This window comes from Vitis vinifera, chromosome 13 (assembly GCF_030704535.1).
Source record: "Vitis vinifera cultivar Pinot Noir 40024 chromosome 13, ASM3070453v1".
NCBI classification, from domain to species: Eukaryota; Viridiplantae; Streptophyta; class Magnoliopsida; order Vitales; family Vitaceae; genus Vitis; species Vitis vinifera.
In genome coordinates this window covers 22,488,001-22,550,516 of record NC_081817.1, presented here as the reverse complement: position 1 = coordinate 22,550,516, position 62,516 = coordinate 22,488,001, and the positions used below count along the sequence as shown (strand labels likewise).

Below are 62,516 nucleotides of genomic sequence, written 5' to 3'. Positions count from 1 at the left end.
GTATGTTTAGTAAAATAACTTAATGTTATGACTTAAAAGTAAAAAATAAATTTAATTAATAAATAAAAATAATTTACTTATTTTTAAATTTGCATCTTCATTCTACATTTTTTTATTCTCTTTTATCCTAATTATCTTTAAGATTTCATTTACTACTCTACAACCTTTATTATTACTCAACATTCTTTACCCTATTTATAATTAATGAGAATAAAAATATCAATTTAATGATTTAAAATAAATTTTAAGTTAATTTGATCAAACAATCTTAATATCTAGAGTAAGAATTAAATAATAAGTTTAAAGTTATAAGTATAATTTAACTTAAAATTAATTTAAGTTATTAAGTAATAAATATTAAATTTTACCAAATATATGCGTTTGACAGTAATTTTAGAAAAAACTATTAAATTTAAAAAATATTTTTAAAAAAACGTAGATATTTGGTAAAATTTATAAAACACTTTAAAATTTTGAAAAATTAATTATAACTTTTTATATAAAAATATTTGATAAATTATTATTATTTTTTCAAAAATATTTTAAGAGAAAATACTTCCACCGAATACACTTGGAATCATCGAAGCCTTAAATTGAATTTAAGTCCTGAATTTTAATCTCATTTTTTTACACTTTAATTATATTTATTTATATTTTAATCTTATATATTTGTATTTCCGTACAACATCTTACGTAGGCATCCGTCCGACGCCTAGAATTTACCAAATCAAAAATCGGATTGAATACTAGAAATTCCATGAAACTGCATGTAAGGCTATCTCACCAATACAACTTTCGTCTGAGTTTGTTCTAGAAAGTGGAGAAACATTAGACCCACTCTAAATTCACGCGCGTTACCATCACGCCTCAATGGAAACAATAGCTTATAAAGTCAGGCTCGTGGAAAGTCGGTCCTACATTATTAGTCTCCTTACAAGTGGCTCGACCTTCTTAAGCTGATCCATGGGAATCGCCACGTCATACAAAGAGGCGTGATTGTTTCTTGCGGCATTGAAAAAGCGAAAATTAGCCACGTGGCAGAGCACGAGCCGATGGATCGTGATGCGGTGACGAGTGAGATTGCGTCATGCTGACGCTGAAAACGACGTCGTTGTCAAATGGGAAATATAGAGGGTTGGCCTTCCAGAAGCGGGACCTTATTTCATTCATTTCCTTTTTGTTCTAAAAAAATATTTCGAAGTGTTCCAAGAAAATGGCAACGAAAAATTTATACTAAAAAAAACAGCCAACAAAATAGACAAAATAAAAAAAATATTTTAATTATTTTTTCGAAAATCATCAAAAGCTTCTTCTTAATATTTATATCCAAGCACCAATATTATTTTCGTAAAAATATTTTTAACAAAATTATTACATATTAATAATTTTTTTTATATAAAAATCACTTCCTTTAATAACTTAAAATCACTTAATTTCAATATTTAAATCTCTTCTTGTATTTGTCCATGAATCATTATAAATGATTTTTTTATTTTTTATTTAATTTTGTTAGACGTTTAATATTTCTTCAAAGATATTTTTTAAGCCAAAAAATAATTCAAAAAATACTTTGGATTATTTAATTTACATATTAAAAAAACCCAATTAAAATCTAAATTCAACAATTTTATTTATAAATTTTTGGTTTGTCCCTTTCAACTTTTTAGTAAAATAGTCCTTTAAAGATTTACGAGCAACCTGATTTACAATCAATCTATTTAAAACTTATCTGAAAATTTATAAGCAATTTGATTTATTCAAACTGATTAAGATGTGAGGCTCTAATTTAAAAATTAAAGAGTTTTACTCCTTCCAATTTAAGAAATTTGAGGACACAATCGTTTTCTTTTTTTAAATTAGTTTTCACACTATCATTCCAATTAGTACTACTTGAGGCAATAATGAACTCCAGCTTTATTATTATTAAGTCATATAAATAATTTAAAATAAAAACAGAGTCTATCAATCCTTGTCAAATTGGGAATCAATCAAATACCTGCTCAACACCTAACCTTGAAATACAACCATGGCGCAAATTATTGGAAAGAGGCTACTTTGAAAAAAGATATCAAGGTGTAGGACCAACCTTCTTTTGGGTTTTGAAAAAATTAAGATTATCATAAAAGGTGGCATAATTTCAACCTCATGCTGGAGAGTCATCATTACGTCAAGATCATAGAAGCAGATATATCACTTTGCTATATGAGGATGGAAATAAAATATGAGTTGGAGTATGGGGAGAAATAAATAAATAAATAAACCCAAGTGAGATTTGATTTACATGATGTTAATTTTATTATTATTTTAAAAATAATAAAAGTGAAAAATACGATGTCTTTTTCAAATTAGTCCAACAGATACTTAAGATACATCGAATAGGGTTTTAAGTATTACGTTTTGAACGTGAAACTTGAGAGGAAAAATGATAAGGATGAATTAGACGTTTTCTTAAAAAAAATATTGTTAATTAAAAAAATATATAAAAAAAAGAAAAAAGTGGGGAAGAAAATTTTTAAATGAATCACAAGATTCATGATGAGAGAAAAATACAAAATTTCACTTTCCATAACAAAAAAAAAAGAAAAAAAAAACCCAGTAAAGAGATGACATGATCTTGGGCATCAAATTATATTTTAGACTAGTAATTTATTCCTAAGAGTTGTATGACATTAAAACACCTTTATAATAATCTATAGTTTATCATATTAGCATGTAGAGTTAAGGTTTGGATTCTATGGTCCACTTCTATACTTGTGTTAAGTATTAATACTAGAGTTACTCAATGTGATTGTGAAGAGCCATGTTGGACCCAAGTCAACATGCTGAGCCAACCACTTACCTCTGTAGGGACCCCGCCCTCTGAGAACACGTGCCACGCATCTGGCCGAGACACGTGACACGTATCTTACAGTGACACATGGCATGCATTGTCATCTGGGTCACTCTCATCCGGACCTTCTTCTAAAGCACACATGGCGCACCTTGTATATTCGGACTGCCTCAAGGAAGAGCAAACGACGCTTACAAAGCATAGGCATCCGGACGACTTTCATAAATACGTCCGCTTCACAATACATCCGGATAACCAACATGGGCTATCCGGATATGATTGTCCGGATCATTGACTAAAGTAAAGCGAGTCTTACACGCTATCGCAACAAACCAGCCATGGCCCACGTCCCATCACCTGCAAAGTGAAAGGACGAGTTGAGGTGACAACAAGTCACTTCCCACGATCATTATACATGATCACTTCCCACGATCTCTGACAGCAGCATCACCTGCCACGGTTTCTGACAGTCGTCAGTAGGGTGGCGATGACCATGCTGCCTCCGAATGTCATCATGACAAGCATAAAATATCTCCTCGCCATTAATGAGAGGAACAGTACTCCTGGCACTATATATGAACCTTCGCACGAAGAAGAAGGTGATCGACTGATACCTAGTAAAAGGCCAACTGATTTATATCTCCCTCTCTAACCATGACTAACAAAACCATCGGAGGGTGCATCCGGACACCCTGTCCGGATGTCTTTTGCAGGTACAACGACTGAATCAAGAACCTTTGTGGGTTGAGATCGCGTGTCCATCCATTTGGCAACTATGTGGAACACCAGGAGCACGAGGTATCAACAACCTCCATTGCAACTCTCAATGCAAACTCACAAATTTTCAACTTCTTTTTAACTATACTATGTAGGAAGAGTGTAAATATTTTCTATTTTTATTTTTGGAAATTACTTTTAATTTATTTTATTTTATTATATTGATCTTTTATTTTTGGGAAGTGTCCTATTGAGAATTATTTTTTTATTTTTTTATATTTTATTTTATTCTATTATTGTTATATTTTTGGGAAGAGTCCTATTGGGATTGTCCTAATGGAATCTCATTCATTTTATAAGTAGAATCACCTTTCACTTTGTGTCATCTTCTAATTACAAGTAGATTCCCATTGGGATTGTGTTAGTGGCTTATAAAAGTAGGTCACCTCTCTTTATACTTAATATACCAATTTTCCAGGGAATTTTTTAGAGAGTTTTTCAGGGAGTATTTTCATACATCTATTCAGAGGAATTTATTCAAAAACCCGAGTTGTACACATCTTGCTTTCAGAGTGCACCCAAGGCGAGATCTGACTGTTGAATCCTGTCTAGTTCAAGGACAGTACTTGTCATGCCTCAATCGATAATTTTTTCTTCTTATTAATTTTGTTCTTTATTTGTATGTTTTGGGTTAGTCATTTGTTTTCATACCCTTAAAATCCAACATACTCTTACCAATAAACTTGACCATAGCAACTATTTGGTATGGAAATCATAAGTTTTACGTGCTATTCATGGCCATGGCTTGGATGGTTTTATCCTTTGAACAAAACCAAAGCCATCAAAACTCAAAGAAAAGAGTAGTAAGAATCTTGAACATACTTATTGGGAACACCAAAATCAATTACCACTATGGTGGATGCTAAAGATTAGTTGTTCCAATTTTCTTTCAAACGCTAGTTTAGTCTATCTTAAATAAATGTTGCATGTACCTAAAGTAACCAAGAATCCTTTTAATATCACCAAGTTAACAACATATAATAATGTTTATGTTGAGTTTCATCCTACTATTTGCATTGTAAAGGATAAATGTGTTAGCCTAATGTTTGGTTAAATCTAAGTTTGATGATATTGGGAAAATCGCAATACTTGAAGATAGTAGAAGAAATAAAGTAGACAAAAAATTTATATGATTTGACATAATTGCTTTCGTTCATGGGAGAGGGAAATCAGATTCAGTAATAACTTTATAAATACACACTTAAACTCTCTCGACCTGAATCTCAATAAAGCAAATGCCTATCTTTTTTCACTTTCTCGACTGCTCATTTTTTTCACTTTCCTTTTAAAATCTTATGTAAAGTCATGTATTTATAAAGTCCTATAAGTTAAACTTAAATAATAAATTTCCTAATCTTAATCAAACTAAAAAAGGTAATTTAGCCAAATTTAAACTTTATAAATATTAACTTTCCCAGAAACAAAAAAATAATTTGAGGCAAAATTACCTACAAATGATAACAAAACAAAAGATCGTGGTTAACATTTAATTTTAAGTGTGATAAGCAATAAAATTACCTTAGATCAATAAAAAAGAAGCTACACAAGTCAATATTATGAAGTTAAATAGAAAACAAATATATTTTTTTTTTTTGAGATTATATATATGGAAGAGGTTCTCTTGTAAGGCTAGGTCAAAGTACTAATCAATATGGATAAATGTGTCCTATCAATGACCTTTAATATCAAAGCTTTTTTGAATGAAAAACAATCACATAGGAGTAGAGTCACATGGTACTCAGGAGGGGCAAGTGCCCCCCTAAAATAAAAAAAAATAAAAATTGACATGAGGGGATTTTGAACCCCTTAGTTAGGAAATGGAAAAAAAAGCTCATTCATAACCACTACACCACACGGTAAGTTCTTTCATTTATGCCCCCTTTGAAATATGTTCTCATATTTTGCCCCCCTTCCCCCACTCAATTCATTATCTAGCTTCGCCACTAGAATCACATATTTATAAAGGTTTTTAAAAGAACTCATTTATATGTTATTGAAGAGTTTTATGAAAAAATGAGTTTGATTTATTAAAACCCATGCTTAACATTCATTTTCATCATTAGAAAAGCAACTTGAGCTATTGCAATTAGTCCTTATGCATTTTCTAATGTTTCTAACTTGGGTGGTTGACTATGCGATAGATTGACGGGTCTACTGGTTCACCATATGCAATTGACCAAGAAATCAATCAATTCACTTGGGTTGATTACTCATAAAATGTATTTTTAGCAATATCTTGTGGATGACCAATTGATTGAGCAAGTTGCAGATCACATGGTTGATTAGTAGGTTAATCGATTAAGGACTCGATGCAATTAATGTATGATGGCTAGTTGGGTGGTTGACTTGGCAATTAATTGCTACATTAGGAAAATGTTCCTAGTAGCTACATGTTAATAGAGAGTAGCCTTAAGCATGTAGTAATATGTACTAAGATGCATGTCACTCTATAACTAATTGTGACATGATAAAGCTTATATGGAGAATATTAGACACATGATACACAATGATTGGTTTACATGGATTTTACAAAATAGGACATCAATCAAACTTAATCAATTTTTTAAAGATATTTTTGTCATGATTTTTGATCTTCTTAATTATTTTATTTATATTATCCTTTTAAGGAGAGAATAACAATTAAATAAAGAAATAAAATAGCTTATATACCTTTACTTCAAAGTATTTACAAGTATCTTAACTATGTTTGGTTTCAATTCATTGTTGTACATTATCTCTTGAAGTCACATGAACTTCTTAAAGTGCTTGGTACTTAAATTCTTCAAGCACACATTACTTAATACATGGATGAAAATGTCCAGATATATTGAAAAAATATTTTGTATCGATGACCTTCGACACGATACATGCGAGGGAAATATTGGAGCCATGATATTTCCATAAAGTTGGTCATTTTTCGTTGATGTATTGATAATTTTGCGAAATTTAACCGGTGCTACATCATCCCTATTTTTTTTCCCCAAAATTATTTTAAGGGGCCCAACTCATATTTTTGCACCAACCCAATTGTGCGCGCTTGGGAATCTTACAACACTCTAGTGCTTAAATACACATTTTTGGTGTCATCCGGTGTTGATGTGGGATTGTAGGAATTGGATTTGCTCACAACGCCCCACCACCACTAGCTGACCAACCATGCTTCACACACACACACATATATATTATAATTTTTTTAATAAAATTATCAAAATTTTAAAATAAAAAATACTTATACAAATTGACATTACTTCATTCATATCATTAAATAACATTATTGTTAAATATCACAACTTATATTACACACACATATATATATTTCTATTTTGAAACTTTCCACAATATTTCTATGAGTTTTGATCAATTTTTAACTCATCAATATTTTATGTCAAAATATCCACCAATATATCTCTGATATATTCATAAAATCAAAATACTGTTGTATTCGTGATTATCAATATTTTCATCATTGACTTAATTTTTATGCCAATTGGGTCGCTTAATTTTTATTTTCTTATTTAAACCTAATTATTTGCAAAACATATAAATTTTGTGAATTGCTACCATGCTTGCCTACTCTAGCACATACAATTGATACTTATTATTTTCAAATTATGTAACCATGCATTTATTTTTAGAACATATTATGTTGTAACTCAAAGAATATATCAATATATTTTATACACATTCAACAAGTATAGCATACTTCTACTACTTTTGCATATCAAAAAAGTTAATCATATGATTATACAAAAAAGATATTTCATGTTAAGTTGTTAAAACAAGGTTTTTTTTATTTTAATATTTCAATATTTTGATAATAGTATCCATTATTGCACTTCTAAGAGAGTAACATACTAGTCTAACACCATCAAGACTAATTCTAATCCTAACAGATCTTATTATTGCTTGTTGGATCCATTAAATGAAAAACTATGCCAACGACATATTGATAAAAAATCTTAAGTTTTTCAGGTAATATTGGTCAATTTGCACCATCCTAATATATTTGTGGACCCATATTTTTCATATGCATCCCCACTCGACGATGAGACTTTTTTTTTTATTATGAAAAACCAATTTTCAAAAAATTTTAAGTCACCACTTATTTTTCTTTATTTTTAAAGAAAAAACAAAATAAGAAATAAAACCCTAAAGTAACTCATTTTTAGAGGAAAAACAAAGTTTGTAAAAATTGAGTCTGAATTCGGGGGTCAAGTTATTTATTGGGAAGGTATCATAGGGTAGTACCCTATTAAGTCTTAAAAAGGTCTCTATTAAGCAAATGGAGGGAACTAAGGCAATTAAATAATATATCATAGATACCAAGAGACAATGGTTGAAATAAAATAAGGCATCATGATGAAGACAAAAGCATAACATATAATAACAAATAAATCAAAGAAATTAAGAGAAGAAGATAACGTACCTAAAAAATGCCTAACAAAGGTGACACACTTACATAACAAAGAATGGGTTTTTGCACAAGTATAAAAAGTGATTTAATAATGCCTAACAAAGGCGACACACTTACATAACAAAGAATGGGTTTTTGCACCAGTATAAAAAGTGATTTAACACCAAAACAAACATCAATCAACATGTACAAGATATATACAACTCAAGTCATAGGTCAAAGATAGCTAAACTAATCATCAAAAGGGACTAAATTACACATATGCAAAAAGGGGCAAAAAAAGGGCAACAACATGCAACTATAAAATAAATCTAAATAAAAAAGTTAAAGGAGAGCTAAGCTAAAGAGAAGGGTTTATATGTCATACACAGGATGTCTAGGTTACAAACCAAGAGCCAAAGAAGGCTAAAAACATATCAAACAAGGCTAATTCAACAAGTTATACAAAAGGTATAAAAACATGACTACAAACAAGCATTTACAAAATAAACCTATTTAAAATGGTTAGAAACGATATAAAAATAAAAGAAATTTGTTTACAACATATTAAATGTGTCTATAACATATTTTAAAAGTCAAAAGGGTTCAAACATGCATCATATGATACAAATGACAAAGAACTTCTTAGGACTCAAAATCAGGATAGCATAACAAGTGTACAATGACTAAATTAATTCACAAGCATAGTGGTGAGATAAAAATAAAATAAAAAATTCTATGATATATTAAGATGCATAGATCACATTTCAAAAGCCTAAAGAGTCTAAGCACGCACCAAATGATACAAATTTCATTAAATAATTCATAGCTTAAAAATAGAACTACACAGTAAACATGCAAAGACTAAATTAATTCACAAGGTAACAAAGGACCCCCAAGCTTATTTAAGGAGTTTAGAATACAAAAAAAATATAAAAATTAATTAAAACACCAAAAAAGTATGACTGATTTGCAAAAACATTTTTTGCACAACATTTTGGCATGCAAAAAATAAGGCAGAAATAAAATACTTGGAAAAATCGGATTTTTCAACAAGCTTAGGGAGATTTTTTTTTTAACAAAAATAAAAATAAAAACATTATTTGATGCATTCAAGGTGTCCAAAGCATAACTTAAGTCTAAAAAATGTTTTAGAATAAGCTAACATGTCCATATTTGTAAAAAAAACAACTTGAAGGTCAAAAATAGGGTCGCAAACATGCAAAACTTGACAAACACAAATTATTTTCCATGGACAAATCCACATCTCAACACTTTAATGATTATGGAAAAAGGTTCGTAAGAGTTGAAGATAATCTCATCAATTTAAGGTTTGCTAGGATAGTCCATGTTCCAAAAATCAAGAAAAACTAAAAATCACAAGTTGGGAAAAACGAGTGATGTATGCTAAGGAAATGAGTCATAGTTCAACTATAATGATTTCGCTCCTTCACAACCCTCAAATGAATATGAATTTGAATTCATAAGAGGCATGGAAGGTTAAGATTACAATCAAGTTTGGAAAAAATATGTTGGAATGCACATAAAAAAATCCATGGAGAGGTATGTTCTCATGTTGAACCAAGTCATGTATGATAAGAATTAGTGACAACCATTATTAGCCATAAAATAACCATAATCTCAAACCCCAAAATGACCATGAAAAGGGATTCACAAAAAAATGGTCCTCCAAAAATTAGTTTAGAAAAACTTTTAAAAAATCACAAAAAAATATAGGAGCAACTTTCCATATTTTCAAGCATAACAGGAAGATCAAAGTTCATGATAAGAGACTTGTCCTTTAGCCATGAAAATGACCATAAAAAGGGGCTTGAAATTCAATAAAAAATTTTAAAAATAAGTTTTTACAACTAGTTTTGAGTATAGTGCCAAACAAGACAAAACAGGGTTTTAAAGAGCATTTTCTAGAGGAAAATCATTTCGGAAAAATAACAAATATGTGACTCTCAATTGTTATTTTAAAATCAGTCACAAATGCTTCTAAAAAGCATCAAAACAAAGGAAAAAACAAAATTCCCAAAAGAAGAATCAAAAGAAAAATCAAGGATCTCATATCGAAATGAGCCATGTATCGTGATTAATTCAATGTGTTTCAAAAGGGGAAACAACCCAATAAATCAACCAAATCAAATCAAACAAAACTAAAAAAAAATAACTAAACAACAAATTAAATATGAGAACAAACATCTCATCAAGCATCCAAAGTGAACAAAATGAAGAAAGGAAATAGAATATCCAAAGATGAAAAGCAAATACCAAAAAAAAAAAAAAAACCTTGTGGGCTTTTTATATCAACAACCAATACATAATCATCTCAAAAATCAATAAATAGGTGAAAATAAAAATGAAAATAATTACAAGAAAATGAAATCAAGATGAACCCAAGAATCTTCTCTTAAATAAAACACTTGGCTTTTAGTATGCTAAAGCTTCCTTTCTAAGCTTCTCTTATATTTCCTTTCTCCCAACAATTGAACAAAGTTTCATTTTAAAATATAGAGAGAAGTCCTTTGAAAATGAGCCTCAAGACCCTTATCTATTGGGCAAGGGAGGATGGAGATTTTGACACATGTGTTCATCTCCATCAAGGCTCAAATTATTTTTCAAGACTGAAACGAAATTAAGAAGGCTTCTAAAACAAATTCAGGCCCACAAAGAACCTCTAAAACTAGTCTCAAAAAATGTGAAAAAGAAAATGGGCCTAAAAGAAAAATTAGAAATGGGCTTGAGACAATTTTTAGGATCTACAATATATATCTCAATACATTACTTATGGAGGTGAAATATTTGAAATTTATATCCTTAGAAGTCACAACAATATATTTATTTTCTTTAGTTATAACAAGTTTAGTTGATATTATTTCTATTACATCTATATGCACAATTATATGGTGTCAAAAACTCAAATATATTGTCAATTCACAAATGTTACATTATAATATTAATCTATTTAATTTGTGAAGTCTTTACAAAAGGATTAATCATCTCTACTCAATTGTGGTGCAACACACTAAAGATGTTTTTTTTTTGTTTTTTTTTTATGCTTTATGATTTTACTAAATATCTTTGAAATCCAAAAAAAAATACGTAAAACATCTAGTGTAGCTAGTTTGGGAGCTTCATAGTCAATTAATTTCATGAAACAACATCCTACTTTCCAAGTTGTTTGGTGATGTCGTGTGTCAATGTCAATACTGAGCAAAAAAAAGGAAGATAAGAAAAGATCTTACCTATGCTTTCTTTTTATTGAGGAAGTCAATAATCAATTCAACAAATGTTAAAAGGCTTGATAAAAAAACTAAAGTATGAGTTGATTGAGATAGAAGTATTAGTGGGGGAAAAGAAGGGTATTAAAGGTTAGGAGATGAAATGAAATTGTTTTATCTCTTCTAGGTCATTGCCAATCGTTTTTACATTTCACTTAACTATGGTCATCTAAACTATGATTTGATTACTACAAGTAAGGCTAAGATAAGAACAAGGTGTCATGCTAATACTGGTCAGTCACTTCATACTAATAAGTAGGTATGAGTGATTAAATAATGTTAGGAGTAGGATTAGGTAGGTCACACCAAGTCTATGCAATGTTGCACCCTTTTTATAATTTTGTATTCAATTTGGGGCTAAACTAGTCTTCTCAACCTAAAGGGATATTCATCTTAGTCACCATCCTTAAGTGGATTGATTGTGGCATCCAAGGCTACTTAAAATAAGCATACAATGGAATGATCTAAGTTGGCTCTAAGATCGGATCTAGGTTAGATAAGTATCACTCCCTAACCAGATTCCTTCAATCATATTACATATACCAATAAATATCTTTCACAATAAAAAATTATTGATTCATATAACCATATATAAGTATTTACAACAAATTATATGCTGAAATTTTGATTATTTTTTGTGCTACAAATATATCATATTATCAAATAAATTATATGCAACTTATCTAGTATGCTACCATTTAAAACATATGCTCAAAATTTTTGGAGGAAAATTAAAATCCTCAACTATATCCATTAAATTTTAAACATTTAAGTATGTATGCATGCTTTTTGCTATTCAAATATTAAGCATGACAATCAATAATTATGAACCCACAACTATATGATTCAAGACATATATATATATATTAGCATGCTCTCCAATTTTTAAAATAAAAATGAATGGACATTTATTTGACATAAAATATAATATATAATATTCTAGAAACATTTAAGGGCCTAATTATGTATGGTTAAATCAAACTCTACAATTCCAAGTGATTTTGTACAAAATACTTGACATCTAGCCAAAAAATTAAAATTTGAATAAACATGGATTATTTTTCTCCCTTTCTACCCATAAACTATTTAATGTAAAAAAATAAAATAAATAAATTTTGAAAAATCTTTTCAAAACTTTTCAATTTCTCACTATTTCAAGATGAGCACTTTTAATTGGAAGAATTGTTTTGAGGAAAAATAAAAGTAACTTTTAAAAATTCTAAAAAAAATGTAAACACAATGGAAAATTATAAACCTAATTCAATGGTACTAAGTGTGTCAAAGACAAATGTATGTAACGACCCAATTTGTCACCACTCTCTGTTAGGCCAAAGTGGGCATATTTTGGTTGCCTAACAACCAATATCTAAATATTTTTTTAAATTTTTTTTAAATTTCCAAAATTAAATGACTTGTAACTTTCCTATATAAATGTAATTTGTGCAAATAATGTATTATTGTGAAACTCATGAAGAAACCTTCAATTACATAAAAAATTTCCTAAATTCAAACACATGCATCCATAGAAAATTTTTAAACTTTTAGGATTTTCAATTTTCCTTTTTTATCACAATCCATATCATGCTACCATATATGCTCTCTACTATGTTATAAAAATTTTAGACCAAAACAATAAGTAAAACATAGATTTCAAAAATAGATTTATAAATGAAAATCCAGTAACTATGAGTGTTTAAATCTCATGGACCTTGTATTAGTCTCGCCAATGCTATATGAACTATGAAAACGATCATTATTAGCTTTGATATTAATCTTAAAAATGTTTAAAAGTATTACAAACCTTTGAACTTATTTGAAAAGCAAAAAATCAGTCTCTTACTATCTTGTGTAATAGCCTTATAGTATGGAATTAAGTAGATCACTAATAACCCATGTTAAATAATTATTACTAGAGCAATTACGGTATTTTCATAGTTCAAAAGTATTGAACAAGTAAAGATAAAAGAGAAATATTATAATTTTTTCTTTTTTTAATCTTAGATTTTTTTTCAATCATTTTCATTTGTTTGATAAGGAAACTTTTTAATTGAAGGCGCTAAGAATAACAATTATATTAATTCAAGTTGATATAATCTTACTTAATAAAGTTATACAAGTACTATCAATTAGAATTCCAACCCCATTAAAATATCCAAGTATTATCAAGGCTTTGAGTTCCGATAGATCAAGCTAGAAAACCAAATTTCTAACAAAAAAAATATATATATAGATGTGATCGCTTCTCTATCACATTTTTCTAAATTGAAAATGTTTCTAAATTGAAAATATTTATTTATATTTGTAAAAACACTTAAAATGCACCTTTCTCATTTCTAGAAAGATCCTTACAGAATATAAGGGATGTTATATTTAATTATTGGGTTGTTTTTGTCTTTTTTTTTTTTTTCAAATATTTAATGATTCATCTTATATTTTGATGATAGTAGTTCAAGTTTCCTTCAACACTAGAACTCACAAAAACATATCTATTTTCACTCACAAACCATCTTGTCTAATTGTTATAAAAAAAATGTCACTTTGGTTATATGATTTATATAACTAGAGTTAGAGATTAGGGATGATATTAGGTGATTTTTTTAGGTGCCAACCCTACCTTGTCCCTAACAAGACAACTTTTTTTTTTAACCTAAGGTGGTTCAAGTATTATCTTGTCTCATCTTACCTCATCTCAATTATATATATAGTTGAACTATTTTTTTTTTTTTTACTTTCCCGTTTCTAACATATATAAAATAATAAAATAACTACTTGTCAACAAAAAAGTTACAAAAATTATAATATTTATTTATTTATGAAATGTTTATTTTTAATGTAATTTCTCATACCCACTTATTTCAATTTTTTGTTGGAATGGAGATAAAAATAAGTTTATATAAATAGGACAAGGTCAGGATAGGATAATTCATCTCAAATCAATTGTGTTATCATCCCTATCGGAGATGGCTTTCTTAGATAAAGTTTCAAACAAAAGTCTCAGAAGAATCTTTAGAAAAGCCTTTAGAAAAATCAAAGTACCAAATAAGATTTAATGCCTTGGAATTGAAATAATTCAAAATTGGGCTATTTGTGCTACTACAATCATAAGAAAGAAAGTTTCTATTAATTGATGAAGTTCTTAGAAAGTGAATTTTACTTCTTTTTTTCTTTTTTATTATAACCAACAAACACTTGAAAATTCTAAAAAATGAAAAAAAAAATACAAATAAAAAAGATTTATAAAATTGCAAGGGCAATGACTTTAATATCTGGATAAATTCCTTTGATAGTGATAAATAGAAGACTTTAATATCTCAATAAATTACCCTAGTAGTGATAAATTTAGATTACATAATAGAAGACTAATGTGCCCATATTTTGCCTTGGTAGTGATAAAATATGCACTTGTGTGAATTATTTTGATAGTGGTAAATCTAGACTAGAAAATAGAAGACAAAGATGTACATATGTTGCCTTGATAATGGTAAAATATGTGTATTTGTGTGTGTATGGAGAAATAGAGAGAAATGGTAAAATTTAACTTTTTACAATTTAAATTAAATTAATTATGGATAGATAGAAAAATCAAAATAAATGTTCATTATTAATTTAAATAATGATTGATTAAAAGTTACTATATGACATAAATTTTCAACTAATAAAATAATATCACATGTAGCATGCAACCTACACAAAGATAAGATGTTGTATTGCATTTAAATAAAAATAATGTATATTATGATGATTAAAATAAAATTGTGAGGATAAACAAAAATGATAAATTTCATAATTGAAAAAACAATTATCAATTTTATTGAGAAATATATTAAACACTACCAAATATAATCTTTAAAATCTTCTTAAATATTATTTAGGTAGAAAATAATATTTTAAAGGATTAGGATTACCAAATCTGGTCATCTCCTTAAATATTAACCTTAACTCACATATGCTACTTCTAAGTAATTATAAATTACAAAAAAAAAAAGAAAAAAAAGTGGTATTTCCAATTTCCATAAATAAAGTCATTCTAAAGCTTTTAAGACAAAAATTAGAAGACAATTCAAAAAATAAGTATTGGAAAAGAGTTTTTCAATGGAAATCCCAAGCTTTTTTAAATCTTTGAATGAGATTTCAGTTAATCTTCAATTTCTTTGAAGTGTTTTTGAATTCTCAAGATCTTTAAAGTTTCAACTTTCAAACTTTGAGGGACATTATCCAAGTTGCGCTAAAGCTCAAATCACACCAAGGTCTAAATCAAGCTAAAACTTAAGTAACATCAAGGCTTAAGTTATGATAAGGTTCAAGTAAACAAGTCTAAATCAAGATAAAACCTAAGTCAAGTCAAGACTCAATACTAAATCAAGTCAAGGCCATATTAAGTTCAAGATCAAAACTTTTTCAAGCCCTTGATTCACAATTATAGAAAATAAAGTATCAAAGGACAAAGTAAAGATTGTACCCACATCAATTTTTTTTTATAAAAAAAATCTAATTTGATGATGCATAATTTTTCTTAAGGAGAAATTTGTGTATATAATAGTAGCACAAATTTGGAGTGGGTTTCTAAATTGACAATTGAAACAAGGTTTCTAAAGTGTCAATTAAAATAGGCTTTAAGATTAGTGTTCATATGACCACATCTCAATCTCAAGTCCTATATATGTAGTTTTAAGGAATTTAAATTAAAAATTTCAAGTAGGAAAGTGGATTTACTTGATATAATGGGAAATATATATTTTTGCATACACACTATTGAACAATAGTTGCATCTCAATTTAACTCTTTTTGGTTATAATTTTAATCATTCTAAGACTAAACTAGTTTTGGTTAGGAAAAGAATATCTAGCTTGACCTTAAGAAAAAGTTTTGGTTCAATCCATTGTAACCTTATTCAAAACAATTTCAATCCACTTAACTTGACTAGTTTAACTAATTTGGGTTTGACTTGACCCTTAAGTTTGAAAAAATGATGTTAGATTGAGCTTCTATTGAATACTTGGAATTAAAGGTTAGGTTAGATTAGACTTTGTAAGAATTCTAATTAAAATAAGATTGTGTTTCCTTAGTATATTAAAAGTATTAATATTAGAGTTTGGTTCTTAGGATTTGAAATCTCAATTTTATTAGAATTAGGTTTTAAGTGTGATAAATTTTACATAATTATTTATCATCTTCTTCATTTTTTTCATTCTTTTTGTGTGGAGAAGTTGTTCTTGTGTTGGAAATATTATTTTCATTTAAGGGCATTTGGTTGTGTAGCATATGTTCATGTGTCTAATGCATAGCGAAAAAAACTTGATGATAATGGTGAAAAGTTCATTTTTATTGGTTATATCCAAGTGACAAAAGACTATAATTATAAAACCCACAAACCAATAAGGTTATTATTAGTCTTGATGTGATTTTTGATAAGCAATCAACATAGGATTGGTCCTTTAATGAAAAAAGACCATCAAATGTTCAAATTCATCTTGAAGAGCAAAGTGAAGATCAAAATATGCAGCTTACTAGTGCACCAATTATGACTTTGTGTTTGGTAAACTCATCAAGGTGTCCACAATGTCAACATATTTTACTTGTATGCTTGCAAGATTGTGGTTGATGGTGACAGTGACCCAACAAGTGAAAAATTAATAAATTTTACTTTATTTGCAAATTGTGATCCATAAAGTTATGAAGAAGCTGCTCAAAACGATTGTTGGCTTAAAGTTGTGGATGAAGAAATTCATGCAATTAAGAAAAATAATACATGGGAGCTTACTAATCTCTATAATTCTGAGAAGCCAATTGGTATCAAATAGGTGTATAAAACCAAGTACAAAACAAAATGAGAAGTCGATCATTTCAAGGCAAAATTGGTGATAAAAGGTTACAAGTAAAAACCAAATCTTGATTATTTTGAAATATTTGCACCTATTGTTAGACTTGACAATGTTCACATGATTGTCTCTTTTATTGCACAAAACAATTGGAAATTTTTTAAAATGGATGTAAATGAACTTTCTTGAATGACGAATTAAAAGAAGAGGTTTATGTTGAACAACCTCAAGGATATGGGATAAAAGGAGAAGAAAAAAGGGTTTATAAGTTAAAAAATACCTTATATGAATTGAAGCAAAAACCAAGAGTATGGTACACACATATTAATACCTATTTCATGAAGATAAGTTTCAAAGATGTTCTTATGAACACATATAATATGTCAAATCTAATTTGTAGGGTAGACATTCTTATTATGTGCTTATATGTGGATGATTTAATTATCACTAGTAATAATTTGAAAATGATTGCAAAATTCAAAGAAGTAATGCATGACTAGTCAATTTGAGATGACAAATATGAGATTAATATCCTATTTTCTTGGGATTGAAGTTGTTCAAACTAATAAAGGTATTTTATTTTTTAAATAAACTATGCAAGTGATATTCTTAAAAAATTCAAGATGAAATCATGTAATCATATTCTAATTCCAATTAAAGAAAAACTGAAATTAGGAAAAGATAATTCAACTGAGTTGGTTTATCTTAGAAATTTTAGAAGAATGATTGAGAGTTTACAATATTTGACTTCTATAAGGTCAAATATTATATTTGGAGTTAGACTTATAAGTAGATTCATGGAATCTTCATGTCAATCTCATTTACAGGCAGTAAAGTGTATCCTAGGATACATTAAAGGTATGCCAAATGATGGTATTTTTTATACATACAGTAACAAGATTGAGCTTGTTAAATACATAGATATCGATTAGGCAGGTGATATAGAAAAACATAAAAATAGTACTTAAGTTTATGCATTTAATCTTGGTTCAGGAGTTTTATCTTGGTCATTAAAGAAACAATAGATAGTTGCTTTGTCAATAGTAGAAACAAAGTATATTGTTGTTGCTCGTAGTGCTACTTAAGTGTGTGGTTGTGTCAAATGCTTTCTAACTTAAAGCATACTCAAGAAGTTCCCACAAAGGTTTTTTGTGATAATAAATTAGCAATTGAAGAAGATTATGGGTATAATGAAATTTAAAGAGTTTTGTTTAAGGGAGGCAACGTAGGAATCCTAATCAAACTAAGATTGTATTTTCTTAGTATATTAGAATTATTAAAATTTGAGTTGTGTTCTTGTGATTGAGAATCCTAATTTTATTAAGAGTTTGGATTTTATTAGAATTAGGTTTTTATAATTGTTTCTATATATTTAAAAGATAATAGAAACTGTAGTATGGTAAATTTTACATAATTATTTATCACCTTCTTCATTATTTTTATTCTTTTTGTGTGGAGAAATTGTTCTTACGTTAGAAAGATTATTTTTTTAGTTGCTCATAGACTTGGATTGAATGTTTCACAATTTGAGTTGGTTACAGTTCAATTGCACCCTAATATAAAATAGGTATATGTGAATGAAAAAAAAACAAGAAACAAGATAGGAACCCATTATTTATGACTATCACATTTGAATAAATTTTTTTTTTGTTTTTTACTTTTAAAAAATAGAAATCCCTAAACAAAATTTAAAGTTTATATTTACCATATATTCTTAAAAACATTTTTCAATACTCGAAAAACTTGAGAAAGTGAAAAAATTTTACTTCGTCAAAAAATAAAAAAATAAAAAACCTATTTTCAAGTATATAAGTATGTTTGTACCTTTTTATATAAGAATTCATATGTTTTGTATAAGTTATTTATTTTTTAAAAATAAAATAAGGAATTCAAATGTGTCCTTAATATACGTGTTTATTGTATTTTTTCTATTATTTTAGTAGTTAAAGCTTTATACCTCGACCATTTTCATGCAAAATAAATAAAAGCTAACATGACTAATGCATATCTTAAGTAAAATATGTGACAATTCACTCCATTTCATATAGATAGTTTATTTTAAGCTCAATAAATTTTCATGACTTTAAAATACTTATACACAATTGAGAGAAACTTATACATATATAGTATTAAGAATTTCTTTTTCTATATGTGGGATATCACAATTATCCTCATTATATAGATACAATGTTTTTGTTATATCCTATGACATTGTGAGGTTTAAAGGTCAAATGAACAAATATTCTTTGGGGGATGGATGGGCAAAGTTAGTCGAAGATTGATTATGTTATCCTTTGTAATAGTTTTTTTTTTCATGTAGATATCGTTACCTTTGAGACTAATGAGCCCACATGATTTGAGAGAAACTCATATCAATATAGTGTTAAGAACTTTATCTCCTATTTGATGCGAGGTATCATAAAATAAATTTGAAATTTTCATTCTGATTTTCTAAGCATTATGTCCAATTTTTTGGTTTATTTTTTAATTATTTAATATGTGTTTAGTTTTCTTTTCTCTTAATTAGGAATGAGTATTTTTATTTGTAAGTGCAAGGTTATTATATTTTTATATATAAATAATTTTGGAAAGTTTTTTTCTTTCCCTGAATATCAAATTTCTTCAAAATTTGGAAGATTTCTTCCTATAATAATGCTTTGTTTATTTTTATTGTGTAAAACAAATAAAAATAAAGGGAAAACCTGTAACTTATTTTTATATTTCTTTATTTTTCAATACAATTTATATTCATAAAATATTATTTAAATATTTATTATATTTGTTTATATAAATAATTTTGGAAAGTTTTTTTCTTTCCCTAAATATTAAATTTCTTCAAAATTTGGAAGATTTCTTACTATAATAATGCTTTGTTTATTTTTATTGTGTAAAACAAATAAAAAGAAAAAGAAAACCTATAACTTATTTTTATATTTCTTTATTTGTCCATAAAATTAATATTTATAAAATATTATTTAAAGATTTATTATAAAAATTTCCCTTAGTACACAATAATTCTTGATAAGTAAATTTAAGAATGTATAAAACTAAAATTTCAATTAAAATTTTCAATTTTAAGAAAAATACTATTTTTAGAAACATGATTTTAAATCTTTATTTTAGATGGGGTAAATTAAATGCTATTATTGTTATATACTATATTTTAATTAATTGGGATTAATTTTAGGATATTGATGGATGAAAATTCATAGATTATTTATTTTATAATGTTTAATAGCGCTATGTAATTAGAAGTATTTTAAGTATCACTTTTAGAAAGATAAACAATGGTTTAAAGAAATTCGTGGAGTAATTAAATATTTTAGCAAACTTCTAAAATTCATTTTTAAAAATCTAAAAATAACTTGAGTTGATGTTAGGATAAACTTTAAAGCTCTTTTTTTTTTTTTTTTTTTTTTTTTGTCAAAAACACTTTTAAAACACATTTCGAGTCTTCTTTTTTTTTTTTTCTTTTTCCAAATGCTTTTGGTTTAAAAAATATCTTTTAAAATAAAAAAAATTAGGTGTTTGAGAAAATTTAGAAAATACATTCAAAATTTTGAAAAATCACTTATAATATTTTCTGGAAAAACTTAAAAGTACTTCTGACAGTGTTTCTATTTGAAGTGTTTTTAGTAAAAGTGTTTTCGAAATATGTTTGAGAGTGATTTTAGAAAACATTTTTAATATTTCTAACATTTAAATGATAAAAATTTTCAAATATTAAAAATATTAAAAACGCTTCTTAATGTTTTTATTTGAAGTGTTTTTAGTAAAAGTGTTTTCGAAGTATTTTTGAGAGAATCATCTATTAATAAGAGTATGTTTGAGAGTGATTTTAGAAAATATTTTTAATATTTCTAACATTTGAATGATAAAAATTTTCAAACTTTTAAAATTGTTTTCTAAAATTTGTCAAACACTTAATTTTATTTTATTTTATTTTGTCAAAAAACGCTTTTTAGACTAAAAACATTTTTAAAAAATCATCACCAAATTGACTCTTAGGGTGCATTTGTTAATGATTTTAAAAAATATTTTTAGTATTTTTAACATTTGAAAACTTTTATCTTTTAAGTATTATAAAAACTAGAAACATTTCTTAAAATTAATATCAAACATGTTTTTAATGTACAACAAATACACTTCACTAAAACACTTTAAATAGAAACACTCGTACTACAAAAATATTGATTGATTTACATTTTTAAAAATCTTTATTTTTTTATACACTCTATAAAATGGTTATGATAGTATTATAAACCATGTAATCCGGAGTCCAATCATTTTCAAATCGATTTAATTATTTCTTATATCTAAATAATAGGAATAAGATTAAGATACAGTGAATGAGTATAAAATAATGAGATCAAATTATAAATATAATACGATTAATTTTGTCTCTCTCGATAGATACGAATTGAGTAAACATACGAATTAATTTAGATCCAAACATATAAATTAATTTTCTCTTAAACATGTCAATGAACTTTTTCCCGGAATAGTATTCCTAGGAAAACTGGTGGAGGTAAAAGGTGATTTTACATTAATCACTTCGAAAAACGGTCCTGAAATTTCAGAACTTGCATGGAACTTGGGAAAAATCCGAAATATTTTACAGGTTTAACCTAAAAAATTTAAACCAGAGTGCGAATAAGGCCAGATTGGATGAATTGTTACTGTGTCAGTATCCCTGACACAGTTCCAGAAAAAGGAAAAAATAAAAGTGATAAAAGAAATCTGTATTTGTCAAACCACTAGACAGCATACAAAAATATAAAAAATTACAGGTTCTTGGAAAGTGGAAGATTTTTTTATTTGTTTTTGACAGGTAAAAAAACAAAACCAAGGAGGAAGGTTTCTCAAGAAGGGACACCTAGAGATTGTAGTGATCCATATGTCACTCTCTCTCTTACTCACAATTCAACACTCAAAAGTAACAAAATCATCATAATCTCAGGTGGGTTGGGTTGAAACTTTGCTTTTGATGAGTAAATAATCATTTTGTGAGGAAATTTTACAGTGAGTCCGAGATTCTGAGTAGGCGATTTGGGTGTTCTAAACACTGAAATTCGAGTTTTTTTAGTGGTTTTATCTTATTTTGGCTTCTGGGTACTGTTGGGTTGTTGTCAAAATAGGTGAGTCTGATCCTTGTGAGCTTCTGTAGTTTAGGTTTTCTATGGCACTGTCTTACTCATGTTGATTTGGGCTTTTGGTGTAAAGCTTCTGGTCTTTTGACCCAAATTTGTGAACTTGATCTTCAAGGGCTTCTGTGGTTAGTTTTTTCTGTGTCTATGTTGATTTGGCCTTCTGGAAATTGTTAGGTTGATGTTAAAATTTGTGCTTTTATGGGCTAAACGGTGATTATCTTCAGGAGCTTCTGCAATTAGGGTTCTTCCGTGGTTTTACTTTGGCTTTTGCTTCTAGGATATTGTCGGGTTGGTGTTAGTTTCCAGAGTTTGATCTTCTATAGCTTCTATTGTTACTTATTCTTGGGCTTTTATTTTTATTTTTATTTATTTATTTTTTCTTTTCAGTGTTCTTCATCGATTTAGGCTTCTGGGTATGGTTAGTGGTGGTCGTGTAGATGATGAGGTGTTTGTCTAGTTCAGTCGCTGTCGGAATTCTTTTTTTTTTTTTTTTTTCTCATGAAGAGAATCCGTTGAAGTAAATGCTGCTTCCAGTGAATTAGGTCTTCAATTTTAAATTAGGGATTTTTAGAGTTGAGTATTTTATCATTTGCCATTTTTCCCTTTATTTATTTATTTATTTTTGTAATATATCTGAGGTAAAGCTCGCTGTTTTGTTTTTTTTTTTCCCTAGGTTTTTCTTCTGGGTTTAGGGTTTTCTGAGGAACCAAGGAGGTGATGATGGTGATTCATGGGGAGTATAGCAGTGAGGGCTGGTGCAGACGATGAAAAGGAAGCAGCCAGCGGGATGCCGAGCTTCGATCCTCAATTACCTGTTTCGAATGCACTGTAAATGCCTGCCTTTAGCTTTAATCTGTTAATTGTGTTATAGCATTATTTTTGTATGAACGATTCTCTGCTGCATATTTTTCTTATTTTTTACCTTTTTCTTCTTTCATAGAACAACCTTTCTCCACATCTGTGTAGCTCATTGGTGAAATAGTTGCCACTGAATGGAAGTACATAATGAATTCTTACGCCACAGTCTAGCTTACATCTGAATGATTTCTTCGTGGTTGACTGTCAAATTATAAGTTTTATTCATATTTCAGTGTATTAGAAAATAATTGGTAAGATCCTGCTCGAGTAGTTCCATCATTGAGTCAGTTTTTGAATGGCTGGTGAAATGTAATGTTGATTCATGGTTGGTTAGTAACATGACTACCTGGGGGTTATAATAAGTTGGTTATAGCTCAGAGCGGTGCTATTACTTTGTCAAGCATATATAACATGAGACAGTGTTAGAATCTTCGGGAAACATAGAAATGAAGATCCTCAATAATTTCCATTAGCAGGAACTAAATTTGTTGTCCATTACACCCAATCATAGGTTTCACTTGTCTTTTCCAAGCTTCTCCCAAGGGTTATACCATTGGTATTTCCAATATTTGAATTTGATTAAAAACAGAATCAGAAGTTTGATAGATGTATTTTTATCAGCCTAGAAAATTTTGGATTGTGATGGTTTGGGGTGAAGCACATTGTTAAGTGTTGACCTTAGAATTCATTGTTTGGACCAGGAGTTTAAAACTGTCTTTTGATCTTTTTGTGTTTGTAGTAAGGTGAAGTCATTTAATTATTTGAGTGATTAGTATTTTTAGAAAGTGATAAATTATTTATGTATCTATGTGTTTGGGCACCACAGGTGATTTATTAGACTAGCTTGATCATATTTTTAGAATAGACATCCATACTTTGGTTGCAAAATAATATAAATAGAAAAAATTATAAATTTTGTTCAACTGATTAATTTAAAACTAGGGCTGCTAATATGGTTTGTTGAGTCAGTATTTGGTCCTTTGCCCTGAAATTGTGCTGGATGTAGCATGTGCCATGCCTAGCTGGGCAGAACCGAGTTTAGTCTCGGACTTTGGAACTAAAGTTGAGATTGGCTGGGTACTCAACCTTGGCCTGAAGTTCAGTTATATTAATCATTATTATGTGATTTGATAATGGAATGCATCTACAACTAATTATTATCACAGTTCAACTTGCTAGAATGACAATTGTCTACTAGAGGGTACAAGATTAAATTTTTTTTGGAGTACAATGTTCATGTGAAACATATATGGACCCAAGATTCAAATTTTTGACTGAAGTGAATGTGTTTAAGCAAAAAGGTATCAGTTTTGATGGAAATATGTCATGTGTGGTGGAAAGATTTGGTTATATTAATTATTTATTGCGTTGTATGATAGTATCATGTTTGTAACAGCTAATGATTGTCACAGTTCAACACTTCAACTTGCTAGACCAATGGTTTTTTGAGAGAATATTTGTGCACATGAAACATATATGTACTCAAAATTCAAAATTTTAACTGAAGTGAATATGTTAAAGCCAAAAAGATATCGTTTTTTGTGGAAATATGTTATGTTTGGAGCAAGATTTAGTTATGGTGTCACGAAGGGCGTTACATTAGGTCTGGTGTGCAATTTGTTAGTGGAAGTGATGAGAACTTTAGGGTGAGATGGCTTGTTTGGCAGTGTAGGAGCAAACATGGAGAAATTGGAAGCCATGGTGGGTCTATGTTTGGTTTCATGTTGGTTCAGAAATGTTGAGGGTGGTTATATTTGGATCTTTTCTGAGGTACATGGGCTGGTGGATGCAAGAGAGAAGGAAGTTTTAGGAGGATCTAGAAGTCAGAAGGGGTTACCAGGTGAACCTTTAGTGTGTTGTGAGGAAAATATGAGAAGAGTGGGGTTAGGCACTGTTGTGTTGTTTGCTTATCAAAAGAGAATCCCAATTGTGACCAGATTTACAGACTTTATAAAATGTTATAGGCTAATGGTTTACAGCTGGAAGGAGCTTTTACTTGCACAATTAGTCAAGAGATGCCCTTGACATCCAGGTTTTTCTCATTTTTAATATTTTGTTATAATTGGCTGCATTCTCCCTGGATCAATGTTGGATCACACACCCATCTTGCGTGGTTGAAGAAAGGGAAAGGTCCTTTTAGGTTTGAATACATGTGCTCAAATCAGATGATTTTAGGGGACTTTGTGAAGATATAGAAAAATGAATGGTACAGGAGTGTGATCATGAGAAAAGCAGGGTGTTAGAAAGAATAGAATAATGGGATAGGGGGAGAAAAGGGCCCTTTGGCAGATGGGGTGGCACGTAGAAATGAGGAGAAAGAAGAATATTGGAGATTGGTGGAAATGGAGATCAATTGTGATTGTGGAAGGAAGTTGGGAGAGGGTGGGAAGATTGGAAGATGTACTGAGGGGGTAGTTTTGGTATGATATCTAGTGTGAACAGGTTCTTTTCAAGGTCAGGTTCTCAAATTTGTTCATGAATGTGAAAAATAAAGAGGCTATGGTGGTGAGTACCTTAGGTCGTTGGAAGAGTTGGCAATTGGAACCTGAGATTCACAAGGAGTTTCCATGATTGGGAACTAAAAGTGAACTTCTGTTTGCATAATGTAAATGAGGCAGAGGTAAAGTGAGAGAGAGTGCATGTGGTTTGGTGTAAACAGACAAGATATGGAAGATACATGGTTAAATAACTTTTTCATGATGTTGATGGACAATGAAGAGGGAAAACTTTCAGGAAAAGGAGTTTGGATTAACCGTGGCTACTTCAAAAGTGGCTTTTTTCATTTAGATGTCAGCAGGAGAGAAGATTCTGTCTATTGATCAGCTTATGAGCAGTAGGAGAGTTCTCCCAAATTGGTGTTGACGTGCAAAAGGGGCCGGTGGACTTCTAATCACTACGTAGTAAATTTCCTGGTGACCAATGCCTTTTGTCCTTGAATTTGCACCTTTTGGAGTTGTGAGTGCCCTTTTTGATACATGGGGGTGCTAGTGAGTTGGCATGGGAAGTTCACGAGGACAATGCCACTTTGTTTGGCCGTGTGAATAGAAGAACATTTGACATTGAAATTACTGGGTTGAAACTAATGAATCTTGATATCATTATTCATGTGGATGATTGAGGCTCCAACTGAAGGGAGGAGGTAATTTTTTAATTTCCTTGATAGTTTTGGTTGTTCCTGAAAAGAAAGGGAGTGGGCTTATTAATTTTCCCTTTTTCGGGTTCTTCTTGTATACTTTGTGTTGGATGCACCCGTTGTTTCTGATTCTTTTTAATAAAATCGTTTGCTTTCTTACCCAAGTAAAAGAAGAAGAGAAGAAGATATAAGATGGTAATCCCCCAGAAATAGGATTCATCTGAATCCTGCATGTTGTCGCAACCTCCTAATTAGGTCCTTTTTTTACCTTAATATACTATTCTGTTGTTTTTTGTCAATAATAATAATAATAATAATTAGGCCATCTTTCAATTCATTGTGTCTATTTGGCTTGTTTTGGTGCTGAAATTGGAAATTTTGGTAGCCCAAACTGTAGTTACTGGAAACCCGATAAAGGACGGAAAACTCTGTTCCATTTCTTAAGTAGGACAAAACTTTTTGGAATTTTCATGGGAGCAATTTTGCAAATGCCATTAAAGCTTGGGGAAAGGATTCAGGAAATGTTTGGAAGACTTTGCAAAAATTTCTTGTGCATTTCTTCATTCTTTCAGCTATAATTTCTATTTTAGTTTCAAATATGTTTCTTGATCTTATTTTATTTTTTAAGAAGTTTCTCATTAATTTTCTCTCTTCATGTTTCCATATTTTTTGAGATTGGATTGCTCTTTTCTTTTGGACATTTTATAGTGAAAAACTGTCACTGAAAGTAATTATGGATATTCTATGTCAAATATTTGAATAAGACTTCATAAATTTTTTTCAAGAAACCTTCCTCATCTGCTATGTATTTTGTTTAATTTGAGGTTCAGTGATCTTTCTGAAAATTTTCCATAAAATTCTTTCCATAAAGCATAAATTAAGTAGAATGTATGAACTTTCCCCTGTGTCTACTACATTCTTTGTGTGTGGAAATAGAGATGGAATTCTTTGTGTGAAAATGGAGTTTTCCATTGTTTTCTCATTTGGCTTATCACTATTCTATATTATATAGGTTGGCTAACACTATTCTATATTATCTAGGTTAACTTACTCCTTGTTCCAACCAAGGGCATTTCTGTTGTTAGTCCTTAGTACTGCTTTCTCTCTCTTAGATGAGTAGTATGAAGATTTGGTGCCTTTTTCTTATTTTTGTATAACTGAAATTTGTATGACTTATCATCTCGTGAAGTACCGATTTCAGTTGTACAGAGGGGAACTCCATCCATTCTTATCGAGTTTCTGACTTTGGGACACTTGAGCAATCCATTGGGTTTCATTTAGAGGATGCTGTGGACCTGAGTGGAAGTGAGTATTCAGTAATCCAACTCAATAAGAGATTAAAGCAATGATACATGTGTTTTGTGTTCCATCATTTGATGGGCTTATTCGAATTGTTTTAATAACATCTTAGTAGTGCTTTTCTTTACTTCTATTTTGCCTATTTAAATTGGAAGAAAACTGGTTTTCATCTTCTTTTTTGAGGAGTTTAAAGCATAGCATGGGGCCCCTACTTGTATCAAGAAAGGGACTAGGTACCTAATTTAGAAGACTACTTTCATTCTGCATGGTTCCTTTTCCTCCCATTCATGTTATCTTTAGATCGGAAGAAAACTAGTTTTAATATCTTAATCATACTTTTCTTTACTTCTATTTTACCTATTTAAATTGGAAGAAAACTAGTTTTTATCTTATTTTTTGGGGAGTTTGAAGCATAGCATGGAGCCTCTACTTGTATCAAGGAAGTACTAGGTGCCTAATTTAGAAAACTGCTATGACCCTGCAATGGTGCCTTTGCCTCCCCTTCGTGTTATCTTTTCTTTTCTACCTGGTATTCAGCCAAGTAGCTAAGATAAAAAATCTGATTGATGAGGCACATCTCCCCTCCATGAAGAAAGTTTCAGTGTGTCTGTCCTCTCTAGTCTTTGTCATGCTGTTTGTTTGTCTTTTCTTCTTTTTCTTTGAAAGTCTAAAAGGTTAATGATTTCATGTACATAGAAATGATTTTAATACATGGTGGGCTATGAGGGTGATAGAAAAACAATACCCCCAAATATATATTTTTTAGGATCCTCTCTTAGAAGTAAAATTTGGATAATATCTTTTGATTTGTGAATTTTTGGCTGAATTTTTATGAATGTTGACCTATTGTACCTTTTTTAATTTTAAAATCATTTAAATGGACCTTTTCAATTTTCCTGAATTTCCCATATTTTGCACATGGGATTTTGGCAAATTTATAAAACAATAATATATTCTTAGGCTTCTGATTTTCCCAAGACAACTGACTGCATTTATTGATATGATGGAAAATATCTTTACTCAATTTTTTCCGCATCCAAGATGTGCATTTGTATATATACTTCTTTCTAGGTGTTAAGTTCTAGAACAAATTCTGGAATGCAATATGGTTCTCTGGTAGCAGATATAGACCATCTCATGTTATTAACTGAGTGTTTGATGAAAATTAGCACACACTTTTCCCTTTATGGGTGTTTTAATAGCCTCCTTTCAAACTTCAGTTATTTCTGAACCAACTGAACTTCCAAAAAAACCAAAATTTCTGTACATAATGAAGAAATTAATATGATAACTAAAAAAAACAAAGAAAAACTCTATTTTTGTCTGTTTCAAATAAGATTTTTCCATAATGATACATGGCCAACTAACTGAAGATTTGAGACCCAAAATTTCATGAGTTGATAGCCTGAACAAGTTATTGTCATAGAAGACAAGTAATACCATCCTCAAAAAAATTGATCTCCTTTCCTAATAGGATTAGGAAACTTCTTTTATGTGAAATTTAAACTAATGTTGTTTCTAATTTTAAAGTTGTCCAATTTGTTGTCTCCTAGCATGATTAGAAACTAATTTCTTAGTTATTTAATAAAATTCTCCTTCTAATGTTTTTCTTTTCTTTTTTTATCAGAAAAGCTATAAGAAACTTCTAATGTTTTTCACCACAGATTTTAAATTAAATGATTGAGTGACCTTGTTCATTCCAGCATTTTTTTCCCCATTTTGGAACCTCATATGATTTCTTTTGTACTGTTTCCATAATGAAGGCACTGCATTCAATTCGACAAAACCAAGTGGTCGAGCAGTTACTTCTGATCCCCTCCATAGTGTCACTTTTGATAAGGTAGAGTTCCATTTTTTTTTTTTTGGTGGTTTCAAGTTGTAAGGTTTCTATTTCTGTTATTTATGGAATCATTTTATTGGGGTTTTTTTGGCCCTAGACTAATTGCCTATGGTTATGTTTTGTCTTTTTAATTTGCCAAAAGTCACAAAATTCATTTGATATAAATCCATCTGCTGCCCGGGTGGAGTCTCAGAGGTTGCCATTGCAAAAGGGTCAACAATCAAACCTGGTTTCTATATCTAGTGGTAGTGTAGAGAACTGGGGAGAGTCTGCAATGGCAGATGCCAGTCCTAGGACTGATATCTCGACAGACGTGGATACAGATGATAAAGTTCAGAGGGTGATCTCTCTCTCTCTCTCAACATCTTACATCCTGCACTGCATTAATTGAGTTATGTTTTGCATGGTATATCTATCAAGACTTGTTCATATCTCTCAGTTATTTTCAATTTGCATATTCATTTATTCTCTTGTTCATGTTGAGGCATGCTTCATTTATTTTCTTATTAAAAAATTTGGGTTAATAATAAAAGTTGATATCAAAAACTGACATTTACTTCTGATATTCAGTTTGAAAGGGGTCAACCTGCTTCCAATATGGCTTCTGATTCCAGCGACAGATCAAAGGATAAAAATGATCAGAAGGTCATATAGATCAAACTAATTGCGTGTATATCATCTCAACTGAATGCAGTAACATTTGATGATCTTTTGTTTGTTTGTATTTCACAGACTCTTCGTAGGCTTGCTCAAAATCGTGAAGCTGCACGAAAAAGCCGATTGAGAAAGAAAGTATGTATTTTGTTGTTTAATTGTATTCTTTCTTGCTAATTTAAATCAGCTATTTGGTCAGTTCACAAGTGAAAATTTCTGAATTTTAGTAGAGAATATTACATGGAAAAAAGCAGTAACTTCAATTAGCAGATGGCATATGAAAAATGCCGAGGATCAGGCTATTCTAACTGCTAATATCATTTAATGTAAGTTGCACTGTTGCATCATCTTTAATAGGTTTCCCAGATCTCGATTTTAACATTTTAAGACTGTTGGAGTATATGATATACATCGTGGGCCTAAATCGTACAAGCTTAACCTTTAGGAAAATTGGTTGCCTAACATGGTATTAGAGTCTCGTTTGGTGGGAGGTCATGTGTTGGAACCTCACCGCATGTTTATTTCCCCATTTTATTAGGTCCCCACTTTTTAAAGCCCTAACAATGCTGTTTGTGGTCTGTTTGTCTTCAGGTCTGTGTGCCTATGTGCGTCTCCATATGTGGGTATGGGGTCACACGTGAGGAAGGGTGTTAAGAGTGTATGACATACATTGTGAGCCTAAATCTTATAAGCTTAAGCTTTTAGGAAAATTGATTGTCTAACAAAGACAAAACAATCTTCAATTGATAAAGGCACCAGCATAAAGTCAATGGGCTTTGGATTATTTTTCACTTGTCTGCTCCTTAAGTTTAATCATAATTTCCCTTTCCTCTTGCTTGCTTTACATCTACTGACACATGCAAAATTTTCTTATCTTCACATGATCCCTTAGTAAAGGAACAATTGCCTTCGGTCAAGTGTATACTTTTGTTGATCAAGGTAGTTTGTGGTTTAGAGATTATAGAAGGGTAGGGGCAGGTAGAGGATGTTCAGTCTTTGGCCTCAGCTTTGGGATGCTTGTTTGGCCATTTGCTGTCTACATATCTGCTAGTTTTGCCACTCAATGCTAGATCAACTTAGAATATAGTGATTGAATGTTTGAAGAAAAGGTCAGCCTTATGGAAGAGATGATATCTCTTTGTTTGATTAAGAGCATTTTATTTTTTATTTTTTTTTATGAATAAGAGAGTGTATTATATAAACTCAAAAAGCGCTTGAAAGTACACGAACTGCATACAATGAACACTAAAAAAAGAAGCAGAAAAGAAAGGACACAAAAATACTCCCTCCCTCAACGAAGACCCAACCAATCTATAAAGTCCACCAAAGGCAAATAGCCTCCGCCTATGTGCACTTTAACCAAACATAGAAAAATTGTTAAGATAGATGTTTTTTGGTCTTGGATCTGACAACTCATTTTCAAAACATCTTCAATTTCTTTCCTTCTAGATGGTCCAAAATATAGATAAAGGAGCAGCCTCCATACCTTAACACACCTTCTACCAATGAAAGAGTTGTGGCACCCAGGAAGAGTCTCCCTAATTGACTGAGGGATAACCCATTGAATACCAAAAATGGAGAACACCAACTGCCATAAAATTCTCACTTTATCACAATGTAGGGGAGTATGATCAATGGACTCTGATTCCTCCTTGCACAAGGCATGCCTGTTGACCAAGGTCCACCCTCTTCTTTGAAGTTGATTCAAAGTTAAGATCTTACCCCAGCAAGCCTTCTAAGTGAAGAAACTCACCTTTGTAGGAATCCACGAGTTCCAAATAATCTAAAGGGAAAGGGGTGGCACGAACCTCTCTCTAAAAGAGAATAAAACCCTCTTATAAAGAAAACCCCTTTGCTATCACCCTTCCAAACCACTCTATCCTCCTCCTTCCTCTTCATAGTCTATCCTTGGAGTTTGTGAAGGAGCCGCTCCATGTCAACTAATTCTCAATCATTCAGATTCCTGACAAAATGAAAGTTTCAATTTCCTCCTTCCCCCCTCTGCTCCAAAAGTCATCTACCCATGCCTCTTTCAAAACAGATAAGACAAACAAGGATGGAAAAGTCCCACATTAGGGCTCTCCTCATTGCACCACCTATCTTTCCAAAACTTCATCCTACTCCCACTATCCACTGCAAAAGATACCAATGTTTTAAAAAAATCCCATGACTTCTGAATCACTTTCCAAACCCCAACCTTGTAGGAATCTCTCACCACATTTGACCTCCAACCCTCTTCTTCCTCAAACTTTCCCCTAGATTGGGCCTTGATTGATTTGTTTTCTGGAGCAGTGGAATTCAGCAATTGTTGTTTTCTGGTTAGCTGAAAAGGAAATAGAAAAGTGGAAGTATGATGTATGGATTTACCAAATGGTATCTGGAGGGACGAAACTTTTTCTCTTTTGGACTTCTTGCTCAGTATTTTGTTGTAGGTCACTTAGCCAAGCAAGGATTTGGTCAGCTTGTGTCTCTTATAGGTGATTTCTTTTTTATTGCCCTAAGTTGAGGAGTGTTGTACTTTTTGTCCTATTTTTAATCTGTACAGGTTTTTTTTGCATTTTTGTTCACTTGGTTGTATTTACTTCAAGAGGAGCGGATTGTGAAGGCAAGTGTTATGGGCTAGTTTGAGAGAGTGTAGGGACTCATATGGCAGGGACTTATAGAAAGTCATCAGTAGTTGTTTGCTTGACTCACCATTTACGAAGCCCCTCAGCTGTAAAGTTGGAAATGGGAAGAGTTAAGTTTTGGGTTAATGTTTTCCCTTAAAAGATAACTATGTAGATCTATTTAGTAATCTCTGTAGGGATGCTTCAATGACAGACTACCAGTGTTCAGAGGAGGGTGAGGTGCAGTTGAATCCTATTATGATTAGGAATTACTGTGGCTTGGAATTGGAGCTTCCTTGTCAATGTGCCATCTTTAAGTTGTTGGTCGGATTGTTTTTAGTGGAAAGTAGCTAGGATGGTGATTTTCTGTTGTTTTCAAGGCTCTAACTTTTGGGGGAATCTCCACTTTCCAAGCTGAGATTATGTCTTTTCTAAAGTGACTTTGTTCAGTTGATCCACTGTTTAAGAGGATCTTCACCGCCAATCAGATGAAAATAAGGGGTCAGTCTCTTGTTAATTGGTGTATCATGTGCAAAAGGGAAGAGCCATCTTCTTGGCAGCCTTCTTTTCTTCTGTTTTCTCTTTTTAAGGGTAGTCTTGGTTCTGCGGAGGTTGTTCAAAATTGTTGGTTAGCTGGAGGGTCAGGTTTATTATGAAGAGGAGAGGGGTGAAGATGTCTCTCTCATGTTTAGGTGCTTGAAGGTGTAGATGGAGTAATAGTAGAACTTCAGAAGTGGTAGAGGTTTCTGACCTGAACTTGAAGGAATATGTTGTTAAATCTTGGTCTGATTGATTGGCAAATCCTTTAGAAGAGGGGGCGCTTGGCATTCTTGGATTTAATCAATGGTCTGTTTGTCTTCTTTTTTCTTTCTTTTTCTTTTGTGTCTTTATTTTGATAGACTTCTTTTTTTTTTTAATGTGTTCTTGCTTTGTTTTGTTTTTCCCTTTTTTTTTTTTTTGGGGGTGGGGGGGGGGGGGGGGGGGGGGTGGGGTTTCTTTTTCTTTTTCTTCTCCCTTGTGTTGCTGGAATATATCCTGTATACACAAGCCACTGTCATTTTGGTTTTCTCTAATGCATCTTATTTTGTTGTGATTTGTTTTTCCCAATGCATCCTGCTTGCTCAAAAAAAAATTGGAACTCTTGAGATTGCATCTAGGTTGAATTTACCTTGTAAGAATAGTTGGTTTAATAACACAACTTTTATTAAATGCAAAGAAGAAGCTTAAAGGGATGAAGTCTAAAGTAACCACAGGGAGGAGACAAACTAAGAAGCTATCTTTGTCCATCGATTTTAAAGTGATCATTTATCATTTGAATACAACTCCATTAGGCAACTGGCTTTAGGAAGTTTGAAGGAGAGAAATAGATTGTGGAAAGTTGTTGCTGCAAGTATTGGGAAGATTATGGTTGGTGGAGGGAGTATGGCTAGTGTGGTAGGGGTTTGTGGAAAGTCATTGGGATGGTTGGTTGGACTTTGTCAAACTCAACTGTACAGTTGGATATGGTCAAATAGTTAAGTTTTAGATTGACGATTATGTGAAGATCTTCGTTTCAAAGATCGACAGTAAATGGGGATGCTCTTATGGTAGAATGCTAGAGTTCAGAGGTTGGGTGGTGGTAATGATGGTCGGGTTTGGGCAAGTCTTAGGTGGCTTTGTTTTTTTTATCTGAAGTCTAAATAGGTCTGAGGTTATCTGAAATTTGAATAGAGATCAATCCAAAACTGTCATTTAGACTTCATATTTTAGATAAAAGTTAAAAATTTTCTTTTTTTGGTATTCAGACAGTATATTAGAAAACAAGACTTAACCATAACATCTAAAGTCTATTAAGACTTTAGATGAAAAAACAAACAAGGCCTTGGTTTTATTAGGAATATTCATGACTGATAATTGAAGGTGGTGACTACATTCTTAGTCTTCATCAATTTGCCTTCTTTAAGGAATAGGGAGAATAGTTTATTGTCAAAAGTAAGTCTGAGCAGTTATTTTTCTGTTCAAGTCTTAGCCCCATTTGAAGGGAGCTCACCTACATGGTTTGCAGGCAGAAGTGTGGATCCACCTACAAGTCAAAAGCATTGTTCTGCAGCTTAGGAGAGGATAATGGAGAAACTGAAAGAAGAGTGTTGTTTCATGTGTACTGGTGTAGCTTGTCCAAAAGAGAGGAGTCTGCTAACATTTTCAGGTTCATTTTACTGTGGCTTGGCAAGTCCAAAAGATTTTTAGGTTCATTGAGTTTTAGTTACTTAGAAGAGGCATAACCCCACATTATTGCACCTGAAAAGTAGGGACTCCCCCAAAATTTATAGCCTTTGTCTGCACTTGGGGGGAAATCTTACATATCAAGAAGCTGAGAAAAGAGGTTGGTTTCATGGACTGATGTAGCTTGCTGTGCGAAAGGAAGAGTCTGCAAAACATTTTCAGGTTCAGTACACTGTATTTTGGATGCTATTGTTTTTTGCATTTTCACTTTTTGGGATGTGGCCTGAGTTGCCATGTTTGTAGAAGGGAGTGTTGACTGGAGAGGTTTATCAAGAAAAAGAGAAATGAATTGTGGACGATGACTCCATCAATTTAGCTTCTTGTCTATAGGGATAGCATAATAGTGGGACTTGAAGGGTTGGAGGTTTGTGAGTGAAATTGAAAGAATATGTTCTTAAATTTTTTTCTTAGCTTTCTTAGGTCTCAATGTCTGGAAAGGCCTTGATTTATTTTCAGTCTCCTGTAGCTTTCTTTTTTGGTCTTGTTTTGATTATCTTTTTTTTTTTCTTTGGTTTTTGGTTTCTTTGTAGATAGGCAGCACCTCTTCTGACATTTTCTTATATCTCTTATGTGCTTGTGAAGAAATACATTTAAACTTCTTGAAATCACCTCTAAGTTGAATTTTACCTTCCAAGGGTAGTTGGGTTAATAATGCAAAATTTTTGTTCTTATTACATGTCAAAAATAGCAGAAGGATGAGGTTTAAGTGACCACAGGGAGCAGACAACTGAGAGGCTATCTCCTTGTATCAAATGTGATGTATTCAAATATTATACTCCTCCCAGAGACCAATTTTCCATTGTTAAGCTCCATTTGGAGACTCAATACTACATGTGCTGTTTCTGGGCTCTCTCTTTGAGGCCTATGCTTATGGCTTGTTCCCGGTTTAGTTGAATTGCAAACGCACCTTATCACCTCATGTTGTCTCGGGCCAGCCACTGTATCATTCCTATAGCCTGGAAACATAGGCTGCAAAATAGGATTCCTGGTATTACTTGTTTAATGAGCCCCTTTTCCTTTTTTCTATGTAATTTATTTATTTTATTTTTGTTGGGTACATAGAATTGAACCTTGAACCTCCCAACCCCATGCCAACTGTTACCTGATCCAGGCCTCAAAAGACCTTTTTTTTTTTTCATTTTTCATTTTTTGTTCTTTTGCTTAATAATTTTTTTTTTCTCAGCACATTTCATTTTATGTGCTATAACTGCTCTTAGTTAACGTTCACACATATTCATGCGTCATCTTTCTTGTTTTGCCATTTTTTTAGTACTTCTTGCTTGCATAAATGCTTATGTTGTATGAACTGACTTTACTCGGTTGCATCTGTTCTTGTTTTTCCATTAGGCATATGTCCAACAGCTAGAAAGTAGCCGGATGAAGCTGACCCAACTAGAGCAGGAGCTCCAGCGAGCGCGACAGCAGGTTGGCTTTGGTCATTTCTTGGTTTACCCATTGCCTTGTTTATTCTGTTGGTTTACACAAAATCATTGTCTTTGTGAGGTGTAAGTAGCTTGTAATTTACCATGCTTTATGTCCTGTAGGGTATTTTTATTTCAAGCTCAGGAGATCAAGCCCATTCAATGAGTGGAAATGGTACTCCCTTGTTCTTCTACCCTGCATTTCTTACAGAAAAATTGAATGCTTGAATGCAAGTTTACTGATCCTGGTTTGGCTTAGGTTCTAACGTTTTACCGTTGATGGAAGAGAGAATTTAACCCAGTTTGAGCAACTTCTATTTCCTATTTTTTGTTGGTGGTGCTGGGATTATATCTCAGATAAAATTTTAATTAATGGCCCTATTTACATTGTAGTGGGCAATGACTTTCCTAAAGGTATCATCCTGAATACTAGAAGACATCACACAATTCATGAGTGTGAAAAAAGGTGTAACAAATTAATTCTTAATGTAAATTTTGATCATTTAAAATGAAAAATGCAAAATACAAATGAGTGGAGAGATGCAAATTGATAATTATTATTAATAAGTTTTCACTCCTTTGTTTGAGCAAAGGAGGTAATGTGTAAATATTAATATGGATCTTGCTATTTGTTTTTCCTCGTTGAGTTTATAACCATTGCATAGATAATAATAATGGGCAAAAACTTTTTGATAGCCAAAATATCCTGCCAATTCAGAAACATATTATGTTTCATACCATGTGGAATGCATTTAAGATTGGTAGGGTTACTATAATTTCTATGTAACCTTGACCACTACTGAAGTTGATTGGAGGTAAATGACATGATTTGTAGAAAACCTAAAAATTGATTCCTTATGTTTATACTTGTATGCATGCATATATGTGTGAGTTTGCACACACTCCCATACATAGAGAAGCGTATAATAAAACATATCCATGTGCTTTAAATTAGTTGTTGTCAAGTCTTATAAGGAAAATTATCTTCTTCATTGCATCTTCTGTCAGGGGCCATGGCATTTGATGTAGAATATGCTAGGTGGCTGGAAGAGCAGAACCGACAAATCAACGAACTGAGATCAGCGGTCAATTCTCATGCAAGCGATGCTGAACTTCGTGTTATTGTTGATAATATCATGGCACACTATGATGACATATTCAGGCTGAAGGGCGTTGCAGCCAAGGCTGATGTTTTCCATTTATTATCAGGCATGTGGAAAACACCTGCAGAGAGGTGTTTTTTGTGGCTTGGTGGTTTCCGTTCATCTGAACTCCTAAAGGTATGACCCTTTTACCATTTTGATGGTTTCCTTCTGTTGGGGTATTCAGACCCTCACCCTGACAAATAATAGGAAGACTTCATCTCCATATCCATTTCTTTTCAGTTTATCACCACCCAGTAGATGCTATTAATTTTATTTGGAGTTTTGTGCTTTCTATCTAGTTTGAATTGTAACAACCTGTTAATTAGGTGCTTATTGGGGGCATGCTTAGGATTGTCCAGGATGACTTCCATGGGATAGTGCCTCATAAATGTGACATCAAAAATAGAAGTATAAAACTGAATGGATAGGCTTGTGGTATGTAGCAGAATTGAGAATTTGAGAGCTTATTTTTCTGTTCCTGAATGAATTGCTGGACTTTCTTCTCTTCTGCTTGCTTTATTCAGCTCTTGAATCCTTTCCATTTTGGTGCACTCTCCAGAATATCCATCAAGTAATTGTCATGAATATGGTGGCAGTGTTCTGAAACCTGACTTGATTAGAAGTTTGAACTCCCCAGGCCCACCAACAGCTTCTATTTGTTGGTTTTGGAATGAGTGTGTTGGAACTAACTCATACTTTGTGTAAATTATGACCAGCAAAATATATCTGAAAACACACATTCAACAGAAAACAACTTGAATTTTTATTGAATGTTCTGTATTTATCGGTTTTCTATGTTTTAATTCTTTTAATATGATAATTGTCTGATTGGCAGTTGAACTATTTTCAACTAGTCTCTGTTTGAAAACATTGTAGGAGGTCTTTGCTCATTTTCTTAAATTGTAATTACTATTTTTTATATAGTTCTTATAATATCTTTAGTTGTTCTTATTTGTGTCTCTGGCTGCAAACGTTGCCTTGTAGCGAAACAGACATTTTTTTTTTCTCTTTTTTCCCGCCTTTTTCTGATATTAATGCAGCATTTAGTACCTTTCATGCAGTTTTATTTCTCTTTTTCAAATTCTAAAACTTCTTGATGTAGGACAACCCTAGGATGGTTGCCTACACTCAAGGGTAGGTGGACTAGGGTTTTATTTTTTAGGGTGTAAGGAGAGGAACAAAGAATAAATTTTATGGTAGAGAAAATTATAAGATAAGAAATAGAAAGAAAGAAGAAACAATGAAGAACAGATGGAAAACCTTAGTCTCACTAAGGCCTTCTAGGAGTCTCACCTAGAAGAAAATCAATGGAGTCTCACCATTGAGGGTTGCAACCTTGCAATGAAAGAAAATATAATATTATTCATATCAATTCATCCCTTTGATTTACATTGATTAACCTATTTATAGGTTTCTCTAAGAAATCTAAAGTCTACTAGGACTCTAATAACCTGTTATGATTCTAATTCTAATTATAAGATCCAAAGTCTACTAGGATTCTAATAACCTATCATGACTCAAATTTTAATTATATTATAATTCAACTAGTTAATCCTAGTTAGACTCCAACAAATACCAATCTCAATTCAATTCTAATTCATATTAATCCTACTTAAAGTTTACTTAGGTCTTCCTTTTCTTCCTTGAATAAACTTTAAAAAACTTTCCTCCATCAATTCTCCCTGGCTTGAAAGAACTTGGCTCCGATGAGTTAGATGCTTGATACAATTCATAGAGATCGGGGTTAAGCTTTTGAAAATCCGTTGTCGTAATCCATGTATTTTCAGTGTGTGGTTTGCCTCTCCATTTCACCAAAAAATTTTATATCCACCTTGTCGAGTAGACACAAGTTGATCATCAAGAACATACTCGATCTCAGGACGTGGGCTAAGAGTAGGTGGTAATTGAAGATCCAACTCTTCACTTACATCGTTGTGATGGCCATGGTAGATATACAAATCTTCCACATTAAATATTGGACTAAAATGCAAGTTTGAAGAGAGCTCTAACACATAAGCATTCTCACCCAACGACTTTAGTACCTAAAATGGACCCGCTTTCTTAGCTTGAAGCTTTTGATATGTGCTCAGATGAAATCTTTTTGGTCGTAGACAAACCATCACTAGATCATCTTCTTGAAACTGAATATATCTTCGATGTGCATCTGTTGCCTCTTTATAGTTCTCATTACTGATTTTGATTTTTTCTCGTACCTTTTCATGTATATCTCATATATGACATGCAAATGCATCACCATCTTGGTTGGTGTGGACAAAAGTAGGCAATGGTATAAGATCAATAGGTTGCTTAGGTTTGAGCCCATATGCCACTTCAAAAGGTGAGTACCCAGTAGTATGATTAGTGGAGCTGTTGAACGCAAATTCGGCTTGTGGTAAGACATTGTCCCAATTTCTTAATTGATCTCTCACAATGCATCTCAAAAGATTACCAAGGTTGCGATTGACAACTTCTGTTTGTCCATCAGTTTGAGGATGAAAAGAACTTGAAAAATTTAATTGAGTACCTAGCTTGGCCCACAAGGTTTTCCAAAAATAGCTCATAAACTTGACATCGCAATAAGAAACAATGGATTATGGTAATCCATGCAATCGGACTACTTCTTTAAAGAACAAGGCAACAACATCAGAAGCATCCGAAGCCTTCTTGCATGGAATAAAATGTGCCATTTTGGAATATCTGTCAACCACAACAAATATAGAATCAAAGCCCCATTGTGTCCTTGGTAATCCAAGTACAAAATCCCTGCTCAAGTCTTCCCAAGGTTTGGATGGAATTGGTAATAATGTATATAACCCTGTATTTTGCTTTGAACCTTTTCCTACTTGACATGCTTGACATTGTTTGATAACTTTCTAAACATCCTTTTTTAAACTAGGCCAAAAGAAGCGATCTTCCACCAAAGTAATGGTCTTATCTCGTCCAAAATGTCCACCCATTCTGCCTCCATGAAGTTCCCATATGACATGATCACGTAGGGAAGTCCTTGATGAGCATAAATGATTTTTATAAAACAAGTACTTTTTAAAATCTGGAAATCAATACGTGTTGCTTTTGAACCACTCAAAAGAGAGGAATAAACATATCCAAAATCAGCATCATTGTCATAACAATGCTTTAATTCTTCAAATCCAATTGTAGTGGTTGACATGTTTACTAAGAGAAGGGCCTTCCTACTAAGGGCATCGGCTACTTTATTTTCAATTCCTGCACAATGCTTTAAATTAAAGGTAAACAGTTGAAGAAAACTACTCCATTTTGCATGTCGAGAGTTAAGCTTCTTTTGAGAATTAAGATATCGCAAGGCTTCATGATTAGAGTACAAAACAAATTCCTTGTAACTGAGATAATGTTACCAATGCCTAATTGCTTGCACCACCGCATAGAATTCATGATCATGTGCAGTATTTTTTCTTTGCCCCATTGAGCTTCTCACTAAAGAAAGCCACAGGATGTCCCTCTTGGCTAAGAATTGCTTCAATTCCCACATGGGAAGTATCACAAGCCACCTCAAATACTTTCTCAAAGTCTGATAGACGTAGGATAGGAGGGTTCACCATCTTAGATTTGATTTCTTCAAATGCCTTGTTGGCCGCCTTGGTTCAAATAAATAAACCAGGTTTCATGCATTCAGTAATTGGGGCCATAATAGAGCTGAAATTTCGAATAAATCATTGATAGAATGTAGTCATTCCATGGAAGCTTCGCACCTCATGGATATTTGTTGGTACTGACCAATCAACAATAGCTTTGATCTTCTTTGCATCTGTTTCAACACCCTTAGAAGACACAACAAAACCAAGAAATACAACACTAGGGCTCAAGAAAGTGTATTTTTTCAAATTAATGTAAAATTTTTCAGCCCTAAGAGTGCGCATTACTTGCTTCAAGTGTTCCCATAGTTTTAAAAGGCTCAAGGTGCACCAAGGCGCAAAGTAGTCCTGGAGCCTAAGGCGCAAGGTGCATCTAAGGCGTGGGCTTTAGTGAAGTGAGGCGCACCCTAATTTACGTATATATTTTTATATAATATAATCAAATTTAACAATCATTTATTTATCCTAAACACATAAATCATGAAATATCATCAAAAACTTCAATTTAAATAACAAAAAACATAAAAATAAAGAACTCCAAACATAAAAACAAATCCAAATCTATTTCCCCTTTATTTTTCTCCTATTTTCTCCCTATTTTTCTTCTTCTTTTTCTTCTTCTTCTTCACTTCTCCAGCACGGAAGAGGCTAGGGCAAATAATGGCAGTGGTCTCGGGTTGAGAAAGAGCAGAAAAGGGGGCTGGATGGAAGGAGTTTTTTTTTTTTAAAGAACAGGGTCCAAAACGGCGTCGTTTTGGGCCCAGAAAAAAAAAAAAAAAATTAGGGCTGGCCGCGTCTTTGCATCTCGAATGGAGGAGGAAGAAGAAGAAGAAGAAGGAGAAGGAGAAGGAGAAGGAGAAGGAGAGCGCGTACCAGGTCGGGCCGTCGGAGGCGACTCGGGCGACCACCTCGCGCCTTGCTGGAGGCGAGCGCCTTGCGCGCTAAGGCGCGCCTTTCAAAACTATGAGTGTTCCTCATGATCTTCACAAGATCGACTATAGATAAAAATATCATCAAAATAGACAAGAACAAACCGTCCAATAAAAGGTTTCAATACCTGCAGCATAACTCGGATGAAGGTACTTGGAGCATTGGTTAGTCCAAACGGCATGACTAACCACTCATATAATCCATCCTTAGTTTTGAAAGATGTCTTCCATTCATCCCTTGGTCTAATATGTATTTGAAGATATCCACTTCTTAGATCAATCTTTGAGAAGATTACTGATCCAACCATCATATCTAGCCTGTTATCAAGTCTTGGAATTGGAAATCGATACTTGATTGTGATTTTGTTGATTGCACGACTATCCACACACATCCGCCATGATCCATCCTTCTTTGGTGTTAGTAGGACAGGAACTCCGCAAGGACTTAGACTTTCACGAATAAAGCCTTTAGTAAGTAATTCATCAACTTGCCTTTTCAATTCAACATGCTCTGTTAGATTCATTCTTTAGGCTGGTAAATTTGGTAATGATGCATCGGGAATCAAATCAATGGCATGTTGTACGTCACGCAAAGGAGGGAGTTGATTAGGTAACTCTGCAGGCCACAAGTCAGAAAAGTCACCAAGGATTTTATGTACATTTGCTGGATATTCCTTATCTTGTTCTTTAAATTCTTCCACTTTTCGAGCCATTAAAGCAAAAATAACTTTAGTTTCCTTGCTCTCATTTTCAAATTGACACATAGTAAGTACCTTTTTTGGTTGTGCCTTCTCCCTTGACTTCTTAATTGGAGGGACTTCTTTTATTGGACGAAGGATCTTCTTACGTCTGTTGTGTATGAGAGCATATGTATTTTCATAACCGTCATGTTGAGCTCTTCTATCAAAGAGCCAAGGTCTTCCAAGTAAAATATGACTTACTTTTATGGGTAAGACCTTACACCATACAGACTCTTCAAAGTCCTTACCAAAGGAATGTTACTAAGCAGCGAAAACTTACCAGGATAGAGGTGTCATTAACCCATGATACTCTGAATGGATTTGGATGTTTCTTTGTTTTAAGGTTTAGCTTCTCAACAAGTTCTTGCGAAGCTATATTCAAAATGCTACCTCCATCAATGATCATGGTGCATAATCTCCCTTAGCAAGAAATACGTGTCTAGAAAATGCTAGTACGTCGCCAATCTTCTTCTCCTTTTACCTTTGGGACAACTAATAAAGGTTGTACTACAAGACTATGTCCTTCCGTCATACCTTCATAGTAGTCACATTCTTCACTAACTTCATCTTCATCGTAAGTTTCTTCTTCCTTTGGGTAACTATCCAATTCAGATTCTGGTTCTTCAACACAAAAGTGTAAACCTTTGGTTGGGCACACAACAGCATAATGACCATGCCCACCACACTTAAAGCATAAAGGAGTCGCGTAGACTTTTCTATCTCCAATACTCATTGAAGTTTTACCCTTATTACCATTCTTATGAGCCACATTCGAAGTTTGTTGAGTGTTGCCCCCACCATTAAGTTTTGAAGTTTGATGTGCTTAAAGGTTTGCTTGTTGTCCTATTGGAGAAAGTGCTCCCAGCTTGTGAACTTAGACGCCTGGAAACCCGAAATTTGAGGCCGCCTTCTATTTTGAGGGTTAGTTTTTTTTTTTTTTTTTTTTTTTTTATAAGCAAATGCAGAATATATTAATCAGGAGGCAAAAGAGCCGCAAAGCATACAAGGAGTATACGAGGCGACTAAGGCCTCCCAAACAAAAAAGAACAAAACACACCAACCCCTAAATGGAGGCTAACCACTCCAAGAAGCCTATAAGGGGGAACGGCTCCTCTCCAATGTACAATTTGGCCCAACCCCATAAATTACATACAAAAGAAGTTTTTTGAGGGCTAGTTGATAAACATCATCTACGGTATAAGTGTGTGCAGCTATCATCTCAAGTTGAATCTTCATTCGAAGTCCAGCTTTGTAGCAGGCTGCAAGTTGAGCATCACTTTCCCACACTTGATTTCGAATGCTCAATTCATGAAATTCTTCTGTATATTCTTCAACAGACTTGGTACCTTGTTTAAGGGAAAACAATTTTGTATACATAAGTTGTTCATAATCAGTTGGGAGAAAGTGCTCCTTCATCTTCAACTTCATCTCGTCCCGTGTGTCAATAGGTGGTTGGCCAATTCTATGAACTTGATTCTCAATATTATGCCCCATAGACGTGTTGCTCCTTTCAACTTTGCCTTCACAAAACGAACTTTTCTATTTTCGGGCGTTGCATACCAATCAAAGTAATCTTCCATTGACATAATCCAATCAAGAAAAGCTGTTGGATTTAGTTTTCCATAAAATTCAGCAACTTCAAGACATACATTTTTTGTCACATCATCATCTAGCTCAAAAAGCTTGGCCCTTCTTTGATTCCCCATCATAAAATTATCTTGTTCTTCGCGTGATCGACTTGGCGATTGTCTAAATTGATGACTTGCAATCTCCTCTTCAATTGGTTGTTTTTCTTTACTCTTTTCTAATAACTTCATGATCTCATCAAGTTTGCTATCTAGTTTTATTATAGCATCTTGATGGGATTGTTGTGTGGCTGAAATTTCCTCCAAGCGTATTGTAGCGGCATCTTGATTGCTAGAAGTTTTTTTGGAACTAATGCTTGCATTAGTTGCTCCGCTCCTTAATTGCATATGCCTTCAAGCCAAGAACTTTGGCACTGATACCAAATTGATGTAGGACAACCCTAGGATGGTTGCCTACACTCAAGGGTAGGTGGACTAGGGTTTTATTTTTTAGGGTGTAAGGAGAGGAACAAAGAATAAATTTTATGGTAGAGAAAATTATAAGATAAGAAATAGATTGAAAGAAGAAACAATGAAGAAAAGATGGAAAACCTTAGAGTCTCACTAAGGCCTTATAGGAGTCTCACCTAGAAGAAAATCAAGGGAGTCTCACAATTGAGGGTTGCAACCTTGCAATGAAAGAAAATATAATATTATTCATATCAATTCATCCCTTTGATTTACATTGATGAGCCTATTTATAAGTTTCTCTAAGAAATCCAAAGTCTACTAGGATTTTAATAACCTATTATGATTCTAATTCTAATTATAAGATCCAAAGTCTACTAGGACTCTAATAACCTATCATGACTCAAATTTTAATTATATTATAACTCAACTAGCTAATCCTAATTAGACTCCAACAAATACCAATTTCAATTCAATTCTAATTAATATTAATCCTACTTAAAGTTTACTTAGGTCTTCCCTTTCTTCCTTGAATAAACTTTAAAAGGCTTTTCCCCATCACTTCTCTAGTCGGTAATTTATTTTAAAATTATGTTTATTATTTGTGAAGTTTTGATTCTATGTAATTTTCTTCTTTTGCTTACTGAGATGAATGGTTATGGTTTGCAGCTGCTTGTGAATCAGTTGGAGCCTCTGACCGAACAGCAACTGTTGGGCATCGGAAACTTGCAACAGTCCTCCCAACAGGCAGAGGATGCATTATCACAAGGAATGGAAGCATTGCAGCAGTCCCTGGCTGAGACTCTGTCCAGTGGTTCTCTTGGCTCTTCTGGTTCATCTGGAAATGTGGCAAACTATATGGGTCAAATGGCCATGGCCATGGGAAAGCTGGGGACTCTTGAGGGGTTTATTCGTCAGGTATTCCTTCTAAAGTTTTGATTTTCTTTCCTGACAATAAGAATAAAATCTTGATCATATTATGGTCTGTTTATGATCAACCAGAAAGTTAGGAAATGGATCTATTGTGGAACTGGTTTTAGGCTGTTAGGTTTGGCTTTCACAACCATCATCTTGTGGTCACAAGGGAAAGGGAGTTCCAAAACTATTTAAAACTACATCAAATTTAAAATGTTCTACATTTTCAGATGGACAAAGATGCAAAACTTTTAGAACCGTATATCTTGCAACCCATCAATGTTAATGTAGTTCTATGCTAGATGTACACTTCAAGGTAAGTAATCATGATTTGGGTATGGAATAGGTTTTCTACATACGCATTGTTTCCAATGCAGGTAGAGAGAGAACAATTTTGTAGTTCCTTCCAAGAAATTTTACTCATTGGATATTTCATCTTACAAAATTTCAATTCATTTTGGTCCAAGGGCTTCCTATAGGGATTGAGCCCATGTAACACAGATGTGATTCAGCACTAGTGTCATCTTGATTCAAGCTCCAAATTAGCGTTTGGCAATGGCTACAGATTTTGGAGGACTGGGAATCATGCATAATAGTCTAGAGTGTTGTAAAAAACCCTTTTGCACATACAAATCCCTGTTCTTTGGTATCTATAATCTCTTAAAAAGTTTGTTTTTCATTGCACTACTAATTCCAGGCTGACAATCTACGACAACAAACGCTACAACAGATGCACCGCATACTGACAACCCGCCAGTCAGCTCGTGCGCTCCTTGCTATACATGACTACTTCTCCCGACTCCGTGCTCTGAGTTCTCTCTGGCTGGCACGTCCAAGAGAGTGAAGTCAAAGCTTGACATCTTCTGGAAAATCTACCTTCTAAAGTAACTTATGGAGCCCAACATTGTGAATGCTGGGTCTCTGTATGGTCTTTGTCATCTTTATGTTTTATTTTTCAAATCAATGGTGTTGTAGTTTCAGATTTCTGTGTATCCAGTGAAACTTTGTATCATGTATGCTGCACATAAGTCCTCGTACAGTCACAGACTCTGCCTTTGGCCTTTGCCTCTTTCCCCTAGAAATGTTATTTGCAATAATATTCATATATTTATGTTCATTATTATTAGCTTCAGATGTCAAGTAGAAAATTCAGAATCATAGGTACTTTCTATCTAGTATCATAGAGTAACATACATTATGAAACTCTTTTTGTTAGTGCATTAGGGTACTCAAATTAAGTTGATAATTTTGTTCCATCCATTCGGGTTTAAGACTCTGCGTACATTTATGCAATCTACACTTTTTTGAAGATTCAAAGTTAGTGTAAAATCAAGTCCGAATTAAATAGATAAGTATGGTTGAGATATTTGAGGATAATGATGTGAGAGGCATAGAGTGGGTTTATGAAACTTAGAAATAAAATTAATTTGGAAATAATTTTAAATTGAGAATTTAAATGGAAAAATATTTGCAAATGACAAAAATGATTTGGAAAGGAATTTTAAACTAAGGTTTAAATAATAAAATTAATTTGGAAAAGAATTTTAAATTGAGAATTTAAAAAGAGGATCTTTTCAAATCTTTTAAAGAGTGTTTGGTCCATGAGAATGGGGAGTGGGAATGGACATTTTATTCGTTCTCTCCTTCATTCTCATGTTTGGATGAATCTTTTATAAGTAGGAATGAAATAAAACATGATTCCGCTAAAAATCAAATTTCATTTATAAGTGGGATTTGAATTTTTCACAAGTATATGATATTTTGATTCATTTATCCCATGAGTTAATATAAAATAATTTAAAATTACTATTTTATCCTTGAATTTCATTCTTTAAGCTCGACGCTTTTATCTGCTTTGTAAAGCTAAAGACTCATTCATTGGCTACTTATAGAGCAACAAGTGATTCTCTCAAATCGAATCAATCAAACCTTCCACAACATTTAGAAAAAAAATTTCGATTTCTAATTTCTAGAGTTTTTTTTATAGACTTAGGGGGTGCCTGGTTCAATCATGTTTACTTGAACTGTCAAATTTGTTTTTTCTTTTCTTTGATATTTCTTGCTCCATTCTCTGCTTGGTTCTGTAAATCACAGAGCATCTTTGATCCAATGGATCACCAAGTGTTTGATTTGGGAATTTGGGTGTATGGGAGTTTTGGTGGGATTTTGTGGGTGAAAATTTTGGTCTGGGTTTTGATGCTAGAAGGCACTTCCCAAGGATTTTGGTCTCCCTCTGCTTGTTAAGACTATTTGGTGAAATGATTTGGGTTGAGTTTCTACTTCAATGTTGAGAAGCAGAGTAGACTCTTCTCTGACTGACTGTTAGAATGTATAACCCTACACTTCAATTGCAATTGATGCATTGGTTTCTAGCTCTATTTACTGTTCTGTGGCCTTAGCAATGTTGCCTTTGAGGTTGCACTGAGTTTTAGACTTTAGTTGATCAAGGGATGATAGCACTTGTGCCTGTATTTTAGTAGTGGCATATGATTGTAATTCATTTGATTTATTTAACCAGAATTTTAAATTAAAAATTAGAAAATTTTGAAATATTGGAATTTTTGGACAGTTTATTAATATATAAATGAATTAACACTTGTAAGTTTTAGTTCTGTAAACTCCCCAACTGCTAGATGTGTTCCTCTCCATTTGAATGACAGTTGCAGTGACAAATTATTCAAATTTTGATAAAAGAAGAAAAAATGAATATTTGCATATTTTAGGGTTATGGATTTTGTAGGATATGATAATTATTCAAAATTAGAATGAATTTGAGTTTTTTTATTTCCTTTTTTAAAATAGGAAAAATACTTGTTAGCTTTGATAATTTAAATATTATAATAAATATATTTTTTCTCTTTTTGTGGTAAAATATAATTTTATAGCTGATTAAGCATGACAAATTAATCAATTTTTTTATATGAAAAGAATAATTGAATATTTTTAAATTAGGGATGCATGATTTTTTTTTATATGGTTACTTTTTTATTTATTAAGTATATATTTATTTAGTCTTGTTATTTAGTAACAAAAAAACTCTCAAATTTTATTTTTTAATAATGAAAATATAATATGTACTTTCCTTTACACTTGAGTTTTTTCTAATTTGGTATTGTTTTTTTATTTTTTTTTATTTTTTTTTAGAAAAACCTTTGACTTTTGTATGAACACCCCTTTAATAATTAAGAATCCTCTTACCCATTTCAAAAGAATACAATAAGATCTTTAGAATCACATGAATCTTAGTGTTCATAATAGTCTTAAGGGCAACTTGTCTAGTTGACTTACCTTTATCACTAAATAATGCTTACAACTTTAAAGAGAATATCATAAATTATGACAATAGACATGTATTACTTTTGCAACAAATTATCCAAAGACCTAAGCATATGAGACGTTTGGTCTTCTGATCAATCTTATGTCATCTTTGAGATATCTCTCTTTTTTTCTAATAAGTTTGTTAAGAAGAAGTAACAAACTTTACCTAAAATTAGCTTCCATGCAACTAATTACTATATCTAAATTAAATTTTAGTTTATAATTGGCCCAATTTAAACAATAGATAAGAGGTGATCAAGTTAATGACATGATATCCTTAACAAATAAAATAATTTCATACATTTATAAAATAATTTGAGTATTCATGTCGTATTGGTAATTAATTTAGCAAAAATGTAATGCTCTCAAATTATGTCCTTTTACAAGGTATTCTAGTTTCATAAGAATCAAGTTTGCTTTATACAAGTCATGACTCTTAAACTAATTTTAAGTTGAATAAGTAAACACCTATTCAACCCCCTCTAAGTATGTCATTTGAATTACTATGAAGTTTAAGAATCCGAAGTGAAGTCCAAAATACATTATCTCTAATATTTAAAATAAAACCACAAAAAAGGGGAAAAAATGATCAACATTTTTAACATTTTAAAATATTACTTTCACATAAATAAGATTTTGGAGAAAGAGGATGGAGTTTAAGAAATAAAGAGAAAGAAAATCCTAGATTGTCTTATCTTTTGCAAAGATAAGACACATTACCCACATTTAAACTTCAATAGCTACCAATTGATGCATTAGAATTTTCCTATTTGCAAAGCCTTTTAGTATAGTGAAAGACACCAAATGCTATGTTTAATTCACATAAAATTTGAGAGAAAAAAAAAACTAGATTTAAAGTTAATAAATTATTTTTATATATTTCTTTGAAATTTTTTTACTTATTTTTCTATATTATAAAGATATTAAAAGATTTTAAAATATACAAATTTTAAACTAATTTTAATTATATTTGATTTTTTTTCACATATTTTTCATGATGAAACCAAACGCGAAGCCTACAAATGGTTGGGGTTAAATTACCACCAAATAATAATTGTGAAAGTCAATTATATCACAAAAAAATAAATTCCCATTGATATCTAAGAGTTGACCCAAACAACACAGGTCATTAATGTACACTTAATTCCAAATGAGACTAAATGAACCAAAAACAGATCTAGAAATAATTTTGTCAAAATTCTCAATAGCCCAAACAATATAAAAGGCACAATGATCTAGAAAAAACTACTAAACACCTCCTGGCAGCAAAGATGGAAAATTGCCCGCTGGGTTATCTCAGCTATCGTAGGTGATAAGTTTGAAGGCTAGCTCAGATTAAAGATCTGGACAGGCCAACTGTGCTTCCGACCATCACAGGCAATCCCTGTCGTCTCCAAGGAGATATCGATACTGCGATGCTGGGCAGCACGGATAATGCTGATTCGCAAATGGACGCTGGAGGCAGGGCAGGCATCACTGCCAACTCCCCCTGATTTCTTGGCATTGGGTTTTCCAGCTGCCATTGCAATTGGTTCTCTGAAGGTGAGGATTGTTTGTGACCAGTGTGTTTTGGGAGTGAATGGTGAAGTGGAGAGGATGGTTGATGTTTCTCTGCAGAACCGACTGGTAAAACCAGTCTCAAACCATAAGACAACTCCATGACACCAAGTTGGTTTCTGTTCCAAATCCATGGAGGCGTTGGTGTCAGCTGGATGATCCAACTTCGGTTGCAATCTGATGCTTGCTGTGAAATCCATTTCTTCAGGCTTCATGGTCACCAGATCAAAGGTCTGAAATTCAGAAGGAAAAAAAGGTTTGTCTTAACGGTGTTTGTGCGTATCAGAATAATGATAAACATCAAGTGCAACTGCAGTTCTAAACTTGGGGGGGCCTGTTTTTTGGATCAGACTCGAGACCAAATGCATGATTTCATTTTGTTCACAGTTTTGGGACCTATTAGAGTTCTCCTCAGAAAAAATTACAGCGTTATGACATAAAAACAACTATGATGGATCAATGCTCCATCCTATCAAACAATCTTAAGAAATATTTTTTTGATAGGCATGCCTACATGAAAACTCAACCATACTTCCACAAATCAACCTGTGTGGACTCCAACAGTTTTCCATTGTAGCATTCAGAGGGTACAAGGCAAGAGATTTTTCTGTGGTATGAATATTCTTGGAGACAAGCTTTCCCCTTTTCAAAGTCCATTTAATTCCTTGTAAGGTCAAAATAGATAAGAAAATTTATAAAATAGGCATCACAGCCCAAACAAAGGTGTGATAAAATAGACTAGAAAGTAAGCACCTAAATCCAAACCCAATCACTGACCTGGAGAACAGCAGCATCTGTAACTATATCATGACTGTCCACTATATCAACAATAGGAGTTTGAGCAGCATCTTCAACAAGTTCCTTGCCAACACAAGACATATTGAACCCATAAACGTTTTCCCAAAATGGAATACTGGTACCACCTCTTCCAAAGCCTGCAACAAACTGAGAAGAAAAAATTGGAGAAATAAAACCACAAAGCTCAACTAGATCACTCAGAGTAAGATTTAAAAAAGTGATCTAGTTTGTGGAGAACTCACAATAGTTGCTGTGTCAGGGAGAATGGCACCTCCAGGCTTCAGCCAGTGATCTCTTGCAAAGAGCACTGAGCTAAGCATCGATTCATAGAGTAGGCAATATCCCATCCATTCGCTCAATAACACATCAATACTGTGGGATTCAATGGATTTATCAAGCTCTTCAACCATACCTTGAACCACTTTTATCACCCCGGTATAATGATTATTGCCTGCATTTGGGCTTGCACTACACAAAAGGCCATTGTCTTTTGCAACCTGCAGTTATACAAACAAAACAAATGGAGAAAAATCAGTAGATGAAATAAAGAGATGGTCTAAATAGCAATAAAATCAAGAATGCTACCTGAGTTGCCACTGAAGCCATCTTTTCACTGGCTTCTACTGCGATTACCCTTGAAGCCCCAGCTTGGGCTGCAAAGAGACTAGTCACAGAAAAAATTAAAAATAAACCAAGCAAAGTGTCCTGAGAAATAATAATAATTTTGGACAATACCAAATTAAATAGACAAAAGGATGGCTCATTATCTATGAATAATATGTAGAGATAGGCTAATTCAATTAACTGCCAAAGAATAAAAGATCTTATAGATTCCATGAATGGATCACCCATCTAATATTTTGGAGATATTACTGAGAAAAATGTGACTCCAAAACATTTTTCAAGCAAAACTTTGACAGATCATATCAGGAGGCAACTAAGTCACACAGCTGTTAAGAATCAACACAAATTATAGAGCTATCATGAAAATATTACAGGTAATATAGCTTGATCAACTGATGAAGAAGCCCTTATTACTTGAAGTAGAAGTTGTGAACAGTGTTACCAGGGACTTCAAAAATTGAACAGTACCCAGTGTCACATGCATGTGGTGGAATCTCATCCCTACATGGTAGGTGATCATCCGATGGTCTAGGGAATAGGCTTGTCCTTTAAATATTTAAGAGCAAGCTTGTACTGACAATATATGATTCTAAAGTCTAAGATTTTACTATTTAATGGATACAAGGTTCCTCCTCACCAACGTGGAGCCAAGTACCATCCTTCAAAATAAGGGTCCTTTTTAGACAACAAAAGAAATCTGTTATTCCTTCACTAATAAATTCAACAACACTAAGCAAATCAAACATTTCTAGTAGAGCACTCAATGAACTGAAGGGCCTGATAGTAGTGGTTCATATTTGTATTGTACTAGCAAAAGGCCTTGTAAGTTTTCATCTTTTACCACATAACCATTGCTTCAGGAATTGAAGTCATCATGAGATTTTAACCTTCAAAATCATCATGAGATTTTCTTCTCATGTTAGCTTGATGCACTTGCACAGCCACAGGCTAATTATGTTGTGCATTGAGAAAAAGGACAAGTGAAAGATTGTGGGCCTTGGCAGGGGGTTGGGTTGCTCTTTCTCAGAAAACCCTATGTTGGTGAACCAAGAAATCAATTGGTTACAAGAAAAGAGCATATCTCTTGTTGATTTTATTAAAGCTCTTATGGACCCTTGAATTTTGGTGATCTATTTCTTCAGGCATGAGGAGCCAAAGGCTTAATGCCATAGGAAGGTGTATATCACGTTTTTTCTTGTCCTTTGCATTCTACAGCAAACTTTCCTGATACCTTATAAAATGCAAGTATAATTTTGTATAAGGAAGAGGAAAAAAAGGACAAAGAACAGAAACTTTTCGACTTCTGCCAATGAAGAAAATTTTATGATTAGAAATGGAGATGGTCACAATAATACTTATGAAAATAAAATATGGAGGCAGGAAGTTGATAGTATTGGGGGTGGGCTTCATACAATAAGTTGGGAATTCACATCACCTACAAATGTGAAAAACAACATTGGAAAGTGTAAAATATGGAGCCAGAAAGCGTGCAGCAAATTGAATATTTCAATCCACAACTTTATGAATGACAATGAATCCTAATTTATTGGCATATGGCACAAAAAAAAATTAACAATACAACCAGAAACTAAAAAGCTATCTCACCTCAGTATGCCAGTCCCACAACCTACATCCAACACAGTTGCACCTTTCATGAGAGAAGGATTATTCAAGATAGCTTGCCTATAAGCATCCATTCTTACCTGCATAAACAGAATTTCCATGATAGTATAATTTGCTTGAAAATTTGAAACACCTTCTAACATGGATTAAAACAAGTACAAGTTCACTTCTATTACAAAACTAGACATAAATCAAATACCTTATCACTTATCATCTCTCTGTGGATGCCAAATGAACTATATGCCCCAAAATAATTCTCATTCACATTCTTGATTTCCTTTGAAACAACATTTGCAAAAGAAACTCTCAAATGCTTATCTTTTGGCTTTCTTTTAAATGAACCAACATGTTCTTTTGCACCAATACAAGAGCCTATCTCCTTCTCTGAGATATTTTCCATGCCATAATAGCCATTGGAAGCAGATGCACCCTCCCTTCTATCTTCATTCAAGGTGTCAAAATCAGATGCAAGGGCATCTATGATGTCCCCATCATCAATGCAAATCTCTCCAAATTCCCTTAGATCCCTCATTATTTCCTCTTTTTCAAGTGCAGTAGCATCGTCATCTTCACCTTCTTCATCTTGACTAAAACTGTACAAAAGGGGATCCTCTTGCATGAAAGGGTTTAGATATTTATCATCATCCAAATGCAGTTTAATCTCTTCAAAATTGGCTGTTTCATGTAAATGAGTTTGAAGATCTTGGTTGGACTGACAGACAAGCCCGCAACTCCAACACCTATTTTCTGCCACCTAGAAACATAGAAGACAAACAAAAAGCAACTAGTTAGACATTAACATTAAGTTTTGCAGTAAATTATTCTCTTTGCTGGCTCACAAATCCAAAAACATGAAATCCTATATTATGCTGATTAAAAATTTATAAACAAACTTGGAAGATGAAAATGCATTGAAACCCCTTAATGTGACTTCCTTATGATTGGATTGACAAAATTATTGCATGTCGTAAAAATTATTGATTCATGAGCAAAGGAAAATTGAACAGCTGCCTTCAAGGAAGCAAAGACAATTTTCTTTATAAACTTCTGCAACTTATAATGACAAGAATATCTGATTCTCTTAAAACTGAAAAAAGCAACAAAAGAAAACTAAGACACAATAGATGTAAAAGTTTACAAAATCACATCTTCTTCGCAAATTAGAAGAACTACCATCAACATCTCTCTCGATAAATACCTATATCCTAATTAAATAATATCAAAAAACAGAAAAGTAATAGTAACATTTACTCCCCGTCAACCACTAAAGTTTAAGATATCTAAAATAAAAAACAGAATAAAGGGATGCAATGAACTGTCACCTTCTAATTTACATAGATGCTAACAGATCAGATCAGGATATGATTGGTTAGGGTTAAAGTTTGACATATCAGATGATAGTCATTAACTTAGAAGAAATAAGAACATTGTCATGTAAGTCTTGAAGCATACAGGATGTGGCTCCCCTGCCATGTAGGATCATGTCAATGGACAGTAGGTATTCCATTAAGATAATCTATGCTAATGGGTGGTATTTCATATGGTGCCACAAAATACCATAAACCGAGCAATTTCTAGCGATTGAACAATCTCATTGGAGCAAATTGAAGATGTAATGATAAGCAATCCACCTGTGCAAAATCAGCCTTCCACCTATCTCCAAATAATGAGTTGAACAGTAGCAGCGGATAACAATGACAAGTGAAGTCTAGAGGGAGATTTGGAACTCCACATATTCTTAAGGGGACACTTGAACATTGTAGTATCCAATTACAATGGTCCATATGCCTTACCCCAAATCTAAACTCTCACACTCAATATTTATCATTGAGCAAGCATAAAGCAATATAAAGTAGCAAGTTGGTTGTAATAAGTGCCCAGTCTTGAAAGTTTCAGTTGAAGAAGACAATCACAAGGAGACTTGCTCTTTCGTTTGACCACGCACATTCTTAGCCAAGGCCAAAAGGTTTGGGAATCAAGGAATAGGCAGCTGTGACAGCATCATCTACATCCCAACATTGCATCCCATCCCCTGCTCTTGATTTGAGCTGATGCTTCACAGGACTCCACAACTTAAAAGTAATTTCCCATGTATCAATATGACCCTCTCAAATACCCATTGATGAGAAATTTTCCCTTAACCACATACCTCACCTTCTAAACAACCCGACACGGTTTCTAACACTCAGACTCCACCCAAATATATACAGGCCTACAGCCATAGCCTGCCTGCATGAAAGGAAAAGGTTCAGCATCTAATAATTCTAAACTGGGTACCTTGACCATATGCCAAGTGATAGACGCTATTATATGTGAATATCTACAAATCAGACCTGAAACTTTTCTTCCCTGTGAGACAACTCATGGCCATAGGATATAAAAGAAACACCAAGACCAACTCATTTGTTTCTAGGTACAAAAAGCACTTAACAAAATTGTAAATATGCATAGATAGAGCTATAGCACAATAGGATAAGATGGTTTTTTCCGATTTTGAACTCTTTTTCTTGACTTTTCAAGAAAAGCATCATCAGCCATGTGCATATTACATATGAAATCTGACACAATTTTTATTTTATTTTATGATAAGTATATGAAATCTGACACTAATTGATACCTACCATAAAGTATTTAAAATTTCTATCACAGTTTCTCTGTATTATGGAAATCCAAGTTGGGTAGCTCATAATTGTACACAATATGAGAATTTCCTCTGTTATTTGTACCTTCAATTGGTACACTCAACTGTGTATGCCCAAACTGTCGAAAGAGCTTCCATGAGTATCCAGTAGCAGTATCTTGTCACACCCAATTGGCTAATAACTATATTTCTCATTCACATGGAAAGGAAAGAATCTTTCAAAGGTTCCATTATCACATTGGAACCATATAACCATGAAAACAGACAAGCGTACAAATATATTTGTCAACCAAAGCACCATAAGCACAATACCAAATTCTTGTTATTTCAAAATTTTATGATCATTATATAATCAGAATATTGATAATAGGAACATGACCGTGAATACACTTTGCAATTTATTAAAAGACAAAAAATGTGACTTTGGTTGCCAAGAAAAGATAGAAGTTAAAGTTTATGAAGCATAGATAAACATTCATTGGAGACCCAACAAAACTCAAAATAAAAGGTAAAACTCCACTCAACCAGACTTCAAAGCAGAACCGAAAACATAAAACTCCCAATTTCACTTTCTTCTCCTTTCCTCCCTCTTCCTGACAACTAAACAGGGGAAGACAGATTTCTGTGAAATTCAAACAAACAACAAAACGGAGCAAAGGAAGCAATTTGAAGAGAAAAAAAAAAACGATTAACACAGAACCGTTTTCAGAAAAGCATTCTCCAAGAAGTGGAACCAATCAATTTTCTTAGCAACCGAACATAGGGTGCTTTAAGAGAAGAAATGAAAGCTCACCCGAGACCTGACGAAGTTGATGAGTTTGAATGACCCATAGAAATCCAAACTTAGGGTTTCCCTAATACTGAGAAAATCGAAGTGGTGAATGGAAGAGCAGTGTTCGAAGAGAGCATCGCAAGAACTGTACTTAGAATCGCAGAACAAACACAGGAAATCTGGGTCCGACTCCTCTTCTTCATTGTCGTCTGCTCCCCAGTCCCCCCAATCTTCATCCTGATCTTCTTCTTCATCGTTAAATTCACGGTCTACTGTTTCTGGGTCCTCCATTGGTGATGTCTTCTTAAACCCTAAACCCTTCCCACTTCTTTTATATACACTTCCCCTAGGGTTACTTGCACTCTAGCTTAGCCCCCAGTAATCGAACTGCCACTTCTTTTTACCACGTGGAAGTTCTTTCCACCTCCTTTACCGGTAATCGGTTTTTTACCCTTTTTTTTTTTTAGAGAGATTTTAATATTTTAACCCGGCCTAATTTCACAAAATTGCACAAATGGTCCCGGGACTTTTGACCTTTATGGTTGAGACCCTCTTTTAAAAAGTAATCCTCATATCTAATAAGTCATGTCCCACATTTATCTTAATGAACTTTCACTTTAGCTAGATAATACAACACACCACCAAGCCCACCTCCACCTGGACATTCACGTGGCCACGATGTGGCTTGCATTTGAAAAGAATCTCCAACTAGTTGGCCATCGTGGCAATGACGTTATTGGTATTTAAAACACTATCCCCTTAGATTGGTATTTTAGAAATTTTCTATTTTTTTAATATTTTAAAAATTAAAATTTTTAAATATTAAAAAAATTAAAAATACTTTTTTAAAATAAATATCAAACACACTTTAAACCTTTTTTTAGTAGGTATTAAAAAACCACAACCAATTAGATGGTATCGTATAAAATTTCACATCACATTATTTATAACTTTGTCTATTAATCTCATATATTTTATATTCTTTATCAAATGTTCCAATTTGGAGTTCTATAAGTATCACTTTAATATTTAAGCATTTTCATACTTCATTTAGTAATAAGAAGGTGTTTGATTAGTGAGGGTTCAATAGTTCGATTTGATAGTAATTTTAAGAAATATTTTTTAACTTATAAAGTGTTTTTTTTTAAAAAAAAATAGATATTTAGTAAAATTTAGAAAACACTTTTAAAAATATGAAAAATCACTTGTAATATTATTTAAAGAAACATTTGATAGACAATTTTTCAAAAAAAAAAAAAAATACTTTCAAAGAAAAAACTTCTATTAAAAATACTTTGAACACTCTCTGAGAGTTTGATTTATTTGAATGATGAAATTAAGAGGGTATTTGATAAATCAACTTACTGACTTAATGACTTAATGTATATCAATCTCAAATTTTTTTGTAAACATAGTTTTAAATTTAAATAAGAATAAATTAATTATTTTGACTTAATGCTTGAAGTTATTTTTAAATTTAAATTATGACATTAAGTTCTTTTAACAAATATGCTTAATTTATTTAATAATTTAAATTAAGTTATTTAAGTCACTTTAAATCATTAAATTGATTTACCAAACACCCCATAACACTCCATTTGATAGTGATTCTAGAACGTGCTTTTAATTTAGAAAATATTTTTGAAAAAAAATTAAGTATTTGACAAAATTTAGGAAACACTTTGAAAATCTGAAAAATCATTTTTAGTATTGAAAATTCATTTATAATGTTTTTATGAAAAATACTTGATAAATAATTCTCCTAAAAGCACTTTCAAAAATCACTTTCGCTGAAAATACTTTAAGTAAAAACATGGTTAAAAATGTATTCGCATGAGATTTAATTACTAACTAATTTATTAATTAGTTTATTAATAAGATCAAAATTAGTTTACCATGATCATTAATCACTTTGTTAAGGAAGAACAAAATAGCAAAATAAAATATTTTGTTAATGAACATAAGTTTTTAGAGTAGTTTTTTCATGTAATAAAAATGGATTCTTAAAGGATTTAGAGTCTGTTTGGCAACGATTCTAGTGAAAGCGTTTTTATTGGAAGTGTTTCCTTCTACAATGTTTCTATGAAAAACACTTTTATGAGAATAAAAAAAAATGATTCTAAAAACGTTTTTAATATGTTGTATAAGTATAAAAACACTTTTAATATTAATAAATTACCAAAAAGAACATACAATTTTAATTACAAAAAGAAAATAGTATGATAAACAAAAAACTTTTTATTACAACAAAATATATAAACATCTATCTTAAAAGAATATATATACATTTATATTGTTAAAAAAACTAAAAATAATCTTTTATTAATCATGATATAACAAATTATTTGATTATATATTAGTTTAAAATTAATAATTTTGTTATCACTATAATAAAAATTTTAAAAATATTTACAAAAAACATCTAAATCAATAAAAAAAAATGACATTGAATAAAAGATAATTTTCAAAGTAAAACAATATATGATTACCTATTAATCTCTCAAAAAAAAAAAAAGCAAACAAACCTTTTCTAATTAAAAGTAAATAAGAAGACAAATGTTTTCATAGCAAAAAAAATGAGAAAATTTATATTCTTACATATTAGAGCCATAATCAAACATCAATGAGATATAAGAAGATTTGCAATCCGATCACATTCTTCTTCCATCTCTCTTGCATGATGTATCAAATGACGGATTGCAACTAAAGTCATTTTGGCCCTCTATTATATTATTTTCGTGTTCCCTCACCTTAGATGAATCATCAACATCTTGTCCTACAAAGCCTTGTGATGGTGTCTAAGCTCTTTCACCAGTAACAATAATATCTTTGAAAAGTATCTCCACTTACTCAACATTTTTCAAGTCTTTTGTTTTAAACTTAATTGCTTCAAGATTTTCCTACAAGAGTATTTAATTTATCATATTTCATAACTAATATATAAATTAATCAAATAAATTTAATGAATAAACAAAACATACCTTCAATTTCTCATCCCACTATTCGTTTCTTGCATTGATGGTTTATCTCATAGGGTCCCACCCAAGGTCAGTCTCTTTCCCAATCAAGGTATTCCAAAGTTGTCAACCCATTTTAAGAGAACTCAATTTATTCTTAAGTTGTCTATGTTGATAGTTTCTTCCAGTCAAATTATTGAAGGCTTTTATCACATTTTTCCATCCCAACTCAGCTTCAAGCCCTGAGAACTTCTGCTTTCAGAACCTTGAGATAGGCTCTAGATTGCATTTCTTAAGCCAACAAACCCATAAAGAAGAAACCATATTTCCATCAGATGGCGGAATAAAACCTTCTGGGAATTTGAGCCAAGTAGTTTTCTATGCAGGTACTCAATCAAACCCATGTAGATACATGGTTTAAATTTTTATACCAGTAACTAATTGAATGAAGTTGGAAAAACATTAGAGAAAATATAATAGATAAACTTTTTAGGAAATTAATTTAAAGAGGGTATTTTTCCTGAATGGGGATGATCTTAGTGTGTTATTTGATGTACAACAAAAGAATGTTACTTGTTACCACTTAGCAGTTTTAGCCTGTCTATCTAATATTATTTGATAATAATTAATGATGCATAGTTAGTGTCAAAGTTTGCCCCCAATTTTGCACAAAAATGAAAAAATGCCCCTTATTCCCATCCATGGCATTACTATTATTTTTTCAATAACTCAGTCCTAGAATGCCTTATCCATTTATTAGGGTTTGGCTACATTAATTTTTTTATTTTTTTATTTTTTTTTTCTGACCTTCCTCTTATTCTTGTACCAAGAATCAGCATTTACAAATGTAGTCTTTAGGTTTTGCTGCCATGTGTCATTTCATCTTTCCTGTTGTATGATTTTTTTTTTTCTGTATGTGCTCAAAATAAGTGGACCATTAAATAGATTGTTTATCCACAAAAAGGTCATCCTTAGGAAAATTCATGTCTAGTGCCATTTAGAGCGCATATTCATATTCTATCAATATTAACAAATTTCCAAACCATCTATAGACTTTTGAGGTCATATGGTTCATAACTAGGAAACAAAGATGTATTGTCCTATGGTTCATAACTAGGAAACAAAGGTCATATGGTCTCTAGCTTGAAGAAAATTTTACTCCAATGGCTCTAGGACTAGTAACTTTTGTACTTGTTGAAATCCCTTTCTCATGACAAAAAAATCTACTCAACTTTGTCTTGTTTATACCCTAGGTACCACCATGTTTACCTTAAATTTGCCTCCAAATGGAGGTTTCCACAACAGCAACCCTGAATATCATACAAACTTCAAATCTGAATCCATTTCTATAAGACTAGTTACCATTAAAAAAAAAAAAACAAGAAAACGAGAAACAAACAAACATGTTGATGTTCAAAAAGGTTTGAAGCATCATGCAAACACAATCACATCAGCAAGCAAAATAACTACATTGCAGTCGCAAGCAAATCAATCATATGGTTTTACTAATTGAAAACAGCCCCCACCCCACCAAAAACAAAACATTAAGTAAATGATTATTTGAACACAATCATTCAAGTTTATTACAAGGGTGTAAAGGAGTTTCCTGTGCAATGATCAATAATAGCAGAGAATGACAAGATAAAATGTTTGTACTACTCATTACATGGTGTGTCAGTCTCAAATAACACAAAGCCTTCTCTTTTGCACTCAATCTCAAATACTTAAATAATAGTTACACAATCATTTTCATGTTAAAAATACAAAGCAGGGCCTCTATTTCCTGCCAAATTTACGATTCATCTAAAAAAATTCTACAAGTGAGTAAGCCTTCTTTCTTCCACGTACAAATATCAACAGGGCATTGAAAATCCAACATTCCAAAAAATGTCACCATCCTAACAAAGAACAACACAATGTACCCACTTTCAATTGACAGCTGCTTTGCTTGCTTCAAAATCACTAATAGCTAAACCCACAAAGACTAAATTGAAAGAACTCTAAGCTTAATTTGGACCTCTTGAACTCGAACCAAATCTCATAATGATTGAAGACTAAACTATCATGTGTATGCTTGGCAACATACTCAAGTCCTAAACTTGTAAGCCTCTTTATGCACTCATCTCCTCCCAAACACGAGCAGAAGTTTATATTATTTTTGACAATAGAATTGAGATCTTGTTTCTCTTGGAAATGAGTCTAAGACTTGAGCAGACCCTTTCCGGAAAATAGCAAACCACTATAAAATAGGCATAGAACTCATGGTCAGGCTCAAATAAGACTCTTCATGGTCTAAAACACCAAAGAAATGGGGCAACTTCCTATTAGGCAACTTATTAAAGTCAAGACTCTTCAAAGGTCATAGATATGATTAGAGGTTATACCAGAAAGATCTAGGACTTCAATTACAAACTCCAAGCTCTTTTCAAGTCACTAGTTGCTAATATTTAATTGCTTGTCAATCATCCATTTCTAAAATCACTATCAAATACACCCTTATATCCAATGTGTTATCAGTACTCGA

The 62,516-nt window shown here is 32.2% G+C and overlaps 2 protein-coding genes across 12 annotated transcripts; one reads left to right on the top strand and one right to left on the bottom strand.

Moving 5' to 3' along the window:
• Nucleotides 1-21,870: 21,870 nt before the first annotated feature.
• LOC100242879 (transcription factor TGA2.2) lies at nt 21,871-46,828 on the top strand. Of its 11 annotated transcripts, none has more exons than XM_059741552.1 (14): nt 22,073-22,381; nt 22,481-22,544; nt 22,644-22,828; nt 22,930-23,084; nt 27,449-27,552; nt 29,310-29,386; nt 29,529-29,726; nt 29,957-30,031; nt 30,119-30,178; nt 36,256-36,333; nt 36,453-36,504; nt 37,338-37,609; nt 45,457-45,705; nt 46,400-46,828. In XM_059741552.1, the coding sequence occupies exons 4-14, from the start codon at nt 22,987-22,989 to the stop codon at nt 46,544-46,546; spliced, it is 1,410 nt and encodes a 469-aa protein (XP_059597535.1). In that variant the 5' UTR covers nt 22,073-22,381; nt 22,481-22,544; nt 22,644-22,828; nt 22,930-22,986; the 3' UTR covers nt 46,547-46,828. The 11 variants fall into 11 exon arrangements, with proteins under 11 accessions (XP_002263159.2, XP_010659087.1, XP_059597538.1 ...); XM_010660787.3 differs by having other exon boundaries at nt 22,251-22,381; nt 27,437-27,552; XM_059741556.1 differs by having other exon boundaries at nt 22,059-22,544.
• A 3,264-nt stretch (nt 46,829-50,092) lies between these two features.
• Nucleotides 50,093-57,413, bottom strand: LOC100253139 (probable protein arginine N-methyltransferase 3). The gene is made up of 7 exons (XM_010660784.3): nt 57,057-57,413; nt 53,822-54,376; nt 53,605-53,702; nt 51,961-52,039; nt 51,618-51,872; nt 51,355-51,522; nt 50,093-50,810 (listed from the first exon to the last, which is right to left on the bottom strand). Exons 1-7 carry the CDS (start codon nt 57,324-57,326, stop codon nt 50,346-50,348), a joined length of 1,890 nt encoding a protein of 629 aa, XP_010659086.1. The 5' UTR covers nt 57,327-57,413; the 3' UTR covers nt 50,093-50,345.
• Nucleotides 57,414-62,516: the final 5,103 nt, after the last annotated feature.

What these genes read in the sequence shown, in the direction of transcription:
- LOC100242879 (XM_010660785.3), top strand. Translation starts at nt 22,987, where the DNA reads ATGGGGAGTATAGCAGTGAGGGCTGGTGCAGACGATGAAAAGGAAGCA. An exon ending in TCCAGCGAGCGCGACAGCAG is followed by an intron (nt 36,334 to 36,452) that starts GTTGGCTTTGGT and finishes TATGTCCTGTAG; the next exon opens with GGTATTTTTATTTCAAGCTC. An exon ending in TTGAGGGGTTTATTCGTCAG is followed by an intron (nt 45,706 to 46,399) that starts GTATTCCTTCTA and finishes TACTAATTCCAG; the next exon opens with GCTGACAATCTACGACAACA.
- LOC100253139 (XM_010660784.3), bottom strand. Translation starts at nt 57,326, where the DNA reads ATGGAGGACCCAGAAACAGTAGACCGTGAATTTAACGATGAAGAAGAA. An exon ending in GAGAGATGATAAGTGATAAG is followed by an intron (nt 53,703 to 53,821) that starts GTATTTGATTTA and finishes CTGTTTATGCAG; the next exon opens with GTAAGAATGGATGCTTATAG. An exon ending in CAGATGCTGCTGTTCTCCAG is followed by an intron (nt 50,811 to 51,354) that starts GTCAGTGATTGG and finishes TCTGAATTTCAG; the next exon opens with ACCTTTGATCTGGTGACCAT.